This window comes from Phoca vitulina, unplaced genomic scaffold (genome assembly GCF_004348235.1).
Source record: "Phoca vitulina isolate PV1807 unplaced genomic scaffold, GSC_HSeal_1.0 scaffold2, whole genome shotgun sequence".
Lineage (NCBI taxonomy): Eukaryota > Metazoa > Chordata > Mammalia > Carnivora > Phocidae > Phoca > Phoca vitulina.
The window spans coordinates 64,655,841-64,717,578 of record NW_022589705.1 but is presented as its reverse complement, the minus strand read 5'-3'; the positions used below and the strand labels follow the sequence as shown (position 1 = coordinate 64,717,578).

The 61,738-nt window shown below is 40.3% G+C and overlaps 1 protein-coding gene and 1 pseudogene across 3 annotated transcripts; one reads left to right on the top strand and one right to left on the bottom strand.

Annotated features, from left to right (window-relative positions):
• Positions 1 to 6,396: 6,396 nt before the first annotated feature.
• LOC116647945 (cytochrome P450 4X1) lies at positions 6,397 to 47,326 on the top strand. Of its 3 annotated transcripts, XM_032429635.1 has the most exons (12): positions 6,397 to 6,666; positions 13,097 to 13,238; positions 19,643 to 19,687; positions 21,071 to 21,198; positions 23,861 to 23,988; positions 24,073 to 24,227; positions 38,280 to 38,386; positions 38,953 to 39,143; positions 42,137 to 42,270; positions 43,557 to 43,621; positions 46,190 to 46,272; positions 47,068 to 47,326. In XM_032429635.1, exons 1-12 carry the CDS (start codon positions 6,490 to 6,492, stop codon positions 47,234 to 47,236), a joined length of 1,524 nt encoding a protein of 507 aa, XP_032285526.1. In that variant the 5' UTR covers positions 6,397 to 6,489; the 3' UTR covers positions 47,237 to 47,326. The 3 variants fall into 3 exon arrangements, with proteins under 3 accessions (XP_032285526.1, XP_032285510.1, XP_032285519.1); XM_032429619.1 differs by lacking the exon at positions 19,643 to 19,687; XM_032429628.1 differs by lacking the exons at positions 6,397 to 6,666; positions 19,643 to 19,687 and having other exon boundaries at positions 12,952 to 13,238.
• LOC116647961 lies at positions 35,825 to 36,259 on the bottom strand (annotated as a pseudogene).
• Positions 47,327 to 61,738: the final 14,412 nt, after the last annotated feature.

Here is a 61,738-nt window from a genome sequence, read left to right as displayed (position 1 = left end):
TGGTGGCAGTGGCAGTAACGCTATAGGCTGATACTTGGTGTCTCCTGGCTTTCAGGCTGTGGCCACTCATGCAGGCAGTGCTCCACTACAACTGTTTCACCTGGCTCCTCCTGGGGACTGGGGCCACAAAAAATGTCCCCAGAGTGAGATACCAGGGCAGACAGTGGACAGAAAATAAAGGGGCAGCACAGGCAATCAATCTTCAGGTGCTGGGGGCTGTGCTGGCCTGTGGTCTGCCTGAGACAGGAGGGAGGTTCAATATTATTTTGAAATTACTATCATTCCCAATGAGAGTCTAGCATGGCAGAGCCTATTTTGCCTTATAGGTATATTACTTATGTGATGCTCAAAAGTTATTATTTTTGAATGGCCCCCAAACAAGCAAATGTGAGGGTTGGCTGAAGGCATTTAACTGACTATTGAGAATTGTGATCTATTTAACTTGATATTATGCAAGTATACTTTTACCAGATGAGTTTTATGTACTCTTGAATTCAACTGTTTTGAGTGGTACATTCACATGAAGAAAAGAAGATGGAGAGTGGATCTTGAAACTGTTAAACTAAGTGTATTTTAAATTTATTCAAAACTGTCTATGATCCGGAGATTTTTTAATGGAATTTTATGGAATTTATATTTTGTCTATTCTCTGTTGTGCTTGGAAACACCACAAAACATGAAGCTCTACATCTGCCACAACTTCTCCTTCTTTCTTCTAGGTCAAGGCCAACAACTTTGCTATAGATCCTAACCTCTCCCTCTATTAGGAACTGGGTGGAGGGAGGCAAGAAGTGGTAGAGAGAGTCCTCCCCATCCTTCCACTCTGGAATCCCTGTCCCCCATCTGGTCACATCCTAATTCTCTGCTTTTTCATAGCCAAACTTTTCAGAGTTGACAATATTTTCTCCATAGTTTCAAATTAATTGCCATGATTTTCCCTTCCCAGCCCACTTCATTTTGGCTTCTATATCCATCACTTCAACAACTCTTCCTATGGTTATAGCTGATTTCCATGTCACTAATTCCAAGAAACACATTTCAAACTTGACCCTTGTTGTCTCAGGAGCACTCGACATCCATCTATCATTTAAACTGTTTCAACATTGTCTCCTTGTATCCCACAACACCTCGTGCTCCTCGTGCCCCTCCAATCTCTCTGTTTGCTCATTTTCTTCCTCTGGAAGCTCATACTTCTCGACCCAGTTTTTTAAATATTGGAATCACTTAAGGTAACAGACCAACACTGCTAGACACTTTCAACAGTTTCCTGATTCACTGGTTGTGTAATCTGAAGGAGTGGAGAGATGGACACAACTGGTATGGCACACAGGCAGCAAGGATGAAAGGAGGGTAAGCCTTGGAATTCTCGGTCTGGAGAGAAGGGGCTCAGGGCAAGCTGACTTTTTTAATTTTTTTGATTTAATTTCTTTATTCATAAGACCAGATGAGGTCTAGATAATCCATTGGGGTCTTTCCAGTCATAGCAGCTATCCATTATACTGTATCTATCTGTCCTCTCCCCCAGATTGTGAGCTGTCCCAGGGAGAGGCCTACCCTCGATCCATCTTTTTATCCTGGCATTGTCCAGCACTGGCCAGTGTACAGGATGCAGCAATGAGGGTGAGGACTGGCTCTATGCCTCCTTTCTGAACATTTCCATTCTCTTACTCCAGACTGTTGTGGGGAAAAATATGTAATGGAGCCATGTGCCCTGGGCCCTCTGCATGGAACCTACTATGTAAATTCCACTGGTTCCTCAGTCTCTTAACAACTGCTTGCCAATGCCCTCAGCCTCACCGTAGCAGCTGTTCTGAATCCCCACCCTGCTAGGCACTCAGTCCTCTCTGTCCCTGCCAGGGCAGAAGATGCCTCAGAATCCTCTGAAAAAAATGAGGTTATCTGGCATCAGAGATGTCATCCACTCATTCCTTCCCTCTATCCTGCCTCCTGTGCCTCTAACATGTTGGTCTTCCCAGTTGAACCCCTTCAAAACTGTAACTAATGTGCTGTCAATTAAGAGCAGACTGAAGTGATCATTGCCCAGCCTCAATATTTTCATAAAACTGTCTGGGACTGGACATCTATGAAGTTTCTGTGCCCCATCCCATCCAGCTCATTCCTTCTATTCAGCACCCCACTCACCCCCAGGCCCTGTTTTTTCTCTCATTGCCTCTCTCTCAGCACCTTCCATCCTTCCTCTCTATCAGCACCATCTCCCTTAGGAACAAGGCCCAGGTTCCCCCATGGTGAAAATAGTTGTCATTTTACTTTATTCTTCCTCTCCTCACCTCCCTTCCCACCCCCTGCTTTATGCTTATTCTCTTAGTAGACAAGCCCCTTGACCTGGGATGTCTCCATTCCTTCACTGTCCTCTTGTTTTGTAGATTATATTCCTCATCCTGCTCTTTCCTGAAAGCCTCTAATATGTCTCCCTAGTTCAAGTGAATTGAGTAACTATTTCTAGCCTATTTCTGGCCTAGCCCAGAGCTGAGCTCCAAGGGAATCCAAGAGATGGGAAAAAAAAATGTTTGCACTACCATGGAGTTTCCAGACCTAATTAGGAAGATAAGTTGAACATGAAAAGAGATACATAATGAAGCTGCATAGAATTGCTGACTTTGGAATGAGTCATAAATGAAAACATGAATAAATGAAGTATCAAATGAAAGGTATGAAAATGAGTGTTTCAGTTGTTCATAGGATAGATTCCCATGGGCTGGGTGGTTAGAGAAGCATTCATAGAGGAAGTAAGTCTTGAGGGCGGCTTCAAGAAGAGCAGAAGACACATGGGATGGGGTAGAGGGTAGAGCAAGGGGAAAGAGTGATTCTTCTTGCTTTTTCTACCTCAATGAAGAGAAACACAGAGATCATCCTAGATTTCTTCCCTACTGGACCCACATCCAGTCAGTTACCTCCATCAAAAACACTCTCCAATATTTCTCCCACTCACTCTACCTCTCTGTCCCATGGCACTCCCCCTCACCAGGCCACCATCACATCTTATCTGAATATTGCAACAGCATCAGAACTGGTCTTCTAGTGCCAGTTTTTCACCCACCCCATACACATATCGTTTGTTCCCATAAATGTCAAGATCCCAGGACCTGGATCTTGAGACTGACTAGATTCAAATCCTAACCCCCCTTCTCACCCTCTGATGTCCTGGGCAAACTTCATAATCTCTCTGTGTGTCAGTTTCCATATATATACAATGGGGATAATGGTAATATCTACCTCTAATTTCTATTATGAGGATTAAATGAGCTACTACATGTAAATCACTTTAAAATAGTACTTGGCACTTAATAAGCACACAATAAATATTTGCTTACTATTATCTCCCAAATAGCTGTAATATACTACCTAACCATGTCACTTTCCATCTTAAATCCCTTCGGTGGATTCTTATCACCTTTTGTAAAGTCTGAAATCCTTACCTGGGCTGACCATGTTGCTGGGGCTTTTTCAGTGTCCCTATCCCCCATCCTACAGCCAAGCAAATTCAATTCAGTGGACATTTGCACAGGTATGCCAACAGAAGGAAGGGATAGATGCTCTGCTGTTGATCTCCAAGATGGGATTTTCGAATTGCAATAAGTATGGAAAGCCAGTCTTTGGTCAGAATAAGTAATTTTCTAACTTCATGTATGTCCCATTAGCATGTCCTATTGGAGTAAGCTGTAGATTTTCAGTCTCAATCAGGGGTAGAGAGGACACCGGCTGTGTCATAGTAAGGTTTCTACCACATGAATGCAAGTTGTGAAAAAGCCCCCCTCTTCCAGCCTGGTGGACTAGGGTAAGAATTAACAGAAGAGGTAAAGCCAGAGGTCAGGAAAGCATCTGATTTTTCCCCTCTAGGCTAAACTTCTGGAAGTGGGGATTTGGATAGATTTTGCTTTGCTTCCTTTTGGAGAGGAACCAGGGTGAAGATGGCAGTGAAGCAGAGAGAAGACTTGAGCTAGCATCTTCGAGCCTCTCTTAGGCTCCTGGGTATAGTGCAAAAAGTGCCAAAGTTCTTTGTTTTCTGAGGAAGGACATAGATGCTGCGGATGGACCAGCCAGGTCTCAGAAGGGATTAACATCTCCAGCAAGAGCCTAAGTAAGACTGGGTCAGGTAAGGAGTCCCCAGGTCCTGACCCTGCTGAAAGAACTAACTAGAATGGTGGACATTGGCAAACACTAGAAATTCGAGTGAAGACCAATTGTAAAACATTTACGGACATACCACTGGATAAGCCACACTATATAAGTATAATGATTATACATGCGCATTCCCAACTCCCAGATCCCTGTGGGTTCTGACAGAATTTCAGAGTGGGGAAGAAGGTTTTTGGGTTTTGGGTTTCTTTTAACACAGCAGTTTACCATTTATTTGTGGCAAAGAAGATAAACAATGGCCTCAGCCTTGGTATTATTTTAAAACCTAAATTCTGACCTCCCATGATTAAAAACTGTCACAGCTGAAGTGTGACAATCCAGAAGGGCATTAAGAAGTCACCCTGAATGAACTAGAGGGTATTATGCTGAGCAAAATAAGTCAATCAGAGAAAGACAAGTATCATATGATCTCACTGATACGAAGAATTCTTAATCTCAGGGAACAAACTGAGGGTTGCTGGAGTGGAGGGGGGTGGGAGGGATGGGGTAGCTGGGTGATGGACATTAAGGAGGGTATGTGTGCTATGGTGAGCACTGTGAATTGTGTAAGACTGATGAATCACAGACCTGTACCTCTGAAACAAATAATACATTATATGTTAAAAAAAAGAAAAAAGGGGCGCCTGGGTGGCTCAGTCATTAAGCGTCTGCCTTCGGCTCAGGTCATGATCCCAGGGTCCTGGGATCGAGCCCCGCATCAGGCTCCCTGCTCTGCGGGAAGCCTGCTTCTCCCTCTCCCACTCCCCCTGCTGGTGTTCCCTCTCTCGCTGTGTCTCTCTCTGTCAAATAAATAAATAAAACTTTAAAAAAAAAAAAAAGAAAAAAGAAGAAGAAGATAACAGGAAGGGAAAAATGAAGGGGGGGAAATCGGAGAGGGAGACGAACCATGAGAGACTATGGACTCTGAGAAACAAACTGAGAGTTTTAGAGGGGAGAGGCGTGGGGGGATGGGTTAGCTCGGTGATGGGTATTAAGAAGGGCACGTATTGCAAGGAGCACTGGGTGTTATACACAAACATTGAAAACTAATGATGTAATGTATGGTGACTAACATAACGTAATAAAATAAAATAAAATAAAATAAAATAAAATAAAATAAAAAGTCACCCTTGAATGAAGATTCTCCTCAATTGATAAAGGGTTAGAAATCTGAGGGGGTTCCTCAAAAAATTGAAAATAGAGCTACCCTATGGCCCAGCAATTGCACTACTGGGTATTTACCCCAAAGATACAGATGTAGTGAAAAGAAGGGCCACATGCACCCCAATGTTCATAGCAGCAATGTCCACAATAACCAAACTGTGGAAAGAGTCGAGATGTCCTTCAACAGACGAATGGATAAAGAAGATGTGGTCCATATATACAATGGAATATTACTCAGCCATCAGAAAGGATGAATACCCAACTTTTACATCAATATGGATGGGACTGGAGGAGATTATGCTAAGGGAAAGAAGTCAAGCAGAGAAAGTCAATTAACATATGGTTTCACTTATTTGTGAAACATAAGGAATAGCACAGAGGACATTAGGAGAAGGAAGGGAAAAATGAAGGGAAGGAAATTGGAGGGGGAGATGAACCATGAGAGACTATGGACTCCGAGAAACAAACTGAGGGTTTTAGAGGGGAGGGGCTTGGGGGATGGGTTAGCCCCGTGATGGGTATTAGGGAGGTCACGTATTGCACGGAGCACTGGGTGCTATACACAAACATTGAATCATGGAACACTACATCAAAAACTGGTGATGTACAGTATGATGACTAACATAACATAATAAAAAAAAATTGATAAATGTAAAATGCTAAGAAGAGTGCTTGACATGTTGTAAGCATATCATAACAGTAAATGCTTATTACTACTAGTATTATTCTTATCATTATTATCATGTTTCATTGCTTTGTTTATCTATTCCTGGGCAATATCACATTGGTCCTATAATGCTACAATGTATTTTGCTGAGAAGGCAAATACCAATCTTTCTGTTATTTTTCAAGACTGTCTCAAATATTCTTGTGCATTTTTCTTTGTATATTTCAGAGTCAGGCAGGTTTCATGAAAAATGCTTTTGAATATTGGAATTGCATTAAATTGATCAGTAATTTGGTAAGGAAAAAAAAAAAAGAAATCCGAGAACTCGAGCCTGCCTCCTCTGGCCAAGCTGGAGGTCTCCCTCCCAGCGCTCTTCCTCCTCCCCAGGGAAGAAGGGAGCTTGTCGGAGGGCACAGAGTCGCGGTGGGCTGGGCGATCCTCTCCTGGAGCTGCCCGGCGCGGAGAAAGCCCACCCACTCCGGGGCCGGGGAGACCGCCTGCGACCCGCGCGGCGCACAGCGATGGAGTCCTCCTGGCTCGAGATGCGCTGGGCGCGGCCCTTGTACCTGGCCTTCGTGTTCTGCCTGGCCCTGGGGCTGCTGCAGGCCATCAGGCTCTACTTGCGGAGGCTGCGGCTGCTGCGAGACCTGTGCCCTTTCCCCGCGCCCCCCACCCACTGGTTCTACGGGCACCAGAAGGTAAGGGAAAGGAGGGACGGAGAAGGATGCTGCCGAGGATACCAGGCGGGCGGAGAGGTAGGCTGCTTCCTCCCTTTCCTTTCATCGCTGCATCCTGCACAGACCTCTCTGGCTCCGCCTGTGGCTCTCGGCATCTTTCCATTACTCTGGGCTTCCTCCCTCACAGTGCTGCAGGGAAAGGGAAACAAAACTGGAGCCCCTGGAGTGGAAGCTTGGGGGGCTGGGAGGACCTATGTAGAGACTGAGTACAGAAAAAGAGCGTCCTGTAACTCAGGACGGTCTCTAGTTGCTTCATCTCTAGTTGCATTTATGTACTGTACCTTAAAAAGCCTTCCACATGGGTCGCTAAAAAATAGTTATGTTATTCTAAATAATGCTTATTAACTGCAGAAAATATGCAAAATCGAACACAGTTAGTTGCCACCCTTAGTGAATTACAACCAGAGAAAATGAACTTTATCCAAGGTTCTTGTGAAGTAGAGAGCAGCCCCCGCCAATCACTCAAAAAGTGATGGCAAATTGAAATTTCTAAGAGGGAGACCTTTACCTTTTGGTCCTCCTGCGCTCCAAATCCAGTCTCACCCCTGATTCCTTGTTTTATTAATTCAACCAGCTTTGACTGGAATTGTGTGATGGGTGCTGAGATTACAAAGAGCAGACCAGTACCAGCCCTCAGAAGCCCAAGTCAGATGCATACTTAGACCGCAAAGAGAAAATGCAAATACAGGGTAATGAGTGCTTTGATAGAGGCCTAGGGACAAGGGGATCTTGGAGGGAAATAGATGTCTCTACCCAGAGAAGGAAGGAAAAGTCTACAGAAGTCTGGGCAGAATTTTAAATGATGGCTGGCATGGGGAGGGTGTCCCCAGCAGAACTATCGCATGATCCTTTGGCTCCCCCACTCCTAGTCCTTCTGCCCAAAAGGAACCACTCTCAACTGTTTTACCTGTTTGTTTCAATCCTTACTGGTAAAATAATATGACTATGTTGCATTTTTTAATTTAATAATTGTAGATATCCATTCATTAACTACCTTATGATGAGTAATCACTTATACCCCATCTTTTACTGTCCCAATATAGTTACATTGTATTTTTTGTTAAATAGAATAATTAGTATTTATATTATTTTGATTATGTAAATATTTACTTACCACTGATCTAATGGTTGATTTTGTTCCTTTTCTCATAGAACTTTTTTTCTCCCATGGTGTTATTACCTTCCTCCTTTTCTCATATGCTTAGTTTTTCAAAATCTATCACTATTTTTTTTCCCAAATGCTTTTAATAGATCTGTCAAACACATCTCAACAATATTTCCAAATATTGAAACATATAAAAAAACCTGTCAGCCTATATGCTTTTCTGGAGGCATTTCTCCCAAAGACCTCTCCTCCCGTTCTAATCTGGACTGATGGCTCTCTAGGCTTGGTGCATAGATAATGTGCTATACTGTGTCATATCTTCCATTTCCTGGATACTGTGTTTTCTCTTTTTCCTGATTTATTTCATCATTTTTATGGGTAGCTTATTGAGATTGAGTGAAGGAATGTCAGGTGAATTTTTTGAGCTCTTGAATGGCTGAAAATGTCTATTAAAATTCATAACTTGATTGATAGTTTGGCTGGGTATAGGATTATACTTTAGAAATAATTTTCTCTCAGAATTTTGAAGGCATCATTCCATTGTCTTCTAGATTTCAGGATGACTGTTGAAAATGCTGATACCTTTCTGATTTTTTTTCCAACATCTTTTCTGTAGTAAAATGCCCATAACATAAAGTTTACCATCTTAACCATTTTTTTATAAAGATTTTCTTTCTTTATCTGACAGAGAGATAGAGAGCACAAGTAGGCAGAGAGGCAGGCAGAGGGAGAGGGAGAAGCAGACTCCCCGCTGAGCAGGGAGCCCGATGTGGGGCTCGATCCCAGGACCCTGGGATCATGACCTGAGCCGAAGGCAGCCGCATAACCGACAGAGGCAGCCAGGCGCCCCTCATCTTAACCATTTTTAAAAGTGTACAGTTCAGTGATATTAAATACATTCATAATGTGCAGCCATCAACTCCATCCAACTCCATAACTCTTTTCATCTTGTAAAACTGAAATTCTATACCCATTAAACAATAGTTCCCCATTTTTGTCTCTCTTCCCACCCCCCCGGCAAACACCATTCTATTTTCAGTCTGTATAATTTTGACTACTACTATCTCATTTAAGTGGAATCGTGTATTATTATTTTTTTTTGTGTGTGACAAGCTTATTTCACTTATGTAATGTCTTCAGTGTTCATCCATATTGTAGCATAAGTCAGAATTTCCTTTCTTTTAAAAACTGAATAATATTTCACTGTGCCTATATACCTCATTTTGTTTATCTATTCATCCATCAGGGGATACATGGGTTGTTTCTGCATTTTAGCTATTGTGAACATGGGTGTACAAAAATCTCTTTGGTACCTTACTTATAATTCTTTTGGATATGTACTCAGAAATGGAATTGCTGGATCATATGGTAATTCCTTTTTTAATTTTCTGAAGAACAACCACACTGTTTTCCACAGTGGCAGTACCATTTTACACTTCCACCAGAAGTGCACAGGGGTTCCAATTTCTCTACATTCTTACCAACACTTGCTATTTTCTGGCTTTTTTGTTTTTTTTTTTTCTGACAGTAGTCATCCTAATGGGTGTGAAGTAGTATCTTATACTTCTGATTTGTATTCCCTAATGATTAGTGATGTTAAGCATCTTTTCATGTGCTCAATGCCATTTGTATGTCTTCTTTGGAGAAATGTCTAGTTAAGTCCTTTACCCGTATTTGGATCAGATTGTTTGTTTTTTGTTGTTGAGTTTTAGGAGATCTCTATTTATTTTGGATATTAACCACTTATCAGATATATTAGTTGCAAATATTTCTCCCATTCCTGTTTTTTACTTTTTACTCTGTTATACTGTCTTTTCATGCACAAAAATTTTTAATTTTCATAAAGTCCAGTTTGTATATTTTTTCTTTTTTCCAGTGCATTTGGTCTCATATGCCAGAAATCATTGCCAGGTCCAACGTTGTGAAGAATTTTCCTGTGTTTTCTTCTAAGAGTTTTACAGTTTTAGGTCTTACATTTAGGTCTTTGAACCATTTTCAGTTAATTTTTGTCTATGGTGTTAGGTAAAGAAGGGCCCAACTTTATTCCGTGGCATGTGGATATCCAGTTTTCCCAGCAACATTTGTTGAAAAGACTGTCTTTTTCCCATTAAATGGTCCTAGCACCTTTGTCAAACATCATTTGACCATATATTTGGGGGTTTATTTCTAGACTTTCTATTTTATTCCATTCACCTATATGTCTCTCTGTGGCAGAACCACACTGTTTTGATTACTGTAGCTCTGTAGTAAGTTTTGAAATCAGGAAATATGAGTCCTTCAGCTTTGTTCTTCTTATTAAAGACTGTTTTGGCTATTCAAGGTCCCTTGATATTCCACGTTAATTTTAAGATGGATTTTCCTGTTTCTACAAAAAACATCATTGGGATTTTGGTAGGGATTACACTGAATTGTAGATTGCTTTGGGTAGTATTGACATCTTAACAGTAATAAATCTTCCAATCCATGAACATGGAATGTATCTCCATTTATTTACGTCTTTTTAAATTTCTTCAGAAATGTTGAGTTCTCACTGTACAAGTCTTTCACCTTGTTGGTTGGGAATACTTGGTTTTCCCATACTTGGTTTCACCTCCTAAATATTTTATTCTTTTTGATGCTATTGCAAATGGACTTGTTTTCATTATTTTCTTTTCAGATTGTTTATTATTAAAAACGCAACTGGTTTGTGTGTAGAAATGCAACTGACTGCCAAATCTAGGTTAATTCCTTATGTTTTCTTCAAGAGTTTTATAGTTTTAGCTCTTTCATTTAGATCTTGATCCATTAAGTTAATTTTTGCATATTGTGTAAGGTCGGGGTCCAACTTTATTCTATTTTTTGTGGCTATCCAGTTATCCCAGCACCATTTGTTGAAGAGACTGTTCTTTCCCTCCACTGAATTGTTTTGGAACCTGAGTAGGAAAAACCCAGTCCTCCTCCTGTGTTTCCCCTTTATTCCACACTATGACCATATTCACAACACTTCTGACACCAGCTGTTGAGTGAGTGCCCCCATCCCCCACCTGCAACCAAGCAAACCTGTGATACCAGCTGAGTGTCCTACAATTTAATGCAATTCTGACACTGTCTACCCAGAGATAGTATCAGATCTCACAGATTAAGAACTCAGCCCACAAGACTACTCCTCCCCACTTCAGATGCCAATGGCAAGTCCAGGTTTTTACTGTGCTTCTGACCAATCACCTATAAGTTGGAGATTCCTGTGACCTCTTCTTCGGGTTTGGATAATATGATGGAACAGCTCACGGAACTCAGGAAAACAGTTAATTTACTGTTTTCCAGTTTATTTTTTTAAGATTTTATTTATTTATTCGACAGAGAGCTAGACAGTGAGAGAAGGAACACAAGTAGGGGTAGCGAGAGAGGGAGAAGCAGGCTTCTCATTGAGCATGTAGCCCGATGTGGGGCTTGATCCCAGGACACTGGGATCATGACCTGAACGGAAGGCAGCCACTTAACCGACTGAGCCACCCAGGCGCCCCTGTTTACCAGTTTATTATAAATTGATATGATAAATGATACAGATGAACATGCAGTTGGAAGTGATGCATAGGGCAAGGTATGTGGGAAGGGGCACAGAGCTTCCATGCCCTCTCCAGATGCATCACTCTACCAGCACCTCCACGTGTTCTCCGAACTAAAAGGTCTCCAAACCCTGTACTTTTGGAATTCTTACAGAGGCTTCATCATGTAGGCATGATTGAACCCATTTCTGGCCCCTCACCCTCTCTGGAGAATGGGAAGTGGGGATAAAAATTCCAAGCTTCTAATTATGGGTTGTCTTTCTGTGACCAGCCACCATCCAAGGGCCCCCAAGAGCCACCTCATTGGAACAAAAGACACTGCTATCAGTTGACTGTAAACATGAAGTTCATTTTTAGATTCTCAATTCTATTCTATTGATCTATATGTCTATCCTTATGCCAATACCACACTGTCTTAATTACTTTTGCTTTGTAGTAAGTTTTGAAATCAGGAAGCATGAGTCTTCCTATTTTGTTCTTTTTTAAAAAAAGATTTTATTTATTTATTTGAGAGAGAGCAAGCGAGTGAGAGAGAAAGCACGAGCAGGAGGGAGGGGCAGAAGGAGAGAGAGAGACAGACTCCCTGCTGAGCTGGGAGCCTGATGAGGGACACTATCCCAGGACCCTGGGATCACGACCTGAGCCAAAGGCAGATGCTTAACCAACTGAGCCACCCAGGCACACAAGGAAGAACTTGCCAGCCTTAGGGTTTCTTTGCAAGTCAAGAGCTCCACGATCATGTGTCACTGGGCACACCCAGACACACACATACAGGTGCCCCCCACACTCTCACTTTATACAAGAAGTGGATACAAATGAATTTTATTGTCAGTGATTTAGAGGAACTATTTAAACGAATCATTAGTAACTTGCTTATTAAGGCAAAAAGTTCATCTCTGATGGTGGTATTTGTACTCTGGTTTATAAATGTTGGAAGCTGTTTTTTTATTTAAACTTGCTTCAAGCTTCACGCACTTGTATAAATGAACCTTCTATTGTTGTAAGAGAAAAGAATGGGATTTTCTTCATAGATGGAGTGCGCAGGTTTTTAGGGAGAAGATTTTACTATGAAGTCACAAGAAAGAATCACTCCTCAATAATTAGAGAAAGGCAAAGGGAGAGGAAATAGTGAGCTGGATCATGGGTCATGTTCAATCTACTACCAATTAGCTTCTCACATAAGAAAAAAATCTTTCTCAGCTTCCAGACTCCACTCCTAATCAAAATGTGTGACCTTGGCAGGTGAGGCAGACTCAAGTCTCTTCACCTTCTCAGTTGGGAAAACAGCTCACCAAAGATGTCATTTGACAGGGACTTATTCTGGGGATGCAACATACACTTACATTGAGAAGATAAATACACTGACCTTCATCAGGAAATTATATTCTGGGGCGCTCGGTGGTGCCCAGTAGTCAGTTAAGTGTTTGACTCTTGGTTTCAGCTCAGATCATGATCTCAGGGTTGTGAGAATGAGCTCCGCGTTGGGCTCCACGCTGAGCGGGGAGTCTGCTTGAGATTCTCTCCTTCTCCTTCTCCCTCTGCCTCTCCCCTCAATTCTCTCTCTCTCTCAAATAAATAAACAAATAAATCTTAAAAAAATTATACTCTACGCTTGGAAATGCCAAGTAAAGCATGTTTGTGGGACTTTATCCAGGCCCTACATTCAGGTTGCCTCTGTAAGAGGGGATGAGTCCAGACTGCTTGGCTCCTCTAACTTCCTTCACTCTTTTTTTCACTGCAGTTACTTCAGGATGGTAAAATGGAGAAATTTGAGGAGCTTGTCGAAAAATACCCTTGCGCCTTTCCTTGCTGGGTTGGGCCTTTTCAGGCATTTTTCTATATCTATGACCCAGACTACGCAAAGATATTTCTGGGCAGAACAGGTAAGAAAAGGGATGAATCTCAGGAAACTAATCTTCCTAGGAGAGATATGCAAAACTCACAGGCAGGATTCTAAAGAAATCCTGAAGCAAAGATTAAAATCGGGCCTTTACTCTAGCTGCTAGGATAAATGAGGCAGAACAGAGAATTAGTGATATAGAAGACCAAATGATGGAAAATAAAGAAGCTAAGAAAAAGAGAGATAAACAACTACTGGATCACAAGGGCAGAATTTGAGAGATAAGTGATACCATAAGACAAAACAATATTAGAATAATTGGGATCCCAGAAGAAGAAGAAAGAGATAGAGGGGCAGAAGGTATATTGGAGCAAATTATAGCAGAGAACTTCCCTAATTTAGGGAAGGAAACAGGCATCAAAATCCAGGAGGCACAGAGCAATAAAAATAGGTCAACACCCTGACATCTTACAGTAAAACTTACGAGTCTCAGAGACAAAGAGAAGATCCTGAAAGCAGCTCGGGACAAGAGATCTGTAACCTACAATGGTAGAAACATTAGATTGGCAACAGACTTATCCACAGAGACCTGGCAGGCCAGAAAGGACTGGCATGATATATTCAGAGCACTAAATGAGAAAAATATGCAGCCAAGAATACTATATCCAGCTAAGCTGTCATTGAAAGTAGAAGGAGAGATAAAAAGCTTCCAGGATGACAAAAACTAAAGGAATTTGCAAACACGAAACCAGCCCTACAAGAAATATTGAAAGGGGTGCTCTAAGCAAAGAGAGAGCCTAAAAGTAACATAGACCAGAAAGGAACACAGACAATATACAGTAACAGTAACTTGACAGGCAATACAATGGCACTAAATTCATATCTTTCAATAGTTACCCTGAATGTAAATGGGCTAAATGCCCCAATCAAAAGACACAGGGTATCAGACTGGATAAAAAAATAAGACCCATTGATATGCTGTCTGTCAGCAAGAGACTCATTTTAGACCCAAAGACACCTCCAAATTGAAAGTGAGGGGGTGGAAAACCATTTACCATGCTAATGGACACCAAAAGAAAGTGGGGGTGGCAATCCTTATATCAGACAAATTAGATTTTAAACCAAAGACTATAATAAGAGATGAGGAAGGACACTATAACGTACCTAAAGGGTCTATCCAACAAGAAGATCTAACAGTTGTAAATATCTATGCCCCGAACATGGGAGCAGCCAATTATATAAGCCAATTAATAACAAAAGCAAAGAAACACATCGACAACAATACAATAATAGTAAGGGACTTTAACACCCCCCTCATTGAAATGGACAGATCATCTAAGCAAAAGATCAACAAGGAAATAAAGACTTTAAATGCCACACTGGACCAAATGGACTTTACAGATATATTCAGAACATTCCATCCCAAAGCAACAGAATACACATTCTTCTCTAGTGCCCATGGAACTTTCTCCAGAATAAATCACATCCTAGATCACAAATCAGGTCTCAACTGGTACCAAAAGATTGGGATCATTCCCTGCATATTTTCAGACCACAATGCTTTAAAACTAGAACTCAATCACAAGAGGAAAATCAGAAAGAACTCAAATACATGGAGGCTAAAGAGCATCCTACTGAAGAATGAATGGGTCAACCAAGAAATTAAAGAAGAATTAAAAAAAATTCATGGAAACAAATGAAAATGAAAACACAACTGTTCAAAATCTTTGGGATGCAGCAAAGGCAGTCCTAAGAGGAAAGTATATAGCAATACAAGCCTTTCTCAAGAAACAAAAAAGGTCTCAAGTACACAACCTAACCCTATACCTAAAGGAGCTGGAGAAAGAACAGCGAATAAAGCCTAAACCCAGCAGGAGAAGAGAAATAATAAAGACCAGAGCAGAAATCAATGAAATAGAAACCAAAAGAACAGTAGAACAGATCAATGAAACTAGGAGCTGGTTGAAAGAATTAATAAGATTGATAAACCCCTAGCCAGACTTATCAAAAAGAAAAGAGAAATGACCCAAATAAATAAAATCATGAATGAAAGAGGAGAGATCACAACCAACACCAAAGAAATACAAATAATTATAAGAACATATTATGAGCAACTATATGCCAGCAAATTAGATAATCTGGAAGAAATGGAGGCATTCCTAGAGAGGTATCAACTACCAAAACTGAACCAGGAAGAAATAGAAAACCTGAACAGACCTATAACCACTAAGGAAATTGAAGCAGTCATCAAAAATCTCCCAAAACACAAAAGCCCAGGGCCAGATGGCTTCCCAGGGGAATTCTACCAAACATTTAAAGAAGAATTAATTGACAGGCAATACAATGGCACTAAATTCCGGACTTCAAGCTCTATTACAAAGCTGTCATTCTTCTGAAACTGTTCCAAAAAAATGGAAATGGAAGGAAAACTTCCAAACTTGTTTTATGAGGCCACCATTACCTTGATCCCCAAACCAGACAAAGACCCCATCAAAAAGGAGAATTACAGACCAATATCCTTGATGAACATGGATGCAAAAATTCTCACCAAAATACTAGTCAATAGGATCCAACAGTACATTAAAAGGATTATTCACCACGACCAAGTGGGATTTATCCCTGGGCTGCAAGGTTGGTTCAACATCCGCAAATCAATCAATGTGATACAATACATTAATAAAAGAAAGAACAAGAACCATATGATCCTCTCAACAGATGCAGAAAAAGCATTTGACAAAGTAGAGCATCCTTTCTTGATCAAAACTCTTCAGAGTATAGAGATAGAGGGTACATACCTCAATATCATAAAAGCCATCTATGAAAAAACCCACAGCGAATATCATTCTCAATGGGGAAAAACTGAGAGCTTTCCCCCTAAGGTCAGGAACACGGCAGGGATGTCCATTATCACCACTGCTATTCAACATAGTATTAGAAGTCCTAGCCACAGCAATCAGACAACAAAAAGTAATAAAATTGGCAAAGAAGAAGTCAAACTCTCACTCTTTACAGATGATATGATACTTTATGTGGAAAACCCAAAAGACTCCACCCCAAAACTGCTAGAACTCATACAGGAATTCAGTAAAGTGGCAGGATATAAAATCAATATAAAATCAATGCACAGAAATCAGTGGCATTCCTATACACCAACAACAAGACAGAAGAAAGAGAAATTAAGGAGTCGATCCCATTTACAATTACACCCAAAACCATAAGATACCTAGGAATAAATCTAACCAAAGAGGCAAAGAATCTGTACTCAGAAAACTATAAAAGACTCATGAAAGAAACTGAGGAAGACACAAAGAAATGGAAAAACATTCCATGCTCATGGATTGGAAGAACAAATATTGTGAAGATGTCAATGCTACCTAGAGCAATCTACACATTTAATGCAATCCCTATCAAAATACCATCCACTTTTTTCAAAGAAATGGAACAAATAATCCTAAAATTTCTATGGAACCAGAAAAGACCCCGAATAGCCCGAGGAATGTTGAAAAAGAAAAGCAAAGCTGGTGACATCACAATTCCGGACTTCAAGCTCTATTACAAAGCTGTCATCATCAAGACAGTATGGTACTGGCACAAAAACAGACACATAGATCAATGGAACAGAATAGAGAACCCAGAAATGGACCCTCAACTCTATGGTCAACTAATCTTCGACAAAGCAGGAAAGAATGCCCAATGGAAAAAAGACCGTCTCTTCAACAAACGGTGCTGGGAAATTGGACAGCCATATGCAGAAGAATGAAACTGGACCATTTCCTTACACCACACACAAAAATAGACTCAAAATGGTTGAAAGACCTAAATGTGAGACAGGAATCCATCAAAATCCTAAAGGAGAACACAGGCAGCAACCTCTTCGACCTCAGCCACAGCAGCTTCTTCCTAGAAACATTGCCAAAGGCAAGGGAAGCAAGGGCAAAAATGAACTCTTGGGACTACATCAAGATAAAAAGCCTTTGCACAGCAAAGGAAACAGTCAACAAAACCAAAAGACAACCGACAGAATGGGAGAAGATATTTGCAAATGACATATCAGATAAAGGGCTAGTATCCAAAATCTATAAAGAACTTATCAAACTCAACACCCAAAGAACAAATGATCTAATCAAGAAATGGTCAGAAGACATGAACAGACATTTTTCCAAAGAAGACATCCAAATGGCCAACAGACACATGAAAAAATGCTCAACATCGCTCGGCATCAGGGAAATCCAAATCAAAACCTCAATGAGATACCACCTCACACCAGTCAGAATGGCTAAAATTAACAAGTCAGGAAACGACAGATGTTGGCAGGGATGCAGAGAAAGGGGAACCCTCCTACACTGTTGGTGGGAAGGCAAGCTGGTGCAGCCACTCTGGAAAACAGTATGGAGGTTCCCCAAAAAGTTGAAAATAGAGCTACCCTACGACCCAGCAATTGCACTACTGGGTATTTACCCCGAAGATACAAATGTAGTGATCCAAAGGGGTACGTGCACCCCGATGTTTATAGCAGCAATGTCCACAATAGCCAAACTGTGGAAAGAGCCAAGATGTCCATCGACAGATGAATGGATAAAGAAGATGTGGTGTATATATATATGTATATAATGGAATATTATGCAGCCATCAAAAAGAATGAAATCTTGCCATTTGCAACGACGTGGACGGAACTGGAAGGTATTATGCTGAGCAAAATAAGTCAGTCAGAGAAAGACATGTATCATATAATCTCACTGATATGAGGAATTCTTAATCTCAGGAAACAAACTGAGGGTTGCTGGAGTGGTGGGGGTGGGAGGGATGGGGTGGCTGGGTGATGGACATTGGGGAGGGTATGTGCTGTGGTGAGTGCTGTGAATTGTGTAAGACTGTTGAATCACAGATCTGTACCTCTGAAACAAATAATACATTATATGTTAAAAAAAAAAAAGAAGATAGTAGGAAGGGAAAAATGAAGGGGGGGAATTTGAAGGGGGAGATGAACCATGAGAGACTATGGAATCTGAGAAACTGAGGGTTCTAGAGAGGAGGAAGTGGGGGGATGGGTTAGCCTGGTGATGGGTATTAAAGAGGGCACGTACTGAATGGAGCACTAGGTGTTATACGCAAACAATGAATCATGGAACACTACATCAAAAACTAATGATGTAATGTGTGGTGATTAACATAACATAATAAAAAAAAATCGGGCCTTTAAGAGACCTAGAGACACAATGATGGTTACCAGAGGGGGGGATGGGTGAAATAGGTGATGGGGATTAAGGAGTGCACTTGTTGTGATGAGCACTGGGTAATGTATGGACTTGTTGAATCACTACATTGTACACCTGAAACTAATATAACACTGTGTTCACTATCCTGGAATTAAAAAAGAAAGACCTGGAGAAAGTGGGGAGAGGTTTCTGACCAACCCTCAAAGGGATTATCACATCCCCCCCAGTCCCTTGTCCAGCTCAGATTCCCATGGGCCCTTGAGGGTATATCTTAAACCCCAGCTGGCATCACCGGATCACCAAGGGCTTCCTTTGCCTCTTGGTTTTGTGACTTCAGTGTCAGCAATACTTCCCACCCCCTCAACCCCCTGCTTGAGCATAAGTCTTCAGGGGAATTCAGAAGTAGCTCTGCCCCTGCTGGTTCAGTCCGTAAGCCTGAATGCTAGATCATTCATTTACCAGTATAACCTCTTGATTGTGGTCCCAATTTTGTTTTTTGTTTTCTGCATATTTCTCAACTGTGTTTCCTTTTGGGGTACAAGTCATCTAACTCCCCCATCCAAGCCTTTTTCAAGGCATTTGTGGTGGATCATCTCATAGCACAAAATTAAAATATCTGGTGTTTGCTCCATCATCTTTGTTTTAACTAACTTAGTTTTAACTAAAATCTTATATTCTAATCTTTCTTCCCTGTCCACTGTCTCCATTACTTTTAGTAAAACCTAATAAAGGAAAACAGACTTTCCCTGAAAGTCTCCATGTTTCCCATGCCCCCAGCCCTGATTTATTTCTTGCTCACCTCTTAAAGGACAAGAGCTATAAAATACCTCCATGTTAAAGTATACAAGAACCCCAAGAGGCATTTGCCCCCCTTTTTCTGTGGTTTGCCAGCCCCTGCTATAATTACTAATCTACTTTCCAAGAAGGATATAATATATTGTCCCAAATCCTGTTCTGGAAACTTGGCAACCCTCAGGCAATCTGTTTCCGTTGGAGAAAGTGTAAGCAAGGGAAGAATCTGGGTTTGTGTTCTATCTGTCTCCTAGGTTTATTGTTCTCTGGTTCCTCAACCAAGACTTATGGTTTTCCTAAGCCTGCCAAGGGTATAAGGGGTGAGCCCTGGGCTCCTTTTTGCTATTTATGCTTAGTGAAGGCAAATGAAGAGAACCTTCTCCAACTTTGGTAATTTCCCTTTAATGCTGTTGTTTGTTTCCTCTGCTTGACTCTGCAGATACCAAGTCCAAGTATCTGTACAAGTTCTTGATTCCATGTCTTGGTATGTATGTGCAAGAGAGCGGAGTGACTCACTCTCTCACTTGAGGTTCCCTTGCTATTGTAGAGTATTCCAAAGAAACAAATCAGAATGCTCAAAAACATTAAGAAGATGGTAGATCTATACTGCAAGTTATCTAGGGGGAAGATCAAGAGGGAGTGCTAAGTCAACACAGCACAACTTCCTAGGAACCCTCTTTGTCCATTTCTCTCCCCAAAGTCTCATTCTCAAGGCACATGTGTGTGAATCGGTCCCATCTCTGTCTTTAAAACTGCGGCCTCACAACTATATCCTTTATTTTACCCTTTCTTCTCTCTTGTTTTCTTGGTTCTTCCCCTTTCTTTTTGGAGTTCCTTTATTTCCATTTGCAAACCAGTGCAGTTTCGCTCTGAAATATAGTTTGACAGTATTCCATGAGCAGATAAATAAAGACTTTTAGTCCTGTAATTGGTATTTATATTAGACAAAGAAGGAAATAAATGAAAGAAACTGTAGGTTTGGGGTTCAGACCTACTTGGATTTGAATACTGCCTCCCACTGACTATTTGAATGTGATTTTGGGGAAAACATCTAATGAGTGTTACATCTCTGGGCCATTGTGAGGATTAAGTGAAGCACATATTTTCTACACTTAGTGTAATGGCTAGCATTGGACCAGCGCCAGACCATGCATCACAAGCCTGACATGTTGTAAGCTCTCAATGAATGATGGAAATCACATATTAATAAACTTTAAGGTCATTTTAAAGCCAAATCTTTAATGATCTTTCTTGCAACAGAAGGTTGTAAAGCATTGACCTTGAGGAGTGTTTCCATTTCGTATCATTTATAGGTGTAAAGCATAGGCTAAGGCTCAAGGAGGAGACATCTGGGGACAGAGTGAATACTCGGGTCTAGTTCCTTATAAATTTTGTGCTCACAGCGTAGTTTATGGATTGGTTTAGAGTCAAGAGGAGATGAATATTTGTTATGTTTCTACCACAAGCTAGAGGCTGGTCCAGGTGCTTCGTGTATACACCTTCATTTAATCTGCACAGCAACACAGTGAAGTAGATGCTTATTATCACATTTTATTGTTGAGAAAACCAAGCCTCAGGAAGATTAAGTGACTTACTCAGTTACTACACAGGTAGTAGCTGGTGATTTCAGGATCAGCACACTCATCAGGCTGCAAAACTTGGGGTCTTCCTCACAATATTAAATACATCCATCCCAGATGTAAGCATCAAATTGACTTCCAGCTTAATATATGAGCACTGCTCTGATTTCCACTCTATTGTGACTACCTGTGTGCCACGGTCACCCCATGATGTTGTGTTCCTCACTTCTCCTTCCTCATCTCATCTAATAAAATGGCATGAGGTTTTGTTCCTTTTATTTCTCAAGGAAAAGGACTGGTGAGTCTAGACAGACCCAAGTGGTTCCAGCACCGTGAACTACTAACTCCTGCGTTCAATGTTAACATCTTGAAATCATATGTTGAGGTGATGGCCCATTCTGTGAACACAATGCTGGTAAGTGAAGGGACAAAAAGTGCTCTGGTGTGTTGCAGAATGCTTCCAACAGGGAATGAATTCGACATGTGTAGTGGGTAGTGAAAGTCAGAGGGGGATGGCTCCTAAAAATTACCCAATGTGCAATTACCAGCTGAGCAAGAGTTGTCTATGTAAACCTTTGCTTTGGTTCTTTGGGTGATTAAAAATGATGAGGATTTGGTCATCTGACTTAGATATATTTTGAGACCCTATGGCAGTAAACCAAGTACCGAGTAGTGAGATTCAGATGGTAAGTACTATAAATGGTAGGTGAGGGAACCAGGGCCAGCTGTATCTGAAGCTATATTGGCTTCAGATTCAGAGAAGACTCAGATTTGCCAGGAAATATGAGCTGGACTTGATTATGTGGATAATACAGGTGAGGGAATTCTAGTTAGCATGAACAAACGTGTGCAAGTTAGAATGAACTTGCCTGGTGGTCACAAAGACCCTGTCAAAGGATAAGTATCTACATTAAACTCGCAGATTGAGTTTCTTCTTGTGGATAGTGGCGGATCATTAGAAGCTGACTTGGGCCTTTCAAAGGGGCAAGAGGATGTTGGCAGAGGAATATTCCTATGGGTGGTCTCTGATTTATAAATGAGGTCCATTCCAAAACTCCACTTGTACATGGTATATTTTAAATTTTTAAATTTGAACTTGTTTGAAAATCAGACAAGTAATTCATTAATACAAGTTCTATCAGAAACACTTCAAACCCCACAAACAAAGCCAAAGTTTCCCTCCGCCTTCATTTACAAACCCATTCTTTTTCCCAAGAAAGAACCACTGTTACCAGCCGATTGGCTGGATTCTCACAGAAGTGGACTTAACCTCAGTCGCCCTGGTTGGGGTATAAAGACCCATGTCTCACTCTTGGTAGAGAACCAGAGGTACGGGCTAGGGGGCATGGGGCGGGGGGCATGCTCCTTCTATTCTGGTGCTGTGCAGCTTTGTGCACAATTGCAAATTAGCCAGTAGTGGTACTGGGTTTACCTCTGTTTCAATAAAACCACTTTTGTCTTCCTTGTTTCTCTATCCCACCTGTGCCTGAGGCCCAGCTCATAACTCCTATCCTCTGCTGAACTGTGCCCAAGTGCCTCTAGCCTTGAGCCTCCCCTTTGTTCTCATTTCTTCTAAATTTACGTTATTTACTCAGTAAAACTTACATAATTCAAGATGAAAGCAATTGAATAAACAATTGACATTTGGGTAAAAGCTTTAAAAAAAATCTCTGTCTTTTTTCCCGAGATTTCCAAATGCATAACAGCCCCTAGCTATGGCATAGGTGCTCAACAAATGTAGGTTGATCTGACTTTAACCATTCAGAGTTATTTGTGTTTTACACAAAGATTGCTTATTATGACAAATACATTTTCAACAGGGAACTTTATGGCAGTTTCAGTCACAAAACATCTCAAGTAGTGTGAGTAGGTCACTTGGGGGGAGAAGTAAAGTGGACAGAGGGAGCACTTAATGGGAGTCACTCCCCAAACCTGCTTCTTTCATGGCTTCTCCCTGTCCCCCACTTCTGAATTGAAAATGGATAAAGAAGATGTGGTTCATGTATGCTACGGAAAATTACTCAGCCATCAGAAGGGATGAATACCTACCATTTGCATCAACATGGATGGAACTGGAGGGGATTATGCTAAGTGAAATAAATCAAGCAGAGAAAGACAAATATCATATGGTTTCACTCATATGTGGAACATAAGGAATAGTGTAGAGGACCACAGGGGAAGAGACGGAAAACCGAATGGGAAGAAATCAGAGAGGGAGACAAACCATGAGAGACTCTGGACTCCGGAAACAAATTGAGGGTTACAGAAGGGAGGGGAGTGGAGGGATGGGGTAACCAGGTGATGGGTATTAAGGAGGGTATGTGTGGTGATGAGCACTGGGTGTTATACATAACTAATGAATCACTGAACATTACATCAAAAACTAATGATGTACTATATGTTGGCTAACTGAACATAATAAAAAATAAAAAAAATAAAATCACCTTGAGTCAAGGGGGAAAAAAAAGAAATGTGTTTGGCTTTTTTGTTTTGTTGTGTTTTTTAGAAAGAGAGGGCGGAGGGGCAGAGGGAGAGAGAGAATCTTAAGCAGGGCTTGATCTCATAACCCTGAGATCATGACCTGAGCCGAAATCATGTCAGATGCTTAACCGATTGAGCCACCCAGGCACCCCTGAATTGAAAACGTTTTTTACGATGTTCCAAGTTTATTTTAAGTGTGGCTATGGTGGTTGGCAGTAGTGATGGTGGGGTGGGGTGTCTAGCAATTTGGGGATTGAAGATGGCGGAAGCCCTGGGGAGACCCTTTGTAATTATAGGTCTGTTTTACTGGGATTCTGATCTGCTGTAATGCAGTTATGGTAATAACTGAAAGGCCAAAGATACTTAACTCAGTCATTTACCAGACCTGGTTTGCTCCTTGCCCTTTCTCACCCAGCTGGGTGCAGTTTTCCCTTCCTCATGCCAAGTAAGCACTTGCTTAATTTACCTACATGACCTCTGGCTCCTCCTAGGTCAGGTTTGTCTACCTTACATCCTAAGGGCAGGGTCAGGGAGGAGCTTTCAGATAAAGGCAGTTTGATGATGATGATGTCGTTGATCTTGACCTCCTGTGCCAGGGTAAGTGGGAGAAGATTTGCAGCTCTCAGGACACAGTGGTGGAGGTCTATGAGCACATCAACCTGATGACCCTGGACATACTTCTGAAATGTGCTTTCAGCCAGGAGACCAACTGCCAGATAAGCAGGTCAGTGACAGGAAAGCAAGGAAGACACTTGTTCGCCATCATCTAAGTCATTCATTGACATATTGTCCCTGCTTTCTCTTCTAGCACCCATGATCTTTATGTTAAAACAACGTTTGAAGCCAGAAAAATCATCTTTTATCACTTACACAGCTTCTTACATCACCATGACATCATTTTCAAATTCAGCCCTCAGGGCCAACGCTTACAAGAGATGATCAAAATTCTACAACAGTACACAGGTATTTCTTGCATTTGGGTGGCCCAAGTCCATGCACTGTCATAACTGTGTTGTATCTGTCTAGAAGAATAGGCCTCAGTGTGAAAAAAGAAAACATTCTTGTTCTTAATGGAGCTTTTATAGGGACAGTGCTGCTTTAGAAGAGTTTGCTAGATCCATAGTAGTAGTCCTGTCAGAAGTTTTCTATACCATGTTCATTATGCACAATTGTTATTAATACAAATATAACAAGGGGACATTTAATATCCCAAAGCACACAAGGCATATGACTTCTAGTGCAGTGTTTGCAGTAATAACGAATGAATAATGACAAACTAAAAACATTCATGCAACATAGGAATGAATACAGGAGAAGAGTGAGCATGGACATGCATTCAAAAGAAGGGGAAAATTAGGAGTTGTTTGGCGGGTATAAAGTTTCAATTACACAAGATGAATACGTTCTAGAGATCTGTAAGTTAACAGTACTGTATTGGGTATGTAAAGGTGTGTTAAGTGGGTAGATCTCAGGTTAAGAGTTCTTATTACAATAAAAAAAATAAAAGAAGCTCCATCCAGGGCACCTGGCTAGTTTAGTCAGTAGAGCATGCGACTCTTGATCTCGGAGTTGTAAGTTCGAGCCCATGTTGGATGTAGATGTAGATGTAGAGACTACTCAAAAATAAAATCTTAAAAGAAAAAGAAGCTCCATTCAAAAATAGCTTTGGCAAAACATAAAAATAAAAGTTGAAATAGAGTAAGCCTATTTTTTTTTTTTTTAAGATTTATTCATTTGAGAGAGACAGAGAGAACACAAGCAGGGGGAGAAGCAGAGGGAGAGGGAGAAACAGACTCCCTGCTGAGCCGGGAGCCCGACATGGGGCTTGATCCCAGGACCCTGGAGATCATGACCTGAGCTGAAGGCAGACACCCAACCATCTGGGCCACCCAGGCTCCCCAATAGATTAAGTTTTTTAAGCAATTCAACATTACTATTCATCAACACCATAATAGAGAATATTTATCAAGCAGTTAATGAATCCTTTCTTGGCTCCACCACTTAGTAACAGTGTGACTTTGGGCAAGTTTACTCACTGCTTTGTCTCAGGGTCATCTGTAAAATGGGGATAAAAGGGAACCCATCTCCTAGGTTTGTGGTGATGATTAAATATGTTAACATACATAAAGCACTTAGGACAGTGCCTTGCACTGAATAAATATTAAACATAAAATATAGTTACTTTAGCAAATATATTTGTCTCAAGGAAATTTGCAAGACATACCTACACATGCACAGTCACACACACATAGACACACAGGAATGTAGATATTATAAGGAGGACACTCAGAGAAGCAGTTTAGGTTAACAATTTAAGACACAGATGGGCATTACAGATAGCAGTAGTTCCAAACTTGTCCACATCATGGTCCACACAGAAAATGCTAAATTTGGGGCGCCTGGGTGGCTCAGTCGTTAAGCGTCTGCCTTCGGCTCAGGTCATGGTCTCAGGGTCCTGGGATCGAGCCCCGCATCGGGCTCCCTGCTCAGCGGAAAGCCTGCTTCTCCCTCTCCCGCTCCCCCTGCTTGTGTTCCCTCTCTCGCTGTCTCTCTCTGTCAAATAAATAAATAAAATCTTTAAAAAAAAAAAAAATGCTAAATTTGTATGGCTCATTAGAGTGGGTCTGGGGGCATCTATGAAGGACTCAGTGAAGAAGTTCTTTACTATTTCTTTATATTACATAATTATGATAAAAAACCAAAATGCAAAGTATTAGGGGAAACTTAAATTTGTTCAAAATAAAACCTATTCAAAATTTTTATTTTTATGTAGTCAAATTTATCAATATTTTTTTTATTGCATCTGGATTTTAAGTAGTAGTCACTAGCCTTCCCCTGTTCTAGGGATCTCAGCCCTTGCTCTAATGACAGTTTGGGCTGGATAAGTCTTTTTTGTGTGGGGAGCTGTCCTGTGCGGTGTAGGACGTTTAGCTGCATCCCTGACATCTACCCTCTTGATGCCAGTAGGACTCTGATAGTTGTGGCAACTGAAAATGTCTCCAGACATTGCTGAATGTCCCCTGGGGTCAAAATTATTTGCAGCTGGGCTGCCTGTGTGGCTCAGTTGGTTAAGCATCCAACTCCTGATTTTGGCTCAGGTCATGATCTCAAGGTCGTGAGACTGAGCCCCGATTTGGGCTCTGTGCTGGGTGTGGAACCTGCTTAAGATTCTCTCCCTTTCCCTCTACCCCTCCACTCCCCACCAACCCCTGCTCATGCTTGCTTTCACTCTCTGTCTCTCTCTCTGTCTCTCTCAAAAAGTAAAAAATAAAAATAAAACCTTTTAAAAAATTATCTGCAGCTGAGACCCATTGCCTTATACCCAAACTAGAGACATTCATCCATGTTTTTCTTCCAGTGCTTGTGTGATTTTGTTCTTTTTGCATTTAGATTTCTGATCCATTTAGAGTTTATTCTTATGTATGGTACGAAGTGTTGATCTAACTTTTCTAAATGGTTATCCAGTTGTCCCATTGCCATATATTAAAAAGTTCCATCTTTTCTGTGATATATATATACCATGGAATATTACTCAGCAATAAAAAGATTGAGATCTTGCCCTTTGCAACAACATGCATCCATACCTAGAGGGCATTATGGAAGTGGAGCAAGTCAGACAAAGACAAATACTATATGATCTCACTCAGATGTTTTGATTTAAGAAACAAAACAAATGAACAAAGAAAAAAGAGACAAACAGGAAACCAGGCTCTTAAATACAGAGAACAAACTGGTATACCTGAAACTAATATAATACTGTATGTTAATTACACTTCAATTAAAAATTTAATTTAATTTAATTTAAAAGTTCCATCTTTTCCAGTGATTTCAGATAACCACCTTTATCATATACTAAATTGACATATGTATTTGACCTTATTTCTGAACTTTCTTTTCTATTCCATTGGTCTGTCTATTTATTCATGTATTGGAATCACATTGATTTATTTAAAGAGATTTTGTAGTATGTTGTTTGTTTGTTTGTTTTTTAAATAAGAACTAGGGATGCCTGGGTGGCACAGTCAGTTAAGTGTCCGACTCTTGGTTTTAGCTCAGGTCATGATCTCAGGGTTGTGAGATCGAGCCCTGCTTAGGGCTCTCCACTCAGCATGGAGTCTGCTTAAGATTCTCTTTCCCTCTCCTTCTGCCCCTCCACCCTGTGCTCATTCTGTCTCTCTCCTAAAATAAATCTAAAAATTAACAAACTATTTTCAGAGAGTTTTAGGTTTACAGAAAAATTAAGCAGAAAATACAAAGAGTTCTTATATACTTTCTCACCTCCTCCCCCTGCCCCCACTTACACAGTTTCCCCTATTATTCACATCATGCATTAGTGTGGTACCTTTGTTATATTTGATGGGGCAATATTGATACATTATTATTAACTAAAGTCCATAGTTTACTTTAGGGTTCACTATTTATATTGTACACGGTATGGGTTTTGACCAACACATTATGATATGTATCCCCTTCTATTCCTAGTTTTCTGAGAGGTGTTTTTTTTAATCATGCATGGGTGTTAGATTGTGTTAGATCTTTTTCACTCATCTTTTGATAGGGTCCTATGATTTTTCTTCTTTAATTTATTGATGTGATAGATTACATTAATTGATTTTTGAATGTTGAACCAGACTTGCATATCTGGAATAAATCCCACTTGGTCATAGTGTATAGTTGCTTTTATGCATTGTTGGATTTTATTTGCTAATATTTCATTGAGGATTTTAGCATCTATTTCATGAGAGATATTGGTTTGTAGCTTTCCTTTCTTGTAATGTCTTTGCCTGGTTTTGGTATTAGGATAATGTCTGGCCTCATAAAATGAATTAGGGAGTATTCCCTCTGTTATTCTCTGGAAGAAATTGTAAAGAATTGGTATGATTTCTTTCTTAAATATTTGACAGAATAAACCAGTGAAGTCATCTAGACCTGGTTCTTCCTGTTTTGGGAAGGTTATTAATTATTGATTTAATTTCTTTAATAGATGTAGGCCTATTTAGATGATCTGTTTCTCTTGTTGTGTTTTGGTATATTATGTCTTTTAAGAATTTGGTCCATTTCATGTAGGTTATCAAATTTATAGGCATACAGTTGTTCATAATATTCCTTTATTATCTTTTTAATGCCCATAGAATCAGTAGTGATGTCCCCTTTTTATTTCTGATATTAGTAATTTGTGTCTTCTCTCTTTTTTTCTTAGTTAACCTAGCTAGAGATTTATCAATTTTATCGATCTTTTCAAAGAACCAACTTTTGGTTCATTGATTTTATTCCTTGATTTCCTATTTTTAGTTTCACTGCTTTCTGTTCTAATTTTTATTATTTCCTTTTTTTTACTTACTTCGGATTTAATGTGTTCTCTTTTTAGTTTCCTAAGGCAGAAGATTAGATTGTTGATTTTAGATCTTTCTTCTTTTCTAATATATTAATTCAATGCTATAAAGTTCCCTCTAAGTACTACCTTCACTGTGTCCCACAATTTTGATTAGTTGTATTTTAATTTTCATTTAGTTAAAAAATTTAAAAAATTTCTCTTGAAATTTCTTTGGCCCATGTGTTATTTAGAAATGTGTGTTTTACTCTCCAACTATTTTGGAGTTTTCCAACTACCTCTCTGTTATGGATTTCTATTCCATTGTGGTCTGAGAGCATACTTCATATGATTTATGTTCTTTTAAAATTTAGGATGTGTTTTATGGCCCAAATGTGGCCTATCTTGGAGAATGTTCTCTGTGAGCTTGTAAAGGAAGTGTATTCTGTTGTTGTTAGATGATGTGTTCTATAGATGTGAAATAGATCCAGTTGACTGATGACATTGTTCAGTTCAACTATGTCCTTGCTGGTTTTCTGACTGCTGCATCTGTCCATTACTGACAGGGGAGTGTTGAAGTCTCCAACTGTGAGAGTAGATTCATCTATTTCTCCTTGGAGTCCTATTATTTTTTGCCTTATATATTTTGACACTCTGTTGTTAGGTGCATTCACATTTTTTAGAAAGGTTTCATTTATTTATTCATGAGAGACAGAGAGAGACAGGCAGAGGCAGAGGGAGAAGAAGGCTCCCCCTGGAGCAGGAAGCCTGATGCAGGACTGATGTGGGGCTCGATCCCAGGACCCCGGGATCCCAACCTGAGCTGAAGGCAGATGATTAACTGACTGAGCCGCCCAGGTGATTTCACATTAAAGATTGTTGTCTTCTTGGAGAATTGACCCCTTTATAATTATGTAATGCCCTTTTTTATCCCTAATAAATTTTCCCTAATATTTTTCCTTGCTTTGAAATCTGTTCTATCTGAAGTTAATATAGCTATTCCAGCTTTCCTTTGGTTAGTTAGCATGGCATATCTTTCTCTATTCCTTTACTCTTAATCTATATGTATCTTTTTATTTTAAAGTGGGTTTCTTGTAGACAATATATAGTTCGGGTTTTTTTAAATCCCTCTGACAGTCCATCTTTTAATTGGTGTATTTAAACCATTGATGCTTAATATGATTATTGATATATTTGGATTAATAGCTACCATATTTGTTACTTCTTACTATTCGTTGCCTTTTTTTTTCTTTTTGGTCTTCCACTTTTTTCCTGCCTTATCTGGTTTTAATTGAGCATTTTATATGATTCCATTTTTCTCCTCTCTTAGCATATAAATTATACTCTTTTTTACCTTGTTTAGTGGTTGTCCTTGAGTTTGTAATATGTATTTAGAACTAATCCAAGCCCACTTTCAAATAATACTTGCAAGTACCCTATAACAGGGTATTCCCAACTCCCAATTTTTCTCCTATTCCCTTATAACATTGGTAATTTATTTTACTTCTCCCTAAGCTATAAAACTGAATACATTGTTGTTTTTATTATTTTGAACAGATTGTTATCTGTTAGATCAATTAAAAATAAGGAAACAAAAGGTTTTGTTTTAACTTCATTTATTCATTCCTTAATGTTTTTCTTTCTTTATGCAGATCTGAGCTTCTGAACTATATCATTTTCCCTCTTTCTAAAGAACAGATTTTACTATCTTGCAAAGCAGTTCTAATGGTGACAAATTTCCTCAATTTTTGTCTGAGAAAGTCTTTATTTCTCTTTCATTTTTAAGGGTAATTTGGAAGAATTCAAGGTTGGTGTGTTTTTCTTTTTAGCACTTTAAATATTTTACTCCACTCTCTTCTCTGCCTGGCTTCTGAAGAGAAGTCCAATGTCATTTTTGTCACTGCTGTTCTGTAGGTAGTGTTTTTTTCCTGTGGTTTCTTTTAAGATTTTCTCTTTGTCTTTGATCTTCTGTAGTTTGAATAAAATGTGCATATTGACTTTTTGGTGTAGATTTTTTGATGTTTTCCTGCTTGGTATTCTCTGCATCTCTTGTATCTGTGGTTTGGTGTCTATCATTAATTTTGGAAAGTTCTCAGTCGTTTATTGTTTCAAATACTTCTTCTGTTCCTTTCTTTTTTTCTTCTCTTTGGTCCTTTATTTTTCATTTTTCTGGTGGGGATTGTTCCTTGATGACTTTCTCTATTTCTTCTGTGGAAATTAGTCTAAGTTTTCTATCTCTACTGGAGTCAACTCTGGTACACTGAATATTCCATTTCATGTAGGTTTTAAAATTTATTTGGATAGAAGCAGTAATCTCATGATTTTAAAAAATTTCTCTGATCTTTAAAAAAAAAATTTCTCTGGGGGCTCCTGGCTGGCTCAGTCAGTAGAGGATGCAACTCTTGACCTCAGGGTTGGAAGTTCAAGCCCAATGTTGGGAGTAGAGATCACTTAAAAATAAAATCTTAAAAAATAAATAAATAAAATAAAATAAAAAATTTAAATTTAAAAAAAATTTCTCTGTATTAATTTTTATTTTCCCTTTGTCATTTCTTACTTCATATATTTGTGCATTCTCCCTCTTTTCCTGATTAAATTAGCTAATATATGTCTGTTATGGATTTTTTTGAGAGCCAAAAATTTTTTTTAAAGATTTTTATTTATTTATTTGTCAGAGAGAGAGAGAGGGGGAGAGAGAGCACAAGCGGCAGGAGTGGCAGGCAGAAGGAGAAGCAGGCTCCCCGCTGAGCAGGGAGCCCGATGCAGGACTACTTCCCAGGACCTTGGGATCATGCCCTGAGCCAAAGGCAGATGCTCAACTGACTGAGGCACCCAGGCATCCTGAAAGAACCAAACTTTTGATTTATTAACTTGGTCTACTGTTTTTCTGTTCTTTACCATACTAACTTTTGCAATTTTCTTTATTTTTTTATACTCTGTGTTGGTTTATTTTGTTATTCTTTTTCTAGTTTTTAAGTTAGGATTTAATATATTTATAGTAGTTCTCCCTCATCCATGGTTTTGCTTTCCATGGTTTCAGTTACCCATGGGCAATCGTGGTCTGGAAGCAGATGATCCTTCTGATGTATCATCAGAAAGTCAGTAGTAACCTAACTCTATGTCACAGAGCTTGTGTCATTCTTCTCACTTCATCTCATCACAGCTATTTTATCATTTCACATCATCACAAGAAGCAGGGTGAGAGTATAGTACAATGAGTTATTTTGAGAAAGAGCAAGAGACCACATTCACATAAATTTTATTACAGCATATTTTTATAATTGTTTTATTTCATTATTGTTGTTGCTAATCTCTTACTGTGCCTAATTTATAAGTTAAACTTTATCATAAGTATGTGTGTATAAGAAAAGAACAGATTATATAGGGCTTGGTACTACCTGTGGCTTCAGGTATCCATTGGTGATCTTGGTACATATCCCTGCAGATAAGAGAGGACTACTGTATTTTATTCTTTCATTCTTTTTCCTATTTCTATTTGCTTTGTGGGTCTGTATGTGTGTGTATGTGTGTGTGCACGCACGTGCACGCACACGTATTAGTAGGTTTTTTTCTTTTTTTATTGTGGTAAAATACCCATAACGTAAACTTTACCATCTTAACCATATTTTATTTTTTTATTTTTTTATTTTTGTAAAGATTTTATTTATTTATTTGACAGACAGAGAGAGAGCACAAGCAGGCAGAGTGGCAGGGAGAGGGAAAGGGAGAAGCTGGCTCCCCACTAAGCAGAGAGCCCAATGTGGGCTCAATCCCAGGACCCTGGGATCATGACCTGAGCCAAAGGCAGACACTTAACTGACTGAGCCACTCAGGTGCCCCAACCATATTTTAAATGTACAGTTCAGTGGTATTAAATACACTTACATTGTTGTGCAGCCATCACCATCCATCCCCATAAACCTATTCATCTTGTAAAGCTAAAATTCTATACCTATTAAACAGTAACTCCCTATTCTCCCCTCCCTTCAGTCCCTGGCAACCACCATTGTACTTTCTGTCTTTATGATTTGGGCTATTCTAAGTACCCTATAAATGGAAACTATGGGTATTTATCTTTTTGTGACTGGCTTATTTCACTTAGCATGTCCTCAAGGTTTATCCACGTTGTAGCATATGTCAGAATTTCCTACTTTTTTAAGACTGAAAATATTCCATCACATTTTGTTTATGCAATCATCCATCAATGGACATTTGGGTTGCTTCCATATTTTAGCTTTTGTGAATAATGCTGTTAGAAACATGGATGTGCAAATATCTCTTCAAGACTCTGCTTTCAATTCTTTTGAAGGTTTCCCCAGAAATGGAATTGCTGGATCATATGATAATTCTATTTTTTTTATTATTTGAGGAGCTGCCATATTGTTTTCCACAGCAGCTGTAGCATTTTGCATTCCTACCCATAGTGCACAAGGGGTTCTGATTTCTCCAGATTCTTACCAACACTTGTTTTCTGGGGTTTTTGATAGTAGCAATCCTAATTAAGTCTGAGGTGGTATCTCATTATAGTTTTGATTTGCATTTCCCTAACGATCAGTGATGTTGAACATCTTTTCTTTTCATGTGCTAATTGTCCATTCATATATCGTCTTTAGAAAAACGTCCACTTAAGATCTTTACCCATTTTTGAATCCGGTTGTTTTTTGGTATTGTGTTTTAGGAGTTCTCTATATATTCTGGATCTGAATCCCTTATCAGATAGATGATTTGCAAATATTTTCTCTCATTCTGTGGGTTGCCTTTTTACTCTATGGATACTGTTTTTAAATTTTTATGAAGTCTTATTGGTCTACCTTTTCTTGTGTTACCTGTGCCTTTCTTGTGTTACCTGGGTGTCAGTGCAAGAAATCCTTACTAAATCCAGTGGCTTTTAATCCTATTTTTCTTTTAAGAATTTTATTGTTCTAGGTCTTACAATTAGGTCCTTGACCTATTTTGAGTTAATTTTCAAATACGGTATAGGTAAGGTCTAACTTCACTCTTTTGCACGTAGATGTCCAGTTTTCCCAGCAACATTTGTTGAAAAGACTGTCCCTTCCCCCCTTGAATGGTCTTAGTATCCTTGTCAAAAATTATTTGACCATATATGTGAGAGTTTATTTCTGCACTCTGTATGCCATTCATACATGGTATATGTCTGTCTTTATGCTGATACCACCCTGTTTTTGATTACCATAGCTTTGTAGTAAATTTTGAAGTTAGGAAGAAGTGTGAGTCCTTCAGTTTTGTTCTTTTTCAAGATGGTTTTGAGTCTTTGTATTCCCTTGAGATTCCATATGAATTTTAGGATGGATTTTTATATTTCTTATTGCTATGTGTTTTTAAGGTAATGAATTTTTTTTGTTCATTGATTAAATATATCCTATGTATTTTGATTAGTAATGTTTTTATTATCATTATTTTTTCAGAAATGCTTTAATTTCTGTTTGTATATCCCTTTCACTCAAAACGTGTTTAATAGAAGGTTTATAAATTTCTGGGTGAAAAGCTTTCTTATTTTTTTATTTTTAAAAATTTCTAATTTTGTTGTATTGCAATTAGAAAGCATTGTTTGTAGTATTTCCATTTTACAGAACTTACTAATGTTTTCTTTGGTCTAATATGTGATCACTTTTTGTAAATTTTCCATGCACTCTTATGAAGAAGATAAATTCTCTATTATTAGGTATGGTGTCTGATATTTTCCCCCATATGTTCTGCCTTATTATTTTGTTTGGATCTTCTATATCTTATTTTTGTCCATTTGACCTGTCCTGTACTGGGAGTAGTATGTTGAAGACTCCTATTATTAGTGTGATCCTGCCTATCTTTCCTTGCATTTCCTATAGTTTTCTGCTTTAAATAGGTACTGCTGTGTTATTTGGTGTGTGTATATGCTCATAAGTATTATATCTTGTGGTATCATGACTTTAAGATTTTATTTTTAAGTAATCTCTACACTCAATGTGGGGCTTGAACTTATAACCCTGAGGTCAAGAGTCACATGTTCCACCAACCCAGCCAGCCAAGTGCCCTATGATATCCTGACTTTTAACATTAAAAACTGACCTTCTTGGAATGCCTAGGTGGCTCAGTCAGTTAAGCATCTGCCTTCAGCTCAGGTCACGGTCACAGGGTCCTGGGATCAAGTCCCGCATCGGGCTCCTTGCTCAGCGGGGAGCCTGCTTCTCCCTCTGCCTGCCGTTCTGCCTGCTTGTGCTCTCTCTCTCTCTGACAAATAAATAAATAAAATATTTAAAAATAAATAAATAAATAAAAAATAAAACTGGCTTTTAATGAGTTTTTGTTCAAATTCTACTTTGTTTGATATCAGGATTGCAACCCCAATTTTCTTATTATTTTCATTTGTCTGGTACATCCTTGTCCATCCCTTTATTTATAGACATTTTGAATTGCTTTGTTTTATGCGTTTTTCTTACATGCAGCACATAGTTCAGTTTTGCTTTATGAGTCAATTTGAAAATGTTTTTATTTTAGTAAACAAGTCATTCCCATTCTTATTTGTTGAAATGACTGATATGTTTGGACTCAACACTGCATATTATTATGCTTTACTATGTGTATTATATTACAGTTACTGTGTTTATTAGTTTCCTAAAGGCTTCCCTAACAAATAACTACTCACTGGTTCTGGGTGAACATGAATTTTGGGGGGACATTATTCAATTCAGTACACTGTGTTCCTTTCTCTATGTGGTATGTCTTCTTTGCTCTTTTAAAATATATCCTTTGATATTTAAGAAGGTTTATATTTTTTCTCTGGCTACCATAGTGTTTAATCCTTCCATAAATCCCTAATTCCCCTTTCCCTTATTTAAACTTTTGCTACCTGGCTTGTCATTTTAACTGTAGTAAATATAGATAACATTTGCCATCTTAATCTTTTTAAAGTATACAGTTTAGTGCTATGAATTACATTCATGTTATTGTGCCATCACCACCACCATCCATCTCCAGAACTCATTTCACCTTGCAAAATTGAAACTCCATACATATTAAATTATAATTCCTCTTTATACTCCTTTCTCTTGGAAACCACTATTCTACTTTCTGTCTCTACAAATTTGACTAGGTATTCTAGGTACCTTATATACATATATGAGGAATCATATAGTATTTGTATTTTGTGACTGGTTATTTGATGGTTTGTCAGTTTTTAATAATATCCTTTGATTTTCATTTATTACCTATACAACTATTAATGAACTTTTTTTTTCAAGCTTCAGATATTTATTAATCAGTGTAAACCGCAACACAATACACCAACATGATTTCATGCATTTAGAGGGGACATATTTCCTGGATAAGTAGAAAATTGTGAGGATGGCTTCTGGAAGGCCTTCATTCTGAGCAGCTTTATATTGAAACATTTCATTTAGAAGTCTGGATCTTCTTTCTTCAGTTTGCTGTAATCTAAATTCACTGAGCAGAACTTCTGTTAACCATGGGGGCCCAGTTTGCTCCAAGATTCTGGATTATTCCTATCCCCACTGACATCTGGATTAAGCAATGCCAGGTGCAAGACATACCATGCTGCTCCAGTACATCCCACTCCAATAAATATGAGGAGGAAGATCAAGCTCAGATGCTTCTTGGCCTGACTGAGGATCTGGCATAACATGGTTGCAGCAGAGGCCTCAGGTCCAGAGGGAGAAAAGATCAAACGTGCCAGGCTCCCAACAATTAGTGATTATTCTACTTTCCCCTTTCTCCCTCCCATCTCCTCCTATTTTTAGTTGAATTATTTTCACTTTTAGTGTTTATGTGATATCCTTCTGCCCATGTGCCAATCCTTATTTTAGTATGAGATCTAAAATTACATCTATGAAATGTGCACCTCAATTCTTTAATGAAGTTTTCCTCATTGGATGAAGCTCAACCACTCTAGATTCCTCAGGATGGGCTCATGAGCATAGTATTTTCTGAGTTCATGCAAGTTTATACCTGTTTTTTGGTAGACTTGATACTTGTTTGAATGACAAATTTCCTGGATATAAAGGTAGGATAAAAGTACTTTACTGCTACTTTGTTTCCTTGAGTTTCTTGAAAATGCTCTAATCTTTTGCCCAACACAGGGCTTGAACTCACGACCCTGATATCAAGACCTGAGCTGAAATCGAGAGTCTGATGCTTAACTGACTGAGCCACCCAGGCACCCTGAAAATGCTCTAATCTTGTTTTGATTTCTTTATTGTTCTTGAGAAGTATGATGCTGCCTTAATTTTCGTCCCCTTAAAAGTCATTTGGTCTTTTTGTTTGGAGTCTCTGAGGATTTTCTTTTCTCTGTCTTCAATGTTGAATAGTTTTATTAGGGTATATTTGGTATTGGTTATTCTGTTCCAACTTTTCCAGGGATAAGGTGGGCCTCTTAATATGTACATTTAAATTTTGTCTCACTTCCACAGTTTTCTTGGATTATAGCTTTAGATATTCTGTTTCATATTTTTGTGGGGTTCTTTTTTCAGCCCCATCAGTTATACAGATGTTGGTGTTTCTTTGCCTGTCTTCCATTTCGTTTGATAACTTTTCCATGAAAATGAGATATTAGACTAAGAAAGAAAAGAATGATTGGCCACTTGCCCCTGCATTTGAAACCATCTTTATTATATTGCCTCCCTAGTTATATAAAGTCTATTTCAGCTATACTGTGTTTCTTTGGAACTTTGATCAAAGTTTGTCATTTGATGGGAGAACAAACATCCTTAAAAATTAAATCTATTTAGGGGCGCCTGGGTGGCTCAGTCATTAAGCGTCTGCCTTCGGCTCGGGTCGTGATCCCAGGGTCCTGGGATCGAGCCCCGCATCGGGCTCCCTGCTCCGCGGGGAGGCCTGCTTCTCCCTCTCCCACTCCCCCTGCTTGTGTTCCCTCTCTTGCTGTCTCTCTCTCTGTCAAATAAATAAATAAAATCTTTAAAAAAAAAAAAATTAAATCTATTTAAATACAATGTACCCATTCTGAGATTAGGAAATTAGGTAAGATTTGAAGCTATTCATGGGCCATGGCTTGCTCTGTAGTAATTTTTTTTTTTAATTTAAATTAAAAGTTTACTTATTACTTGTAAAGGCCATAAGGATCATTATTTTTTTCTAGTTCCTTTTTTTTAAAATTTTTTTATTGTTATGTTAATCCCCATACATTACATCATTAGTTTTAGATGTAGTGTTCCATGATTCATTGTTTGTGCATAACACCCAGTGCTCCATGCAGAACGTGCCCTCCTCAATACCCATCACCAGGCTAACCCATCCTCCCACCCCCTCCCCTCTAGAACCCTCAGTTTGTTTTTCAGAGTCCATCGTCTCTCATGGTTCGTCTCCCCATCTGATTTCCCCCCCTTCATTCTTCCCCTCCTGCTATCTTCTTTTTTTTTTTTTCCCTAACATATATTGCATTATTTGTTTCAGAGGTACAGATCTGAGATTCAACAGTCTTGCACAATTCACAGCGCTTACCAGAGCACATACCCTCCCCAGTGTCTATCACCCAGTCACCCCTTCCCCCCCCCCCCACCCCCCCCTCCAGCAACCCTCAGTTTGTTTCCTGAGATTAAGAATTCCTCATATCGGTGAGGTCATATGATACATGTCTTTCTCTGTTTGACTTATTTCGCTCTTGCTCTGTAATAATTTTACTTTGATTAACTTTGCTGTCACTTTGGTAATGGGGAATTGTTATTCTGTCCCAGAAAAGGTAATCCAGGATAGAAAGAAATTCCTCAAAGATGAGAAGAAGCATGGTAACATTCAGAAGCAGAAGTACCAGGATTTTCTGGATATTATCCTTTCTGCCCAGGTAAATCTTTCAAATGTCTGAGGTTGCTCATATGTGTAGTTAATTGTGTGGGTAAATGAATGATTGAGGAGGAGGGGAGACAAGAGGAAAATTGATCAACTAAATTTAACAATACTTTTGAATTAATGGGTTGGCTCCATACAGTTTGAGGTAAAGATAGAAGTCTGTAATTCTGTCACTAGAGGGAGTCAGATAAGACTAAATTTTTTCCTAATTGGACAGAATTTGGTGATTATTGCAAAGATACATGGCAGTTTAGGGAAGCACAGGAAAATGGGTCATAGTGTAAGCTAGTAAAATGAGGAGGAGGAGGTGCTGGGAAATCTGCAGGAATCTGGCAGGATGAATGAAGGAACTGTTTGCAAGTCCTGCTTTCCTTATCTAATGTTGGTTCTCCTTTATGCTCTGGTCAAAGTGTGGCTCCTACTATGTATTTGTTGAACTGAATTAAAATTGAAACTCTCATATGAAACTCTAATTTTTTCCCCTAAAGCCATTATCTTGACTGGGGCTATAGACATCTATAAACTGACATTGCATAAACATATCCCTACTATACCTTCCAGGCTGAAAATGGCAACAGCTTCTCAGATACTGACCTAAGGTCTGAGGTGAACACATTCATGTTGGCAGGGCATGACACCATGGCAGGGAGCATTTCCTGGCTCCTCTACTACCTGGCTCTGAACCCTGAGCATCAGGAGAGATGCCGGGAGGAGATCAGGGGCATCCTGGGGGACGGGTCTTCTATCACCTGGTAAGATCCGCATTCTTAAACATTTCATCTTGCTTCCTCTCCATGGGTTTGCTTTATTTTCTCCTCTGGTACCTTGGTGACCATTGTGCTTCAAGATATGTGCCTGTAGAAACAGAACAGGCAGGCTACTATTCTGCTTTTTTTTCTAGACAGACCAAAATTATCCCTATATCTTTGCAAAAGAAGTTCACTCGTCCACAAGTTATCTGCTTCATTGTTTTTCTTAATCAGTGGTATGTAATGTCCCATTTCTTTCTTTCACCTGGCTCAGTGCACTGGAAATGGGGACTTGATCCCTAGACTTGCACTGAGAGTTTGAATGGTAAGACTCAAGTGGGTCTCCTCTCTGAGACCCCAGCAAGCAGCCATATCATTTAAGCCCCCATTGTAGTCATTCCCTCCCCTCTCCTTGTTCACTCCTCAGAACTGGCTTAGACTTTGAACATAGTACTAATATGATATACACTGTAGTTAAGTCTAGCGATTATGGATTGAGAACATTCTAAGTACTGAGGCACTTAAGAAATGTGCAAGATTTGGTGTGGATCCTGCCCTCAATGAGCTCACACCCTGGGACAGGAGACAGGCCTCCGTATGGATAATTGCCATATAATCTGGTAAGGGTAGTGAGAAAGAGATGTGCTAACTACTATAGAAACTCAGAAGACAGGCACTTAACCTGGTATAGGGGACTCAAGAGGACTTCTTGGGAGATCTGACACCCAAGCTGCCTCTTATGGGATGGGTTAGCCAGGTGGAAAATGTCAACACCATTTTGCAAGATTTCGAGCTTATCTGGTTATTCAACAATGCCCAGGTTATGGATTTGCCCCTGAGACATGCTGTCTTAAAGAAAAACCAACATATGTCTCTGATTTAAACCACATTCTTCACCCTAGCTAGATATTTCACTTACCATTGTTTTGCTGGCCAAAGGGGCAAAGAGATAGAAATGCTAAGGGCTACCCAGCCCCAGGACTAAGGGGAATGCACCATATTTCAAATGCAAAGGTCAGCTCAGTTAGAACATTTGTAAGGGAAAATTTGGATTTGTATAGGTATGGTAGAGCTCCTACTTTTTATAAGGAAATAATAGTTATTTCTTACCATAAATTAAAGGTTTAATCTATATAGCACAAAATATAGTGTTGCTTAGTCATTTTTTATTCATTCATCAATATTAATTGAATATTTTAACCTGTTTAGGGTGGATATATATATACAATCCCAATATTGGCCTTTCTCATTCTTGTCTGGCTTATGTGAAATGTGAAAACAATAAAGAAATCTTTGCCAGGTGAGAAAACAAAGTCCAAAGGATCTGTTAACTACCATTTATTTTAATGAGAGAAATGAAAATAATTTTATAAAAAATAAAATATGTTTTTATTCCATCATATGGCCTTATACTCACATTTAATGAAATTTATACGTAGCATGCTGAAAATTTATAATTCTTTTAGACAGATAATAAAACCACATTGCAAAGAGCAATTTCTGAAAAAACTGGCAACTTGTTCAACACCTCCATTTGACTTGTCAGCCATTTCTGCATTGGGTTAAAATTCCTCTCTTCTTCTTGCACCAGGGCTAAGATGGACAACATTGTGTTTCTAAAATATGCAAAGTGCCAGGCTAAGCAGAATTACCCTTTTTATTCTGGGCGTGAGGAGGAAAGAGCTCAAAATGAAAATTTCACACTACCAAATGGCCAGAGCCTGCATTCAAAATAAGTAATCAGAAAAGCAAACAGAAATACAATAAAGCAAATAGACTGAATATATGCAGTCATTTTGTGACTAGCTGACTGGCTAGGATGCAAAAAAAAACCTTTATTCCTCTCCCTCTGATATTTCACACTTGTATGGGGCAAGTTCTTTTCATCTCTGGGGTGAAATCTTGAGTGAATCTCATAGAGTTCCCATCCATTTAAGTCACAAGAGCAGTCTCATTTCAATAATGAAACTGTCTGGTCCAGTGGAATAATAAAAAGTACAAATTCATATCCACTTGGATCTTCTCCCTCCATCCCAGCTCAGCATTTCTTTGGGTCTGGAAGCCAGTGGTGGGTGAGGGGGTTGTGGCTGGCTTCTTTTTACTGACCAGTTCCTCCCCAACCCAGTAGCTTCTGTTTCTGACCCTTCCATAAGTGGTCCCAGGAGGGAGCGAGGAGGAGAAAAGGGTTGGTACCATGATGATTTTGCTCTCTGAGCTTGGTGGTTATTCAGTGCTTCCTTTCACTCTCAATGGGTACATCTGTGAGTTTCTTGGAGATTCCCTCACTGGAGTTTTGCCATGGTGATTCATGGGGCAAGGGAATTCTTATCCTCAGAATTCCTTTCAAGCTGGTTCTGAAGCTCTCCCTCTTGCCAGTTCATTGGCCCATAGGGCACACTCAAGCACTCCTGACTTGTTTGTCCCTGTTGTTCTCCCCCCAACTCCCTGTCTGTTCTGAATCACAGACTTTCCTCTCAGTCCTCCGTTCCCCAAACTCCAGGGGGCACATGTCAGATCATCTAAGTGACCCAAGAAGCCCCTCTTTGCCTAACATGGTTGGGGGGCCCTCCTCCATTCTCCACAGCATTCTAGCATTCCAACAACTCTCTTTAAAAGATCTTTTTTTTTTCCCTCTCAAAACTCTTAAGCCCTCTCTCTTCAGTCCTTAGTCATTCCTTCTACATTCTTGATTTATATGGTAAGTGAAGAGTTGCAAAACTGGTTTCAGAAATCTCCCTAGCAAATCCTTTACTGGTAGATTAGCAGTTCACTTTATAATGAGGATATTTGGCACTTGTTTAGTTCCTCTTCCCCTGGAACCTCAGCTGATCCTGAGGCAGAAAGAGTCTCACATTCTGTTACATACACCAATTACAAAATAACTTTAACCTAGAGATGATAATTACCAGGAATAAACACCAAAGAGGAAAAACGTCAATATTTACAAACTAGATATGGACACTGAGTTCCCTCCCCTCCTTCCCTTGTCCTCACAGGGACCAGCTGGGTGAGATGTCATACACCACAATGTGCATCAAGGAGTCACTCCGACTGGTGCCTCCAGTCCCATCTATTTCCAGAGAGCTCAGCAAGCCCATTACCTTCCCAGATGGACGCTCTTTGCCTGCAGGTCTTTGCATTCTTTTCTTAAGCAGTTCCTAGAGACCTGGGGATCCTGGCCACCACAGTGACAAAGACTGGCTTTTTTCTCAACTCTTAGAAGAGTCAAAAGACAAATCTAAGGAAGTCTGGCTTAGGGTTGGGTGCCTATTAAGAACTCAGTGGGTAACTCTTTGATCAGATGTGGTTTCCAGACTTTCCCAAAAGCACGTAGCCATTTGTAGAGAAGCTCTGCCCAGAACCTGGGTGGCCAGAATCCCAATCCAAGGTTTCTTCATTTGCAGGACATTGTTTCTAAAATAATCCTTATTTGGCTTAGTTTGAGACTGAGGTGAGACTTCATGGGAGATGAGCATCATTATCTATATCTAGAAGACCCAAGGTAGGATCTTTGGCTTCATCATTGTAATATCACTCTTATAAGTATGCAGCACTTAATAGTTAACATACAGCTTTCAAGCACATTATCTCATTTTCCCGCCCTTGAGACATGATCTTAACAGACACTTATATGGCGCTTCTCAGTTTACAGAGCACTTTCAAATACTTGTGGTGTAGCCAAAAACCCACTGGAGACCCCAGTGTGCAGATGAGCAGAACTAAAACTTGCATAGAGGCCCCACATCTGGAGCCCAGTGCTCTTCAGAGCACAGCTCTCTGAGCAGGGCAAGTGGGAGCCAGAAGGGTGTCACGTGAGAGACCCTTCACTTGTTTGCTTCAGTGTTCTGTTAACTCTTGCCCTTGGAAACAAGCTGACAGGATAGCTTGTAGCAAATACCAACAGCCTGTCACTGTGACTTTGTTGACAGATCCAGAATTAATTTACCAGAATTTTTTATGGTAATCAAATAATCTTCAAAATCTCTCTCCTCGTCTTTTTTAATCCCCAAACCATGTGGATATTTGCCAAAATTTCCTCCCTTCCACTTATGAACAGAACCAACAGAAACTTGTCATTGGACCTGCATGATGGAATTGTGGTTCTCTTCTTCTGGACCCAAATTATCTCTGGTGGGTGCTGTATTGTCCATTAACAGATATCATTCTGACATGATACCAACAGCTCCTTAAGATAGAATCAGGTATTAAATAAGGCATTGCTTTGAAAACTAAGGTGTCACTCAAGCCTCATCTTCCAATGGGTCCTTGACCGCTGACATCAGCTATGGCATACAGAACTCTGCCAGGAGCTAGATCATTCCCTTCAAGAAGAAAATTCTTGTTGAAAAGTGCTGTAACAGTAGCCCACAACTTGCTCTGTCTCCTGTAATCTCTTTCATTTCTTTCTTTTCACAGGAATTGCTGTGGTTCTCAGTATTTGGGGCCTTCACCATAACCCCGCCATCTGGGAAAATCCAGAGGTATGACAGTCTTACATGTAAATACTTCAAAAAACGAATGCTGTGCAAGTAACTTTGTTAGCACAATGTGGAAGTGGCAAATGACACAAAGCAAATAAAATAAACATAAAGACCAAAAATGTTCAAATTTCTCCTAAAGGAAAACTGTCCCTTTCCCCTATTCCTTCTTTATGTTTGCTTTGAATGAACAGATTGACATAATGCCACACAATCTGCTCCAAATTGCAATCTGTACTGCAGTCATTTACTAAGCAAGCTCCACCAAGCACTCACCCAGACATCTGCAGGAGTGTAGACTATCCATGTAGTCAGGCAGGCACCTCGAGCTCTCTTCTGCTGGATGGAACAATCAGAATTCTGGCATAAAACCGATGGCACCCTCAAGTTGGGCTCTTTGAGGAGAGTTTCGTAAAGGAACTATTTACAAAGTTTTGGTAGGGTTTAGAAAAGCAACATGGAGCTCAGAACTGTTGAAGGGCTTTCTGCTTCTGGGCCTGGTGGGGGAGAGGGTTACAAAGACTGGAGAGAGATTGCTGTGCTGGGAAGGGTCCTGGGCAGGAGCTGGGCCTTCAGTAGAGCAGTCAGCCTGAGGCAGCTTGGTAGGGTGAGGTCCAGGGAATAAATAACCCAAAAGCTCTCTCCATCCACCTTCCAGATCACCAGTCAATGTCTTTTATCAGTGTCCATCAATAAAATGACAACCTAAGTGTCCATCAATAAATGAATGGATAGGGAAAATGTGGTGGCTAGAATGGAATATTACACAGCCATAAAAAGGATGAGATCATGCCATTTGAGATAACATGGATGGACCTAGAGGGTATTATGCTAAATGAAATAAGTTAGACTGAAAAAGACAAATACTATATGATTCCACTCATAAGCTGAATCTAAAAAACAAATAAACAAACCAAGTGCATAAACAAACAAAAAGCAGAATTAGATCTATAAATACAGAGAACAAACTGTTGACAAATGTCCACCAATCAATATCTTTTAACTACGTGGATCCGCTTCTTGGAGCCTAGAGCAGAGCAGGAGAGGGAGGACAGAGGATCTGGAGAGGCAAAAGAAGACACATAGCTAACCATAGTGCTTGATTCAATGTTCTTAAACTCTAAACACTCACAACACCCATAGATATTTCCTTTCACCTAAGTGGCTAAGGTTTAAGATCTCTTATGTATAATGGGAGGTGGACTGCATATCTCAGCAACAATTAATCACATAATCACTTTGGCTAGACTTCTCAGTGGGTACATTCTTTTTTTTTAATGTTCAAATTAATTTTATTTGAGTATAGTTGACACGCAATGTTCTGTTAGTTTCAGGATCAACTTAGTGATCTGACAAGTTGATACCTGATGCTATGCTCACAAGTGTAGCCACCATCTGTCTGTTACATACTATAACAGTATCATTGACTATATTCCTTATGCTGTGCCTTTTACTTCTGTGACTTATTCATTCCATAACTGGAAGCCTGTATCTCCCTCTCCCCTTCACCCACTTTGTCCAACCCCCCACAACCATCAGTTTGTTCTCGGTATTTATAGGTCTAATTCTGCTTCTTGTTTGTTTATGCACTTGGTTTGTTTGTTTGTTTGTTCTAGATTTGACTTATGATTGGTATCATATAGTATTTGTCCTTTTCAGTCTAACTTATTTCACTTAGCATAATACCCTCTAGGTCCATCCATGTTGTCTCAAATGGCATGATCTCAACCTCTTTATGGCTATGTAATATTCCATTCTATCCACCACATTTTCCTTATCCATTCATTTATTGATGGACACTTAGGTTGCTTCCATATCTTAGTTATTATAAGTAAATGCTGAATAAACATAGGGATGCATATATCTTTTCAAATTAGTGTTTTCGTTCTCTTTGGATAAATTAAGTGGGTGCATTCTTACCTCCAAAGTGAAAATAATATCACTGGCCCTAGCATTTCTGCTTTCTCCATACTTAGTCTGGGTAGCATACTAGTCCATTGGGAGGCCAAACAAGGGCTGCAGATCTAGAATTGCCCCGTCCGGTGAGGTAGCTATCCGTCACAAGTGGTTATTGAGCACTTAAAATGTGGCTAGTCGGAAATGAGAGGTGCTGGAAATGTAAAATACACACTGGAATTTGAGGACATAGTACAAAAATGTGAAATAGTTCCTTAATAATTATTTATATTGAGTACATGTTGGAATGATAATATTTTCTGCAAAATAAATTCTATTATTAAAATTACTTTCATGTTTTAAAAATGTGACTGCCTGGGATGCCAAGGTGGCTCAGTCAGTTAAGTGTCAGGGTGCTGGGATCCAGTCCTGCATCAGACTCCCTGCTCAGCGAGGAGCCTGCTTCTCCCTCTGCCTGCTGCTGCCCCTGCTTGTGCTCTCTCTCTCTCTCTCTCTGACAAATAAATAAAATACAATAACAAAATGTGGCTACCAGAATGTTGAAATTACATATGTGGCTCATTGTATATATCCATTGACTAGTGCTAAGTGGTAGCTTAAGAAATGTGCTAATGGTGTTTTGGGGATGGTGGTGGGATTGCCCTGTCATTTTAGGTGTTTGACCCCTTGAGGTTCTCCCAGGAGAATTCTGATCAGAGACACCCCTACGCCTTCTTACCATTCTCAGCTGGACCAAGGTAAGGACAATTTGAAGTTGTTGAAAATGCACAGAAATGTTTACTTGGAAACAGCACTCTCCCTTTGGTAACTCAGCTCTGTATATTCTTCCATGGATCCCCATCATCTCACCAGATTATGAGGTAGATATTGGTACCCATTTGAGCCCCCAAAAAGACCAGTTAGTTTCACAAAGGACAAAGCCCTTCTCTGTCACATCCTATACAGCCATGCCTCACAAAGTTATCCTACGATGCAAACTTGCTCGTAAGCCATGCAGCCCACCCCCAATGCAGGAGAAACGATTCTTTTTTTTTTTTTCCCTTAGTTTCAGATTTATTGAGGTACAGTTGACATATGCAATTGTAAGATATTTAAAACGTACATCATGGTGATTCGCTATCTGCATACATTGTGAAAGGGTTTTTCCCTCTCTAGTTAATTACCACATCCTCCACCTCACCATTTTCTCTCTTTGTGTATGCCTGAGGACATTTAAGTTCTACTTTATTAGCAAATTTCAGTTGCACAATACAGTGTTACCAACTATAGTCACCATGTCTTACACTACATCCTCACAGGAGAAACAATTCTATAAGCAACTTCAAGTGCCACCTTCTTTAGGGACGGCATCACCTTACAGCCTCTCAGTTCACGTTCCTGCAGGGAATAATGGAAGTTCAAAAGTTTCCACGGCATTTACTGTGAAAATGCTGCTTTACTGTGAATAGTAGATTCATTATTCTAGCATCTTAACGAAAGAGTCAACAACTCCATTTCCTCAGGTATCTCTTTCTTTCCCTTGGTGTCTGCAGGAACTGTATCGGGCAGCATTTTGCCATGACTGAGCTAAAGGTGGCCATTGCCTTGATTCTACTCCGCTTCAAGGTGGCTCCAGACCCCACCAGACCTCTTGTCTTCTTGTACCAGATTGTCCTCAAAGCCAAGAACGGGGTCCACTTGCACCTAAAGAAACTCTCCTAATGTTATAGCCCATGGTACAACAATCCATCCATACATACTATATATATATATATATATAGTTTTAAAGTTAAATTACAGCTACTGGGCCAAGAAAATGAAGAGGAATCAAAATATGGTGGGAGGGGTAGGGGTAGGTGGGATGGGGGTCTCTGTGTAACTGCACATTATCTAAAACCATTTCTAGGTGATATCCTGTGTCACCTAGATCTGTTTCTGTATGATTTGGGGAGATTTTCCAATCATTTCTGTTTGATTCTGGTTGCTATTAATGCTATATACCAAGAATTTTGCTAGGTGACTTCCATATATTTTCTGTTGCTTTTTAAAATAGTTTTTGGAATTACACAAGTAATAGGTGCATGTATGCTCACAGCAAAACATATCCAACATTTGAAAGGCATGTAGAGTAAAAAGTAAAAATCCCACTTCAAAGACCGTACACCTCTCTGCCCTGAACAATCCTACTCATTTTCCGAAAAACAGAATGGTTTGGTGTTCATTCTTTCAGAACTTTTCCTATACATGTTATATATACATATGTTGGTATGTATGTTTGTATTCTTACAGATGGGATCATATCCATATTATTTTTGCTTTTTTTCACTTAATAAAAAATATATCTTATTCCTAATCATGGATTCATAATGTTCTATAATATGGATGTATTATAATTTATTGAACTATTTTCTTATTATTGGATATTTAAAATGTTTGCTTCTTGGCCATTTGTGTTTATTTTGTTGTCTGTGACTCATACATCATTTATGCTTCTTTTCCTATGGAGTTCTATATGAGTGCTTTAATATTGTGGATAATAGTCCTTGATTGTAACTTTTCTTTATATTTTCCCCATTCTTTTACTTTTATAAAACTTTATGGTGGCTGCTGGCATACAGAACTTCTAAATTTTCATGAAATAAGATAATAAACTTTTCTTTATGGTTTCTGGGTTTTAATCTTGGATAAGAAAACCTCCGTTTGGAATATTATCTAGATAGTCTACATAATTTCCTGGTGCTAACAATGCTTGTGAAGCCTGAGCAGGAATTTTTTAATAATTTCCAAATATTAGGAATAATAATTATTATTATTTCCAGATTCATCACTCATTTGATGTTTATGTGTCTGCTGCATGTGAGATATTGTGATAAGCATTCAGTGAATAAACAGACATGACCCCTGCCCTCATGGAGCTTGTATCCTAAAGTGGAAGATGGGTAACAGACAAATAATTACAAATTTCACTAAGTGCCATGAAGGAAGTGAATGGGCTGAGCTAGACAGTAATGAAGGGGAACTTACTTTAGATTGGGTCGTCTAGAAAATCCTCTTTAAGAAAAGGATATGTAAGTTGAGACCTCAAAGGAGAGAAGCTACGCCTTCTCTTTCTCAGATGCCCCCTAGAGGCAAAATTATGGCAATTCGCTGGACAATTTAAATAGCCCTGAAACACTTCGAGTTATAGAATGAATAAATCATGGGAATAAAAGGCACAGCGTAGTCTGGTGACAGGTGGTAATTACACTTGTGGTGAGCATAGCATAACCTAGAGAGAAGTCGAATCACTATGTTGTACACCTGAAACTAATGTAACCTTGTGTATCAGCTATACTCAAAAAAAAATTTTTTTGATAGGCCTGAAACAAATCGTGGAAGTATATTGTCCTTGCCAAGTAAAAGCAAACTGATCTTGACTATCTGGATGGATAAGAAATGAAAATAAAGTCCTGGTCGCATCTGTAACAGCTTACTATAACAAAAAATCCCCAAATAGAGGAGCTTAAACAAGATAAAAATGTCTTTTTCTCTCATATGAAAGTCTTAAGGAGGTAGATGGTGCAGAACTAGTAGGGTAGTTTGCTCTACAAGGTCATCAGATAGCTAGGCTCTGTGTGTCTTGTTCTCTGTCTTCAACACACGGCTGTCAATGAATGATCAATGAATGATCTAAGCTAAGTTGCTATAGCTCCTGCCACCACATCTACCTTCAAGCAAGTGGGAAGAGATGAAAGGGAATGGGAAGGCAGGTGCCTTTCCTTTTTAGGATATTAGGTGGAAGTTGTACTCATCACTCTGCTCACAGATCTGCGGAAAACCCAGTCCCTCTTATAGCTGAACGGGAAACTGGGAAATGTGGTCTTTAGCTGGCAACCATGTGGTCAGCTAAATCTTCTATTTCTGTAGGAGTGGAGAAAAGATGCTGAAGGGACACCGAGTCACCTCTGCCACCAACAGTCTATCATTTAAGCATGGACTGGAACAGGTCTTTTAAAATAGAAATAGTATCAGGGATAGTACTGACCAGGAAGGTGTCATGGCATTCAGAGGATAGTAATCAAGAGCCAGCATTCAAACAGGCCATACAGGTAAATTTATAAATACTCGGTCCCAAGCCAGAAATGGATGGAGTGGGTCAGTATCTTGAAGGAGCCACATAGTCCTGGACGAAATACTCTGACTTCCTCTTCTCTTCCCCTCAACTGGAAGATAGCACATAAGAAAAAAAAATGTGCTCAGTTTCAAGTCTAGAAAGGACAGTACACTCAACAGAGTTGTAAGTAATATCAAGTATCATGTTCTTATTCTTTACCTTTTGTGAATCATTGGCCTTTTTACAAATCTAAAGAAAATTGTGGGTCTTCTCCAGAAATGCGTATGTACCCCAAGCACCAACAGAGCTTGTCTGTGATTTCATGACGTTGGTGGACTCCAGGAGCCCATGCCTGGACCCAGTTGATAGCCCTTCCTCTGCCTTCATATCCTTAAGAACCTTAGCAGATGGCTGTGTCTAGTCATGGAGGTTCCCAGTAGTTCAGGAGGCAAGTCATTGCAACCCTAGGCAGCTATCTCTGACAATAGTGTTTCAGAACACTGAACCAAAACCTTCCCTCTTATAACTTTCACCCATAGATACAGCTCAAAATTTCTTTATCAATTTATAGTTTTCAGAGTCCGTTTACCACCATTACGTAATTAGATCTATACCACCTCCTTTGTGACATACGCATGGAATTTTATCATATTCACTTTCCCAATGAGGAAAAGGAGGTCCAGCAAGATCAGGTGGCATATCCAAGGTCTCTCAGTCAATAAGTAGCAGACCTAGAACTCTGGAGCTTTGGCAATTCTTTAAGTAGTTAGAGATAGTTCTCATGACTTCCCAAGTCCTCAGTGTTCCAGCTCTATAGTTCTAGCAAATCAGATGTGGGCTTGCACTAACATTCACCACCATGGAGTCAAGATACCAAGAACTGACGGTGTTCATGGCCATCATCCTGGAACTAACCTTCTTCTGTACCTACTCCAGTCTGGTGCCCATTTAGGCTCTGGCAAGCAACTGGGCCATTGAATGGCTAATGAGACCTGAGGGACGGTGTAGTTCAGTCCTCCTCTTTGAGGAGAAAAGGACAGTCAGGAGTTGGAGAGATAATCCAAAATGCAAATGTCAAGTCCAAATATCAGAAGTGGAATTGTAAATGAGAGATAGAACAGAGACACCAGAGCCTATAGTAGGTACAGAAGAAGGTTAGTTCCAGGATGATGGCCACGAACACGAGCTGACCTCCAGCCCCAGTGTTATACTGACTGGCCAGCCAGCCAACAGTTATTTGTGTTCGGAGAAAATAAATGTTGCAGCTCTGAGTCAGTCATGATGTCAGTTGCAGCCGCGGTTTCGTGAGATGTCGTGTGGCTTCACATAGTTCCCGCGCACTGCAGGGGACATAATTCGGTCTGCACTTCTCCTTCACTCATAGATAGTTGTGGAACACCTGTGCACCAGGGACTGTCCTAGGCACTGGGGACATTGTAAGGAATAAACAAAGACTGACCTCTTAAAGCTTATATTCAAGAGGGGACCCAAACAGTTAAAAAGTAGATGAATAAATGAATACATTACTTAGGTTTAGGCTAGCTGTAGTAACCAACAAACCCCCAAAAGAAGGAACACAAACATTGCCCCTCTCTGTGCCAGTCTATCCTTTCGGTTTATTTTCTTCCCAAATACAGACAGCATTTACTCCCTCCGTGAGGATGATAACAAAAGTCCTATCTTGCTGGATATCTAAAAATCTCTGAGTGATGCTCATTTCTCTTCATCAGGCCTGGATAGGACTTCTTGTGTTCTAGGGTTCTATGAACTAAAAGACAAGTTCTCTTCACTTAATGATGGAGCAGAGACAGGAAAACTACAATAAAAACTCTCAGCCCTGTCCCAAAAGACTATATTTCTCAGGTGTTCTTGCTATTAGGTGTGACCGTGTGACTTAGTTTAGGTCAATAGGACATGAACAAAATTGATGTGATGATTGGATCATGCCATATTTTAAAACGAAGCTGCTTGTTCTAGATCTCCTCTCCCCTTCCCAAGGGCTGGAAGGATTTTGGTTGATTTTGATAACTATTTGGGCCACTTGTTTTTTCTCCTCCAGTATTTTAAATTCTACTCTTACGTCTTAAATTCACCAAAAAAGAGTGAGCCTGAGAAACCCTCAACCCCAATAAAAGCAGAATACCAGGCCCATGCATGCTCTCTTTACCCACAACTTTGCTGCGTGGCCCTAGCTATGTTGTGTAATTTACAGGTCTTGTAAGTAATAAACCTTTATTTTTTCAAGGTTTCCTATGGTTGTTGCTGAAGGGTGTCTTGCATTCATAAGAGCCACAAGCGCTGGTCCAGCCACATTGGTTATTGATAGGCTGAGACCAGTGCAAAACACTACCATACTTCTGGGTATGATTGAGCCAGGTGCCTGGCTCAGTCAGTAGAACACATGACTCTTGATCTCAGGATTGTGAGTTCAAGAAGACCCACACTGGGTGTAGAGCTTACTTAAAAAAGAAAAGAAAAGTTAAAAAAATATTAAAAAAATACTATACTTCTATGTTCTCCCACCAAAATAAAACAAACTTTCATTAACTTTATTAATGATTCTAACAACCACCCAGTTCCTAAAGCTAGAGAGCCATCTACTTCCCTCCCATCCTCACTCATCAGACTCAGTTACAAAGTTTTCTCTTGAATTCAACCCCTTTTCTCCGTTTTTATTAGCAATACATTCATTCACTTACTCATTTATTGACTCTACTGTGGGGTAGGAATCATCTTAGAAATTGAAGACATCAAAGATAATTAGGCACGGTTTTTGACTGAGAGGAGTTTTCAGTACAGTGAGGAAGAAGGTAAGTAAAACAATGTTTATAATACATCGTGAAGAGCACTGTTCCTCAGATTTGCCCAGGGTGCAATGGGAGCCTAAGGAAGCGATTGCTAAGCGGCCATGTGGTGATGGTGACTGGTGACAGTAAGTCAGGTAGGTCATGCTTCCCAAAGGAGGTGACATCTATTTTTTTAGACCCTTACTATCAGGCTGGGCTCTTTCATGAATCTGGCAAGGAGCAATATTACTTAGAGTTAAGGAAAAAATTTTCTGTGAGACTTCACGTTGCTAAGTGCTCATCTCCACTAATCCAACATTATTGATAAAACTCGCACATAAAGGATGTAGGAGGGAGACTTGCCATGACACATTGACTCCAAGCTGGCCAGAGAATAACCCTCCACTCGATTGCCCTTAGGGGGCACTTCTAAACCGGTGAGTGTTAGTAACATCTCTAAAGGTATAAGTTTTAGTATCACCATGGAAATGACTCCCCTCAGAAATACTAATGAGATGGTAATAAAGACAGCTGTTGTATAATGAACACAATATGGATGGAAGCAGAATTACCAAGAGGATGATCTGGGAAGAGACCAATTTTTCATCCACAGGCTTCATGGGATAGAATGGAAAAGGACCTCTAAAATTCTAATGTGGAGACTTGGAGTTAGAATGCGGTCCGTGAAGCTCTCCTGGTATCTGCCACTGCTAAGGACCATACAGTGAGTTGTGATTATGCCATCCCCTTTCTCAGCTGACACTTCTAGTGCTGGTACAGACCTCAGGGAGCTCACAAAATATCAACCAAGGATCCCTCCTAACATATTGGAGAGTGCAGAGGGACACCGTAAATGACAGGAAACGTGCCATAAGGGCAACAACAACTCTGGAAGACCCAACATTTACGATTAATATTTTATGACTTGATCCCCCAAAGTGCTCATTTTAAAAGAAACCTGTAGCTTTCAGTCCTTTGGCCTTTCTATTGTTCTACAACTTTTGCTTTCTTTTCTCTATTTCCTGCCATCTTCTTCTTTGCTTGTGGTTTCCTTCTCCTTTCCTTCTTCTACCTGTGCCCTCTCTCTTCAATTTCCTTTCCTCCGAGAGTTGGTTTTACCTGTTCAAAGACTGAAGGAATTAAGTTTATTTTCTACTAAGTCACACTGCCAGGAACAAAATTTCCTACAATGGACTTTTGACTCTAGTCACATGTTCTTTGCACACTCTTTCCCCCGAGTTTACTGCATTTCAATTGCTGAATGGAATGGTTAATCTGATGTGCCAACCTGACTAGGCCCCAGGTGCCAGACATTGGGCCAGGCATTATTCTGGGTGTGTCTGTGAGGGTGTTTCCGAATAAGCTTACTGCTTGAATGGGTAGACTGAGGAGAACAGATTGCCCTCCCCAATGTGGGTATGCATCATCCAATCAACTGGAGACCTAAATAGAACAAAGAAGCTCAAGAAGAATGAGCACTTCCTGCCTGACTGTTGGGCTGGGAAATCAAATCTTTTCCAGCCTTCACACTTGGACTGAAACATTGGCTCTTCTTGGTCCTAAGCCTGCTGGCTTTTGGACTGGAGCTACACCGTCAGCTCCTATGGTTCTCAGGCCTTCATATTCGAGATGGAACACTACACATTGGCTTTCCTGGGTCTCCAAAGTGCTGACTGTGTATCTTGAGACTTCTTAGCCTCCATAACTGCATGAGCTAATTCCTTATTTTATATATATATATTTATATATTTTATATATATTTGTATTTTTATATATATACACACACAATGTTATATATATAACATAACATATATATATAACATAACATATATATATATATATATATATATATATATAACCTATTGGTTCTGTTTCTCTGGAGAACCTTGAATAAACCCTGGATTAAACCCTCAAATCTGAGTTTTCATTTATCTTACAATTGTTCAGTTCGGCCAAAGGCTAACCAGATCATCTACCATTTTCACTCAGTTTTAACAGCCAAGGTCACCAAGACCCTACAGGGTCAGACTAAAGTTGTAGCTGGGGTCTGGAGTTCTTGGAAAACCAAAGTTAACCTTCCTGTTAACAGGAAGTCTCTCTGCTATGACTTCTCCTTCACTTCTGCGATAATGATCAGGAAATTCTGAGCATACTTACATAACTCTTGCTTTCAAGAGAAGTCTCAAGAAACGGTCAAACAAAAGATTCTGGAACAGCGAGGGCTGGCCACCAACTCCCTTGCCCACCCTAACATTTTCCTCTGGAAATGCCTCCGAAGCCAACAGCCCCTCAGGTCTCTCCACCCCAGGGTTGTACTGTCGTCTGCTAGTGCTGGCCTTTTCCGCTCCTCCCCACACCTTGTCTCCCACAGCCCACTCTCATGTCAATGCTGATACAGGACGAATGGCTTCTTAATGTTTAGGTAGGGCTTTTTCAGCATGAGGAAGACAATTTCTTCTTCATGGTCATGAAGTCCTAACACAAGCAGTGATAAAGATTGTCCACTGATCTGATTGGTTTAGACCGGGTGTCTTTTGGAATTAACAGCATGACTCTGTCTACATCTTCTGTTAATGTTGGTTTATGCCTAATTTGATCTATTTCTACATCCATAATCTGATTCCACTATTGGCCACTAGGTGAATAGCTCTAAGTATTTGGGGGCTTTATTCTTAGAGGGCAGTTAAGTTACTCAGAGACAGTGTGATCCTTTGAAGTCTTGCTTCCTTGCTTTGTTGGACCAGAGCAGCATTAAGTCTAGGTCTCGTTTTGTCCCACTACTATGACAAACTCCCTCTGAGTACTTTACCTGATGGCTTATGAATTCTGAGGTTTTTCACTCTTACTGGTGGGAACACAAAATATTCCCAGACCATGAGCCTTTGACTTCACTCCTGCTAAGACGTACAGGTGTGCTTTCCCAGTCTTGAGTAACTTCCTCATGTGCATACTGAGTAAGCTTCCTTTAAAAGAATGAAATGCTTTCTTCTTGTCTCATCTTGCCTGTTCTTAACTATTTCAACAAGAGCTAATGACAGAGCCAAAACCTTACTTGGTTCTGAAGCTAATGAACTTGCTGGGTGAGACCACACACCTGTGCCATTAGAAGCTTTCCATCTCCTGAATCAGGGTATCACAACTTTTTCTCTGTGAAATAAACTGGCTCAAAGCACTTCATTTCCTTTAAGTATTTTGACTTGTGCTTCAAAATTGTGTGCACAGGTGAATAATGTTATTTGAATTCATAGGGGATTATTTTTATTCTTGAATCTATTGACTCAAAGCGTCATGTTTCACTTTTTAAATGATGCTATTGTTCCAGTCTACAGAGGAAAAACTTGTCCAGTGAGGACCTTTGGGCTAGGTGGTTTGCTGGGCGTGACTCCATGGCCAGAACTTCCTGGATCCCCTGTGTTCTGGCTAAGCTAAGAGGTACTCTTAGGACATCCTTGATCATCATCTTATCTTGTGAGTATTTTGAAATTCATTCTGGAATAGTACTTTATAAGTTGAAGTGGCTGAATAGCCCCTCTGATATGGTGAAAATGTCTGTAGTCTTCTTCCCAATAACTCATAATCCAGTCTTATCATGAGAAAAATATCAAATTCCATTAATGGGGCATCTTAAAAAATACCTGACCAAGACTCCTCAAATTCATCTATCTAAGACTCTAACAAAGTCATCAAAAACAAGGAGAGTCTGTGAAACTTCCATAGCACGGCCAAGAGGAGCCAAAGGAAATGTGACAACTAAATGCAACATGGTATCCTGAATAGGATCTTGGAACAGAAAAGGGACATTAGGTAAAAACTAAAGAAATCTGAATAAAACTATTGACATTAGTTAATAATAATGTATCAATAGTGGTTCATTAATTGTAACAAATGTACCACATTAATGTAAAATGTCAATAATAGGGGAAACTAGGTGCAGGGTATGGGAACTCTATATTATATTGTCAATTTCTCTGTAAATATAAAACCATTCTAAAATAAAGTCAATTAAAATAATCCTAAGGGATCTACAAAAAAGCTACCAAGGGCTGCCTGGGTGGCTCAGTTGGTTAAGCACCTGCCTTCGGCTCAGGTCATGATCTCAGAGTCCTGGGCTCAAGCCCCACATTGGGCTCCTTACTTAGTGGGGAATCTGCTTCTTCCTCTGCCTCTGTCCCTCCTCCTGCTCATGCTCTCTCTCTCAAACAAATAAATAAAACCTTAAAAGACAAAAATCTACCAACACTAATAACTAAGTTGGGAAGGTTACAAGATAGAAGGTTGTGCACTAAAGAATTAACTCATCACACTTGAGATGTTCAAACCTTACACATGCCAGAAAACAGACTGGTTTTTGACTGACTCTGGGGAGATCAGCTCTAAGCTCTTAAAATATCTTGTCTGATGAGTGTCCTGGTACACCTGCGGCTTGGACCTCACCAGGGAATTTATGCTAACAATGTGATTTATGGTGGAGACCTTGGGCCATGCTGTATCATTTCCACCTCTGAAGAGGCTGGAGAGATTGAGTAACTAAGGTCAGTCACATTCTCCATTCTTAAATTACTGACCCCCCAAAAAAATAAATCCTGGACACCAAGGCTAAGGTGAGCTCCCCTGGTTGGCCATTCTTTGTATGTGTTGTCACACGTCATTGCTGGGAGAATCAAGTGCTATTCATTGACTCCACTGGTAGAAGAGAGCATGAATCTCACTTCTGGTCTCTATGTGCCTGTTTCCTTTGCTGATTTTAATGTACATCCTTTCACTCTAATAAACTGTAATTGTGAGTAGAACAGCTTTTCTGAATTCTCTGAGTTCTTCCAGTGAATCATCAAACCTGATGGTGGTCTTGGGAACCCCCAACACAAAGGCCAATAGGTCAGCATACAAAAATCAGTTGTATTTGTAGATAGAAGCAACGAACACCTATAAAATGAAACTAGAAACACAAGTCCATTTATAGTAGCAGCCCCAACTATAAAACATGTAGGAATAAATTTTACAAAAATATGTTCAAGCCTATAGGCCCAAACTACAAAACTTTGCTAAATATTTCTAGAATTTCCATTTCACTCTTTTTTTTCCATTTCACTCTTTTTTATAGATCAAATTATTAAATGATACTCTTTTTTCCCTCTATATTCTAAACACATTAGTCATAGTTATTTCAATGTCTCTGTCTGGCTACTCAATATCTGGGTCATCCAGGGGACTATTTCTATTGTCTAAGGTTTTTTTCTTTTGCTTTTTTGATCAATTGGACTATTTCTTGGCATTTGGTTGAGTTTTTATTAAATGCTGAACATTGTGTGTAAAGAATTGTAGGAGCTCTGGTCAGTTCACTGAAGAGGGAATTACCTTCTGGAAGTCAAATAGCATATATTGGCAGAGCCCTTGTGTTACAAGAGATGGGAAGTGGGCAATTTGGACACAGCATTTCCTTTCAGTGCTTTCAGGTTGCTTCACTTTATAGTACTTATACTGTACATTTATCTTGTACCATATCTTTCTACTTCAGAGCCCAAAGAAGCTCTAAAAGACACCATAAAATTTAAGCATCAGGAACATGTAGAAAAAGGGGCCAGAAGACACTGATGAGCATTTTGTATGATGTGATCTTCATCTCTCTTTCCAGCCTGGGCAGACTCCTCTCTCTGCACAGGAAAAGGTGGGGTGCTGGTTGCATCGATCTTCCCAGGGACTGTGTGAGCTCTGCCATCTGGTGGCTAATCAGATGTTACAAGCAATAGGGAGAAAGAATAACAGGAACTGACGTTTGCAAAAAGAAAGCACTGTATTTTGTGAATGAGCTTTTAGAAAGTGTTGAGCTCAAAGCAAACTGGAATCTTCCCCCTCCACTTACTGTTTACACTGTGGTAGAACTGATTAAGTGTAAATGGATTCAACCCTTAGAGAAACCAATAGAGAGCATGTACTTTACAAGAGCCTTAGAAATGCCCATATTCTTGGGGCACCTGGCTGGCTCAGTCCATGGAGTGGGCGACTCTTGATCTCCGGGTTGTGAGTTCAAGCCCCACACTGGGTGTAGAGATTACTTAAAAATGCAATCTTGAAAAAAAGAAATGCTCATATTCTTTGATGGAGTCATTCCACTCCTGGGAGTTTGTCCTGAGGAAGGGCTATTGCTTCAGGGCTTTGATGGAAGAGACACAATGACTAGAGTCATCCAGATTTAACTGGCAGAGCTGGGACTAGCTAACATATTCAGTCATTCAACAAACACCAAGCACTTGCTCTGTACAGGGATTATGCCAGATGTCCTGGAGATGTCCTACCCTCCAGGAGCTCACAGACATAGAACATGGGGAGGGAAAGGGGTGTCAGAGAGCCATCCTGAAGGATGTGAGGCTGGCAGAAGGAACACGATGAGCCCTGAACATGAACAACACAGGCGCGAAGATGTGAAGCGGTGTGGGAGGAGAGGGAATGGGAGGCTGGAGAACTTCAAGCAGTGTAAAGTGTGCAGCCAAGAGTGGGAGAACAGAAGCTGGAGAGTCACAGAGGGCCTTCAGTGTGGCCATCTGGCTGCTCAAGATACTGCAGGCACAATGGAAAGGAAAATTATGCGGGCTGTTGCTCACACTCACCCACTATTTACTATATGCTTTCTGTGCATGCATGAACTCATTTACTCTTCTCCGCAACCCTATAAGATGGGCATCATTTTACCCCTAATTTTCAGATCCAGGTGCTGAGGTACCTTTGTTATGAACTTGCCCAACATCACACTAACATAAAGTTGGCAGGGAGGGATTTGCCTAAGAAGTCTGGCTTCAAGTCCATGCCCACAAGCCACTAAGCTGCACCTGCCGGGAGCAGTGGGGATCGCCTCGCAGGTGCAGAGGGCTGGGTCCCAGTTGGCTGTGTTCGGGAAAAGTCTCTCCAGTGGCAGCATGGAAGCTGGTGTGAGCATGCAGCATGAGTGAAAACAGAGAGACAGGAAAAGTAGCTGAAAACATCCAGGTGAGCTGGAGGCCAGAAGCAGGGGAGTAGGAGTGGGGTTGAGAGAGGGGAATTCGGTGTGAATCCCGTCTCTGACCTGGGTGGATGAGTCGTGGTATCGCTAACAAGGAGAGGGGACTCAGGTTGGCGAAATATCGGGATTCCATTTGGACTTAAGGTGCCCGAGGAGTGGTGCATGAGGCAACTGGGGACCAGATGGAATGGGACTGATTTGGAAGTATCGTAGCCAATGAGGTTTATCCGAGGTGTGATTATTGCTAATTGGAAGTTGATACTTCATGGCAGTAATGGGAATGAACTGAGTGGATGAGGTCCCCATGTCATTCCTTCAACAAACATGTCCTGGGGCCCCCAGTACTCTGGGCCTGTGCTGGGCACTTGGACACTACAATACACAAGACAGATGCATCTCTGCCTCATGGAATTCCAAGTCCACAGTCTTGTTCAGAGAACAACCCCATGACCAACGTGAGCCCACTGTCCTGTGGGAACCTGGCGAGCTGAGGGCTGGTGGTCAGGAGCAGCACCACAGAGAAAATGGCCATGATTCTATTATGTTGAGAGAAGAAGGATCAGATAAACCATCACACCTTGCGACAAGAAGATGGGACTCTAGTGCCCTTGGTGAGAGCCGTCTCAGCAGTGTTAGGGGTGGAATTGAGGCTATGAGATTGCAGAGCAGGTGGGAAGGATGGAGGCAGAAATGGCAAATGTTGACCGCTCTGCTTAGATACTTGAAGGGATCCCTCTCCACTTTCCCAGATGCATCTTTCCAAATGCACGGTAAGTTTTGCGATGGCAAACGCTCTATTTTCTTCAGCTCCCCATTTCACACACACACACAGAGGGAGAGAGAGAGGGAGAACTCTATGCTGGGGTAGAATTAGCAATGGATTTAAAGTCAAAAGACTTGTCCAATGCCACTAACTAGGCCAGTGCCATTAACTAGTCCAATGTCACTAACTAGGCCAGTGCCACTAAAGTCACCTCCCTTGCTGAGTCTGCATTTTCTCCCCAAGAAAATGGGCCCAGTTATATCCAGCTGGTAGGATCAGAATGAGGCTCCAATCACAAAGCACCCTCCCCCCCATATAGTAGCCCTCAGCTTCTATGTAAAAACCAGCACCGCTGCCCCTGCCATCGCTGTATATGGGTTTGAGGGAAGGTCCTTCCCAGTCTCTCGTTCCAGCTTGTTAGCTCTTGGGGCCTGGAAGATGCTCCCATCAGCTTCTCCCCCTCCCTCTCTGTCCCTCTCCCCTCTGCTTGCTGGAGCTCCCTCTCCTCCCTGACCCTTTCCGCTCCTTACCAGCACCTGTCCTCACCACCTCCATCCCACACGTGGGCTCACAGCTAGAACTGGTCAAGAGCCTGGTTATTCATTTGCAAAGTCTGCATGCAGAATTGTACCGGCCTCGGTGATGCAGAACGAACCCACGTAAGCAGCTCTTACGCTGGTACCCCCAGAGGCGCACAAGAGCAGCTGGGCCCAGCATGTTCTGTACTCAACAGCCATGCAGAGCCTCTAGCTGCCTCTCACCCCAACTTGGTACATGACCTCGGGCTTCAGATTCCACAGTACAATATTAGCGACCTGGGCTAAATGATTCTAAGGATTTTGCTAACTCTGACACACTGCGGTCTTGCATGCAGTTCAGCCCATCCTGTAATAATAACAGAAATAAAAGACAATAGCTAACATTTATTGTGTACAAACCGTGTGCTAGGCACTATTCGATGTGTTTTATGTGCATTGTTTCTTTTCATCTTTACACCATCTCTTATCAGATAGATACCGTTTACTGCCCCCAGTTTACAGGTGAATGAACTGGAGCTTGGTGAGTTGAGTTCACTTATTCAAGGTCACTTGGTATTACGTGTCTAAGCACAGCTATATCCAGGCTGCCTGACCCGGACCTGGCTCTTAACCTCCCAGTGGGCGTCCAACTTGAAGGCAACATCTCTGGCTCGACTACTAACCGCTCACCTGAGCCAGAGCTGAACTGTACACCCACTTTGCCCTCCAGCCCACCCCCTGTAGATGCCCTGAGGCTCCTCAATTCCAAATGCCCATAAATGCGCCCTTACCCCCCACACACTCCTGCTTGTCCGCTGGTACCTGCCATTCTCAATGCCATTCACTAGGCTGTATGGGGCCTTAGTGAGAATCAGAAAAAGGCGCCTCTTCCCTTCGTGCAGACACAGGCCCAAACTGGCTTGCAGGGCCAGGTTAGTGGACACATGGCCTGCGTAGCCCAGTGCAATGTCTCAGGCTCCACCACCTTCCAGCATGCTCAGAACAATACTGGAACTCGTCCTGGACTTCTCTGTTTCTCTCTCTTTCCTCCTCTCTCTCTCATCAAGCTC

Bases quoted from the DNA above. Each gene is read 5' to 3' on its own strand.
- LOC116647945 (XM_032429635.1), top strand. From the start codon at position 6,490: ATGGAGTCCTCCTGGCTCGAGATGCGCTGGGCGCGGCCCTTGTACCTG. The intron at 21,199-23,860 runs GTAAGTGAAGGG...CTCCTGTGCCAG, and splicing joins ATTCTGTGAACACAATGCTG to GGTAAGTGGGAGAAGATTTG. The intron at 43,622-46,189 runs GTATGACAGTCT...CTGTCATTTTAG, and splicing joins CCATCTGGGAAAATCCAGAG to GTGTTTGACCCCTTGAGGTT.